Genomic DNA, 72089 nt, shown 5'->3' on the forward strand with positions numbered 1-72089 from the left:
GTTTTTTATAATACACTTAAGAGTGGAGAAAGCGGGGAAATACAAACATTTTGATCCCTCTCGTAGCGCTGGGATTTAAACCATCCAATGAAGCTAAGTGTTGGAATATTTGAGATAGACAATGCCACCAACTTGAATGGCTTCAAAAATGGTTTAGACAAATGATGCAGAATTAGGCTACCAGTGGCTACTAAACATAGTACCTTTGGTTACTAGCCTATTTCAAATATCAGTTGCTGGAAACTACAAGAGGGGAAAGTGCTGCTTCTGCACTGAAGTCCTGATCCTATGCATACCATAGGTTGTGGTGTGAGAGGAGGATCCTGGACTAGGGATGAACTTTTCTATCCATTTCAGTTGTTCTTAGTTTTGCTGCATTTGCCTCTAAGCAGCTCAATGATGTGTACATGGTTCTCCGCTCCCCATTTTATCCTCACAAGAACCCTGTGATGTAGGTTAAGCTGAGGTATTGTGACTGGTCCAGGATCTCCCACTGAACTTCGGGGCTGAGTGGGAATTTGAACCCTGGTCTCCTGGATCCTTGTCTGACCCTCTAATGACTACAACACACTAGCTCTCTTAAATTCAGATTCCTCTGTCCTCTAAATATAATTAAAAGTTCCCCATCCTACTGGTTCCCACTTACCTGGAGAAAGCAGGGCCAAGAGGAGGCATGTGCTCAGGAGTGCCTTCATCATTCTAGAAAGAGAACTGATGCACGTACTGTAGAGGCTTACTTAGAGGGATTTATAGGCTACATGTTTGTGCTACAGGTAACACATGAAGACAAATGTTCAGTGAGTTCTGGGAAGAGGAGATTTTTTTCCTCTCTTTGGCATGAAGACATAGAGAAAATGATGAAATTGAAAGCTCACTGTTGAAATTGTCTGAATTATTTCCCCACAATCTCATTAGTTGTCAATAGGCACTTTTCATATTTCTTCCTCTATACAGTGAGTTCAAATTTCAAATTCTGACGGCACCAAATAAAGGACCTGAGAGCAAAAAGCCAAGGGCAAGCCCCGGAAGCCACTTAAAAGAAACACCCACAATACAGTCTCCATCTAAGAAAAAAGCTTGGATACTAGATCCATCCCAGCAAGGCTAGGAAGGATGGGATGAGCTGTGGGTAAAATGTCGACTTCATATTGCAGCTCATGTGGATGCAATGGAGGCATCAACCAGTAAAACTGATCCCCACACAAAAAGGAGGGTGACTCAGTGGTAGCGAAGCAATAACTTCAGCACAGCTGTCAAGTTCTCCCTTTTTTTAAGGGAAATTCTCTTATACTGAATAGGCTTCCTCGCGAGAAAAGGGAAACTTGACAGCTATGAACTTCAGGTGCAGGCAAGTAAGGCTGAGGTAGAAAGTACAGTGGTACCTCTGGTTACGAACGCTTCTGGCTACGAACGCTTAGGGTTACGAACTCCACTAACCCGGAAGTAGCTGCTCCTGGTTGCGAACTTTGTCCCAGGATGCGAATGGAAATCGCGTGCAGCAGGAGGCCCCATTAGTGAAAACGCGCCTCAGGATGAGAATGGTTTCAGCTTAAGAATGGACCTCTGGAACTAATTAAGTTTGTAACCAGAGTTACCACTGTAATACCTCTGGTTACTGCAACTTGATCCAAGAAGGCTGCAAAGTCAATTGAGGCCACCTGACTATGCTCATCATTAAAAGTAGAAAAAATCATTCTGAGCCAATGCCTCTGCTTTTTGCCTTTGCTTGATGTGGGATCTTATTGAGTCGGAAGGAGCAATATACTCTTTCTCTGCTTCCAGGCCACAAATCAAAGTGCAATTAAAGCCTCAAGGTACTGCTCAGGTGACTGCTCAGGTGCTGGAGCTAGACATAGCTCAGGACTGTTGAAAGGTGCCAGGGACACACTGGTAGGCACTGAATAGCATACAATGACTCTAAGATGATTACTGAGAGCTGTTTATATCATTTTACTGAACTTTGCTCCTCCTTGTTCCAATTGTGTCAGATTGTTGTGAAAGGCAGAGGATACTTTGAGTCAGCTGATGTGTTTAGTGATGACTATCCTTAGCCACATTGTCTTGAACTGAATCCAGCTACGTAGTTGTTTATACCTGCTTCAAATCCCATTCTCCATTTTCAGAAGACAAGAAGAACCCTGCAGTAGAGCAGCATCCTTCTTGGAGTGGCTGATCAGAGGTCCATGGGTACAGGACTATCATGACAGGAGGGCAGTCAGACACTCCCACTGTTCTCCCCCAGCAACTGGAAATAATATATCCATCAAATTAATTGCCACTGATAGCCTCTTCCATAAATGTGACTAGTCCACTGTTAAGTCTATCCAACTGTGGCTTTCACTGCTGTTGTGGGTTTTCTATATCTCACCCAGTACAGCATGAAACTCTTAATCTCATTGTCTTTTTTTTATTATATATATATATATATATATATATATATATATATATATATATATATATATATATATTGGCCATCTTTTTAAGGAACTCTGTGGGAGTCAGCCAGATGCCTCTTCCAGTCTAGCCACACCTACACTGTCAGTATATGTACTTTAAATAAACATGTTCCTCCCTTGGGCTTTATGATAAAACGGAGCTGGAAACAATCTAATCCTTATGTGGCACAAAGTAATCAACAATTAGCATGTCACACAAATGCTCTTCCCAGAGATCAGGTGAACCTGGAACCTGCTCACATCCATGGGGCCATTCAAGTTTACACTATCAATTTTGTAACTTATCCGTATTTTTTTAAATGTAGTCACGATAGCTATTTCCCCTCCAAGTATGAGATCCAGTAAGCCTCTTAATACCAGTTGTTGCAGATCACAGTAGAAGATGTGACCCGTAAAGAGATGTGCACATACTGTTGGTTGCCACATCTTTTTGAGGGTCAGCAAGTGATGATATAATATACTAGCCTGGAATAAGTCAGATTTGTTGTTTTCTCTGTATGTATTTTCCCAAATGTTCCCGAATTCCCAAGTGACCTTCTTCTACGATCCATTATTACTATTTGGTAAGAGGGTTCTTGCGGCACTGTAATTGTATTTTTCTTAAATAAATATGTATTCCGTACTTTTGGTGGATATTTGGATACAGTCTTGATCCAAACCAGTACCTCAGGTCTTTTTTTGCACCCTGAGTAATATATTTTGCTGGAGACATCGGGCAACAGAGAGTGGTGATTTAGCTTCTGCTTTCTGGAATCACTCAGATGTCCTTTGTACCCACAGGTGTCTCCTGGACCTGAAGGGAAGAATTGTTAGCAACAGTGGTGACATCCTAATATTCTGAGAGTGGATGGGGTGTTTCTAATGCAACTCCCACCCACACTTTGGTTTATTTTTAGATTTGAATACTGCCCTTCAGCTGTTGATCTCAGGGCAGTTTACAAGAAAAAAAACACAAAGCACATAATGAAAACAAGATCGACCCCTTCTCACAAACCAATACCCCCCCCTCCCACTCTGTGGGCTGTTGTTTGCACTTTAAGCTGTCCTGGGCAAGATAGCAAGTAATAATTTTAATTAATTGATCAATGTTGTGTGTGGCGTTGATGATGATGATGGAAGCAACACAAGTATGACATGCAAAGAGACACTTGCTTTTGCTGCAGCCCCTGAGCACCCAACCAGGCTGGGGTGGGTGCTTCTCCTCCCACAGGGTGGGGCAGGCACCTCCTTTGCATGGGCTGCATCCAACAAGCGAGGTCTCCCCTGGTAAGGGGCAGGGGCGGGTGTCAAAACTGCCCCTCCTGTGAGAGTGGGTCATCGGCTGCTTCCCCGATGGGGCAGGGGTGGGCGCAGAGTGTGTGCGTGCAGCGTCAAAACAAACTTTCCCATGAGAGGAGCTTGGGACGAGGCGGCAGCTACTTGGGTTTGTCTCTGGCAGAAGGAGCGCGATAGGGAGGGCGATGCCTCGGCAACTGCGATCGAGCAGAATTCTTTCCATGATCAAACAGACAATCGCAGTCTACACGTTGGACATAGTGGAGCTACAAGAATGAAAGGGTTGAAGATAACATCTCCTCTTGTAACCTATTTTCAGTGATCTGACTTCTGAACATCTTTCATCTCCATTTTAAACACACAAACAGACACACACACTCCTCTCTTCCCCATTTTTCTCCTTCCTTCCTTCCTTCCTTCCTTCCTTCCTTCCTTCCTTCCTTCCTTCCTTCCTTCCTTCCTTCCTTCCTTCCTTCTCTTTTTACATTTTCTCATCAATATAAAGAAACCCCTGACCATTAGGTCCAGTCGTGACTGACTCTGGGGTTGCGCCACTCATCTCGCGTTATTGGCTGAGGGATCCAGCGAACAGCTTCCAGGTCCTGTGGCCAGCATGACAAAGCCGCTTCTGGTGAACCAGAGCAGAACACAGAAACACCGTTTACCTTCCCACTGCAGCAGTACCTATTTATCTACTTGCACTTTGACGTGCTCTCGAACTGCTAGGTGGGCAGGAGCTGGGACTGAGCAATCTGAGCTCACCCCGTCGCGGGGATTCGAACCGCCAACCTCCTCCTCCTCCTCCTCCTCCTTTTTACAATAACTAAAAAATAATCTTTACTTAATTAAAAAGAAAGAATTTTTTTTATAACATCTCGTCAACCCCACCACCACCCAGCCCTCCACCCACCCTTTAGTGCTTCCAGCCAATCTCATCTTGCGCCTTTTTAAAAATTATTTTGCTCATTTTTTGCTCATTACTTCTTTCCTTACTGTCCATTTTGATATTCAATTTTTGGGGCCTTCATAAATCCTTTGAGAGATTGGCATTCTCCACAAAACTTGCAATATAATCTTTGAATTTTTTCCAATCTTTATCCTTTCCTCCCTCATTTATCCCTTTAATTTCCGCTGCTTTTGTTGCCAAATTATAATATGATATCATTTTTATTAGCCAATCCTTTTAATTTGGTACCCTTTTACTCTTCCAATTTTCCTATTAATAATCTAGCTGCTGATGTTGTGTAAATTAGAATACATCTATCCAATGGTAGAATCTCGTCATCTAGCATTCCAAATAAGAATAGCTCTGGCTTTTTCTTAAACAAATATTTAAGTACCTTTTTCAATTCCTTATATATCATTTCCCAAAATACAGTGGTACCTTGACTTATGAAGACGATCCGTTCCGCGGCCGTCTTCAGTTGTCGACGTCTTCGGTTGTCGAAGCGCCGCTTCTGCACATGTGCCAAGTGCGATTTTGCACTTCTGCGCATGCGCCAACTGCACGCACCATTTTGCCCAGGTGCAGAATGCACGGCGAAAAGACTTCCGGGGTTGTCGACTTTGAAAGTCGAAACCTTTGGAAGTCGAATCGTTCGGTTGTCGAGGTACCACTGTATCTTAATTTCCCTGCATTTCCACCATATGTGTATGTAAGTACCGATTTCATTGTGGCATCTCCAACATATGTCATTGTTTCCCTTATACATCTTCGCAACCTTTTCCGGCGTTAAATGCCACCTGTATTGCATCTTTAATAAATTTTCTTTTAAATTGTAATAAGCTGTAAAATTCATATCCCTATTCCATAAATGTTCCCATTTCTCTAACATAATCATTTCCCCTAAATCTTGTCCCCACTGTATCATTGTCCCTTTTGTTAGCTCCTCCTTAGTTTCCTATTCCAATAATAGATCGTATAAATTTTTTTATATATTTATTCTTGCCCCTTATTAACATTTTATCTAATTCCGAAATTTCCTTATTAAAGCTATATTTTTATCTTTTTGAAATCTCTGATTTATTTGGAAATATTGCTGCTCAAATAGGGTTTCACTGTTTTATAATCCTTTAATCTTAATTGCCCATCAACCTCCTCCAGCAGATTTTTATACGATGGCCAGTTTGTACCCATATTTCGTTTTTTGACAGCCACTGCTTCCAGAGGCGAAATCCACCCTGGTGTTTTGGGTTCCAGAATGCCACGGTACTTCCTCCATGTCTTATATAAGGATTTTCTTATAACATTATTCATAAATATATTTTGGGTTTTTAGATTCCCTTTCATTAGGTAGAAATGCCAGCCAACACCCAGGCCTGCCCCTTCCATATCCAATATCTCATCGTTTTTCAACTCCATCCATTCTTTCATCCAATTTAGTGCTGCCGCATCATGATATAATTCCAAATCCGGTAAACGCCGACCTTCTGATTGGCAAGGCTCTGTGGTTTAACCCACAGTGCAACCCGCATCCCACCTTTTCTCATATTTTCCCCTTTATGTTCTCCTCCCTTTCCTACTTTTATGGTGTTCTCGCTTTTGTACATGCTATCAGCATCAATATTGCCATCATTATTGATATTAATTTTATTTTAAACATACCTACTTCTACTCATTTCCTTTTTATCACTGTGTCTTTTGAATTTGCCTATACTAACAGAATTTCTAAAGGATGGAGTAAAGTAATATGTGTGTAATCACATCTAAGAAAATTTGGCATTTTCCCTCCCCGTTTATTTTCAATGTTTCATTAATTAGGAAACCCCCTCACAGTAAAAAAGAGGGGGGACACAAAGATGAGATAATGCTAAGATATCTCAACCACATGATGATATGAACAATTGGTCTGCATGTAAAAATAAAATAAGATAAAATGCTTAATGTGCTGCAAGTGGGGGTGGTGGGAAATCTCAACCTGGTGCCAGTAACAAGTAGAGAGGTGGAGAAGTGGGGTGAGAGGCTGGGTGAGTAAAGGAAAGCTCCAAGGTGAAAATGGGGAAGCGCCTGTCATTGGGAGCCGGTGAGGGTCCTTGTGACTTGTCAAATGCTGTGATTTGTTTGCAAAGCATTTTGAGGATGAAATTTCTTACATCCACTGGGAACCTGACTCCGCTGTTACAGTAGATGAATCTCAAGGGGTGCCCAGAGCCCTGATGTGCTGGATGCCTTTCAGTTGGTAAGATTCAAGTACATTGCCCCTTGCCCCTCTTGTCTGAGTAAAACCAGCAGGGAGGGGACAGCTGACTGGGTAAGGGAGGTGATTAATGCCTCCTTGTAAGAGGGGGTGGTCCCTGTCCACTTAAAGGAGGCAGTGGTGTGCCATCATCACAGATGGGTTATGTGGATCCCCCCCAAGTTATTTCATGGTGGCCCTTGGAGGTGGGACTTCTGGGATGGGACTTTTGGGGTGGAGTGTCATATGACATCTTCAGTCAAACTCTAGAGGGGTGTGCCATAACCAATTGACAGGAGGCAATATTCCCAGAGCCGTTCGCGACTGGACCTAATGGTCAGGGGTCCCTTTACCTTTACCTTTTGCTCAGGCAGTGGAATGGGGGGGGGCAGTGTCTATGGCATCCTGTCCGAAGGCAACTAGGAGAGACAGGCAGACCTTTCTCTTAGGTATTGGCTAAAATTTAAAAAGGAAATGGAGATTTCAAGGAGATTTTTATTTTTAACAATAGAGAGCCTCCATCTTGGAATAAGAAAATACTACAACACATTATTGATGATTAGGATCTTCCTTGAGATATTCTGAGTGTGTTATGTATTGAGGTGACACCTTGTCATATGAAATTTCATATTTTAAAGCATGATTTCATGGTCAAATGTGCTCCTTGGCAAGTCTGTCCCAAGACATGTTGGCAGCTGAGGCAAACCACAAAATATTGCCTCCCCATTCCAGGGGAAAAGGGTTGAGTGCAGATCGATATCAGGAACAATGCGTGTTGTGGGGGATAAAGATCTCCACAGGAAACAAGGATAGGAGGAGTCCAGCAGCACCTCCTATTGGCCATGAGTGCAGAAGAGGGAACCTTAGGGGGGGGGGGGCAAATCTGGTCTTTAAGTAGCACAGTGCTGCTGTTGCTGCCACCGTGACAGCAGCAGTGGGCAAGGAATTCCTTGGAGGCCGGATCTGCTGCCCCTATGGATCCATCTGCCTGAGATGGTTGCCTCACCTTGCCTCATGGGTGGGACCGTCCTGCACCTAAGAATGCCAAACTACCCATTCAGCTCCCTCACCCTCACTTTGTAAGCACATCACAAATACCAAATGGGGAAAAGCTTTTACAACGCTGTCATCATTGAAGGCTGCTATCGCCGGATCCCCTATATAGTTTGCCTATGTGGAAGTAATATTTACCCAACTACTGATTGGTCCGGAATTAAGATTGCCGGAAGAAATATCAACAACCTCAGATATGCAGATGACACAACCTTGATGGCAGAAAGCGAGGAGGAATTAAAGAACCTTTTAATGAGGGTGAAAGAGGAGAGCGCAAAATATGGTCTGAAGCTCAACATCAAAAAAACCAAGATCATGGCCACTGGTCCCATCACCTCCTGGCAAATAGAAGGGGAAGAAATGGAGGCAGTGAGAGATTTTACTTTCTTGGGCTCCTTGATCACTGCAGATGGTGACAGCAGTCACGAAATTAAAAGACGCCTGCTTCTTGGGAGAAAAGCAATGACAAACCTAGACAGCCTCTTAAAAAGCAGAGACATCACCTTGCCGACAAAGGTCCGTATAGTTAAAGCTATGGTTTTCCCAGTAGTGATGTATGGAAGTGAGAGCTGGACCATAAGGAAGGCTGATCGCCGAAGAATTGATGCTTTTGAATTATGGTGCTGGAGGAGACTCTTGAGAGTCCCATGGACTGCAAGAAGATCAAACCTATCCATTCTGAAGGAAATCAGCCCTGAGTGCTCCCTGGAAGGACAGATCGTGAAGCTGAGGCTCCAATACTTTGGCCACCTCATGAGAAGAGAAGAATCCTTGGAAAAGACCCTGATGTTGGGAAAGATTGAGGGCACTAGGAGAAGGGGACGACAGAGGACAAGATGGTTGGACAGTGTTCTCGAAGCTACGAACATGAGTTTGACCAAACTGCGGGAGGCAGTGCAAGACAGGAGTGCCTGGCGTGCTATGGTCCATGGGGTCACGAAGAGTCGGACACGACTAAACGACTAAACAACAACAACTGACTGGTCGGTTCCACCTATGAGGACTAAGAGAAGTTTTGTTCAAATATTTAAGTCTTCCAATTGAGAGATGGATTGGGTATATGATTAACTTTTTATTAAGGGACAAATCCCCTTACAACTCTGAAAAATTGGTCTGTTCTGCCTTTACAGTTATGATTATAAGGAGAAATCTGTAGGGAAAAGTGCTATTTTTCTAGATTTGCAGGTGGCCAGAGCTCACCACGAACTTCTTCTTTGTTCTCTTAGAATGGCAATGGCACCAACCTGAGATGTGCCAGAGCTGAGCTCCAGTGAATTCTGGCTGAAATTTAAATCCTTCGCAGGAGAAACATCTTATCTAACATATTGTCTGATTGTAATAATGATTTCAGCTGTGGAATGTATTTTATTTTGTTTTTATTCTGTTTTATGCATTGCATCTTTTGTAATTGCTGTGGCTAAACCAATAAATAATAATTTGTACCTGAAAGAAACAGATCTAAGAACCAGCATTTTATTTCCTAAAACCAATTGATTTGTACTATGAAGTTAATAATGAAAACTTAACTATTCTTTTAAATGTTACACTACAGGCTTCTTCGTAGCTAGAATCCACAACCTCCACATTCTGACCCGTTTTTCTCTGCCCCTTCCTTCCTTTTACCTTCAACAAAAGCAAAAAAGAAAGAAACAGATATCTTGAGTCCTGAATTTCACCACTAGGCCTCCAATACCACCTCACTGCCATGGATTTTGGAATACACAAGGAGGAGGTCTACACTGTCCTATTCACTCTTCATGTTCTGGCTGGTGTGAGATTCGTGAAGCATTATAACATCTTTCTTCGGTAACAAAAAGGGCATGAATCCCAGTTCCGACTAAATTCCATCCATTTCTCCTGTTGGCGCAAAAATCTGTTCCACAACCTTGGAAAGTGAAACTGAAAGCCGCGACACCTGGAAAGAAAAGGAACGAAATTTTGGCATTACTTCTTTACACAGGGACTAGGAGATTGTCCCTGTGGTGGTGAATGAGAATTTTAATAAGTTAGTTTTGAAATGTATATACAGTATTTAAGAAATATCATAATTTCATCAGAACATAAATATATATAATTTCAGTTAAAAATATAACTCAGGGGTAATTCAGAATTGCCATCACACACAAAGGAGTCTCAAGACATGAAGGTTATGAATAAACAGGTTATATTTATAAAGTATAATGAAATTAGAGGATTTGAAAACAGACCAAATTAACTAACAAAATCAATTTTTTCTGGGGATCTAACATGACACATCTTATATGAAGTAGATGAAAAGGGGGAATCCCAACAGCCAATCAAGAACACCCCTCAGAATTCTTGATTACCCCTCAAAAAAGAAACTAGCAAAGCCAGGCTCTAGTTACAGGTAGGTAGCCGTGTTGGTCTTAGTCGAAGCAAAATAAAAAAATTCCTTCAGTAGCACCTTAAAGACCAACTAAGTTTTTATTTTGGTATGAGCCAGGCTGTAAAGGATGAGAAGAAAGAATGTAGGGCAGAAGCAGATCAAAGGGCCTCTTCCCTCCTGGGGCAAGTCTGCCCGTATGCCCCTCCCCCGTTCATTCCAAATCCCCTCTCAATATAGCATTATTCCTCAAAACTATGTTGATAGGGAGATATTCATCTAAGGATAGATCTAGACAAATCAAAAAATTGATTCATCTAAATGTGTTGTAAACTTCATATAGTACAAGGAAATCCTGTTGACAATAGACGGGACTCCACACCGCCATATGGTGTCAAAATGTTATAACGCATAAAAAGCACTCACTCAGTCAGTTTTATTGCACACTAGCTGGCCCTGCCAGGTCTTGCTGTGGCTTTTTGTGTTAAAAGGACCTTTTTCTGTTAAATGGACTTTCAAAGTCTCCCTTCAGAGTCTCCCTTAAGAGTCCCCTCACCTTCAGATTCCCCCTTCCATTTGCACACAATCATTCCCCCCAATACGCGTGTTATGTAAAATTTTGTCCTGTCCCAACCCTGACTCCCCTAGCCACGTGTGTTCTGTGAAATCCCCCCACCCCACCCCACCCCGACACATTCATCCTACCCAAAGGCAGCCTAGTCATTTCTCCCAGCTAGGCAATGCTGCAGCCTAGTCACTTATCCCGGCTGGGCAATGGTGCCACCTAGTCAGTTCTCATTTATCCCAACTGGGCAATGCTGTGGCCTAGTCAGTCGGCTGGGCCTTGTTGCTGCAAAAGGGCTGCTTTCAGGTGGTTGCTACTGAATTTTGTGATGTCACCAATTGTCTGCAGCCAATGAAAATGCTGCTTCTCAATTCTATTTCCCAGCATGCACTTTTATCTGATCGGTGTGTTCTGAAACAGGGGTTTTTTACATCGCCCAGGTGTGACATCTGTCTTAGCAAACTATCCTATATCCTTCGGACATTTGCATGTTATGTTGTGTCAAAATTTCACCTCAATCGGTTAAGCGGTTTTGGTAAGAAGTGGAAACACACCCAGATGTCCTTTTTACCTTTTTACAGTGGTGCCTCGACTTACAAATTTAATCCGTTCCGAAGGCACCTTCGTAGGTCGAAAAATTCGTAAGTGGAAAAGCGCCATTGGAAACACGATTTCCCATAGGAATGCATTGGAAATGGAAAAAATCGTAAGTCAAAGCAACCCCATCTAAAAATTCGTAAGTCGAAAAAACACTATCTAAAACCACCGCAGTTTCCGTTCAGATGTCGAGAAATTCGTAAACGTGTGGCCATTTGCCCCATTCGTAAGTCGAAGAATTTGGTTGTCGAGTCGTTCGTAAGTCGGGGTACCACTGTATATATAAAGATAGCCAAAGGCTGGCGCAATGTACACAGAATCATTCAACACATAAAAGGAAATATGCTAGATTAATTCAAAGAACTTCCTGTGTATCTCCTAAATCAGTTCTGGGGGTTGTCCCAATTCTGTGGAGCAGATTTTGGGAGGATACAGAGAACATACAGAGAGCAGAAATGCTGTTGCACAACTCTTCTGTTGCAAAAATCCTTACACTAATAGTCTGAATTAGACAGATACTGCTCATTATCACAGAATTTAAGGAAATGTATTACATTCCTTTTATATAATAAAGATGCTTTTGAACAAGAGGAACACATTTGGTCCTGGACTGGATCCAGAGATCCAGATGCAACTGGGGTGAAGCAATGAATGCACTCTTTACTTTTGTTCAGAAGGGTATTCTATATACACATCTCGCTTTGAATCCTCCTTCTGGACAAGCAAGTGGCATTATGAGAGTTAAAGGACACAGTGCAGGCAGGAAAAACACTAAGGAAGGGTGCAGAGTGGGGCCAGTGAGAGATATGATCCCTTCACTTTTCCAGCAACATGCAAGGGAAAGGGAGGAAAGGAGAGAATGAGAGAGTCTGTATGACCAAGAATTACTAGGCCTTTTTTCCTGAGTAGCAATATTACTGTAAATAAGTCGTCCTTTAAATTGAAGACACTGGGTCTCATTCTCAAGGCAGTTGACGGTCTTCTCACTTTTACACATTATGGTTCCTTTGGAGAAGCAGGATGGGCACTGCAGACCATTTTCAGCCCGCGTGTTGCGATCAGGAACTGCCAAATCAAAAGTATAGTGAGCATGTTAATGGTTTCATCTTTTTTTGTATCTCTGTGTTATATTAATGGAATCCATCCTAGGGCCTTGCAGTTTTGGTGGGGCAGCTGCAAGTACTCTTGGATAAAATATAATTCAGTTCAGGGCTGAGCATGAGACAAAGTCAGCACTGGCCTCTGAGATGAACGACCTTTACCCAAACAGGGGTGGGGGACTTTGAACGTTCTTACCTTCTCAATCTCTCTGAAGGTTTTCCTGCCATAACTTATGTTGTAGCCCCTCTGAAAATATATGCTCTTAGTCCCTGACATTACGTAGTGATGCCGTGTGCCCCCCCCGGGTGCCGAGCGGACTTTTTACATGGAGGCTGGAGGCTTGGCAGTCATGGGGGTGGGGGCAACAAGTGGCACACACACACACACACCCCGCTGTGCCAAGCAGGGTTTGGGAGTTTGGAGTTGGAGGCAAGTGGCTTTGGAGTCGTGGAGGGCATAGCTCCAGGTACAAAGCCCGCTCGGTGTGGCGGGCATGCCGCACCAAGCGGGGTTTCTATCTGGAGCTTGCCACTGGAGGCGTATGGTTTTGGAGGCGCGGGGGCGGCGGTACCCCACCATGTAATGACACATGCCCAGCACCGTGCGGGCTTCTTACCTGGAGCTTGCACCGAGCGGGCTTTTTACCTGGAGCTTGCCACTGGAGGCACGCAGCTTTGGAGGCGTGGGGGTGGCGATACCCTGCCACGTAATGACGCATGCGCAGCACCGTGCTGTGCATGCGTCATTATGTGGCGGGGTATCACTGCCCTCCACGCCTCCAAAGCCGCGTGCCTCCAACTCTAAACTCCCAAATCCTGCTTGGCACAGCGGGGGAGGGGGTGCCACTTGGCGCCCCCACCCCCATGACTGCCAAGCCTCCAGCCTCCAGGTAAAAAGTCCGCTCAGCACCCGGGGGGGGCACACGACATCAATACGTAACGACAAAACCATATTACGTACCACCGCATGCGTCATTACGTGGCAGGGTATTGCCGACCCCGCGCCTCCAAAGTCGCACGCCTCCAGCACCAAGCTCCAGGTAGAAAGCCTGCTCTGTGCAGCATGCCCGCCACACCGAGTGGGCTTTTTACCTGGAGCTTGCCGCTGGAGGCGCACAGCCTTGGAGGCGCGGGGGGGATACCCCGTCATGTAACGACGTATGCAGTGCACTGAGTGGACTTTTTTACTGAGAGGCTGGAGGCTGGGCTTGGGAGTCATGGGGTGGGGCACCGAGTGGACCGCCCCATCGCCCCCCCATTGTGACACCCCTGCCTTTACCCAAATGGGGGTGGGGGACTGTGAACTTTCTTACCTTCTCAATCTCTCTGAACATTTTCCTGCCATAAGTTATGCTGTAGCCCCTCTGAAAATATATGCTCTTATTCCCTTACCTTTGTACAGAGATTCTGTCTCCCTTCCGCACTTCAGCAATGAACTAACTGTGCTTTTCTGTGAATCTCCCAGAGACCTCCAAGTACAGGGCAGTACATTAATTAATTAATTAATTAATAATAACTGCCAGCTTTGAAAGTGCTTATTTTGCCAATTATAAGACTGACCAAAAGTAGCTCGAGGGTCAATTAGGAGGACACCTGGATAGGATAGGTGGGTTGTAAGGCCCATATTTGGAACAGTCAATTGAAAGTTAACTTGAAGGGACCATAATCTGTTCATGACCTTAGGTATACAATTATATTGTATGAAATAGATCATTCACAGGCTAATCGTGCATAGAGAATGTTATAAAGGCATCTTGAAGTTTGTATTCTTGGCCCAGATTTTTATTTTTTCTTATCCACTGGGTTAATTAACGTAGACAAAGTTCCTAAATTGTGTCTCTTTAGACACCTCTAAATCCTAAGAAATTAACATGATTTATGTCAGAAGCAATCTACTTCTGAGGTGACCATTTTGGGGAAGTGGGTCATTAAAATAGCAGATTAGCACAGCAGTACATCAAAGGAATGGAGGCTGCTCCCTGTGTAGTAATAACACCAGGATTAGGTTTTATTAGAATATGAGGGATGTGACTGTTCTCAGGAAAAGACAAACGGCCAAGCCAAGGATGCTGCTGTGCCTATGAGAGGGACAGAACCTCTTGTTGTGGACACCTTCATTGTAGGCTTCGGTTTGTATATATTCATAAATAACCCAAATATCATAAAGACACCGCAGTGTCTGTTGTGCGCTATGGTCTCACAGGAACCCCAGAGCCTGGGTTAAAGTATGCCTGGTACCCCTGGAATCTCACATCACTTGGATATAGGGGCGATGTATAACCATATCTTAACATACAGTAAAAATACAGCTGGGACAAGGGGCACTGGCACTGTGCAGGATCTGATGCTTCATGGTGCTGCTTCGAGGGGCAGGAAAAAGGAGAGGCCGGGTTGGAAAGGGGACCCATCCCTTCCCTGGCAGAGATGTAGCTGCCGGGTAGGTCCCTCTTTTTTACAGTTTCTCTTCATGCCTGCCTCCCCATCCTGCCTTACTCTCCACCCCTTGAGAGCCCCTAATAGTCATGAACTGCTAACCCTAACCTGAGGCCACCTGGGGCTGTCTCACCCCATTCGAATGAGGCACAGGTCCTCTGAGTACTGCTGATTAACTAAGGATCCAGACCTTGGCAAAATCTAGTGCACAGCCCTAACATGTTAATGATTCCAAATTGATGCAGAAACTTACGGCTTAGAATTTCATTGTTACACAGTTCAGTGTTGCAGCAGTGCACCTTCAGCTCAAAGAATTTACCATCTGCTGCAGTGAAGCTGTAATGGCCTGAGTGACAAAATCTGGATATAGTGCATTGATTCAAAAGTTGCACTTGGAATTTATCTATGAAAAAGAATTTTTTTAAAAAATTATTTATTTATTTATTTATTTATTTATTTATATCTAGTCAATTATAACCATTTACAGAGTGAGAAAATACTTCCCTGAAAACCTCTGTTCCCCAACCCAAGATAGTTGGCAGTGCACTTCAACTACAGCACTTCAACTATAGTGCCCCATTTCCCCTCTCTCTCCAAGTATGCAGCAATGATGTAGGAACAGATGGTCAAGGGAGCATCCCACCCAGAATTGCCCCAAGGTATTTTGGCACCTGAGGCGAACCACCAAATGGCAACCACACACTCCGGGGAAGAAGGGGTGGGTGAATATGTACATCAGGCACAAGGAAGAACACTATATCCTTTATGTTGGTTCCTCCCTCATCATTTCATCAGAGAATTATGAAATAATTCATGGTAATTATTGCAAAATTACATGTGTTATGATAAGGAGCCATGAAAGTGTGAAGCTCCTTCATCTCTCATCCTTTGATTGCTTGGCTTTTGAATAGACTTTATGGAGTTTGTGAAAGGACTCTCCACTTTAATGTCATTTATGGCAAGGGGAATTACCAACTTATGTTGCAGGATTATTGCCCTGGTTTGCTAACCAAAACTAAACTTGGAGTTCATTGGTTTGGGTCAATGGAGATTTCTGGTTAATGCAAACCAGATTCTCCAAGCCAAGCTGGAAATCTGATGCTTGTGATCAGGTGAATTTAGATTTCCCATTTTCAAATGTAAGCCATTCCTTACTTGTCAGGGAGTCTTGATAACAAATGAGCGTGCTTAATAAAAAGGAACATTTATTGTCAAAACAAAGTTTATCAGGGCCGGATCACAGCCGTCCATCCATAAATCAAAGATGTCCCTTCAATGGAGTGTGTTTCCAGCGAGACCAGAAACAGCTGAATTTCCTCTTGTGATGTATTCTGTCTTGAAGGACCCCTCCCCATATGCCTAAACCGTGGGCTAAGGGGGTCAGCTCCCACCCCTTCCTCTTTTTCTGAGAGTGCACTTCCATGGTCTTTCCTGCTCTCTAACCTAGTTTCATTTCTAGGCCCCGCATTTTGTCCTTCACTAGCACACTGGGAAGCTGCTGGCTGACTCTCCAAATAGATGCTATCAGGGGCCATTACTAAGGACGGAGGAGTTGGCTCTCGGCTATAATCCTCCTGTCTTGTAGTTAACCCTCTCTCATCCTAGCTCATTCCTTCACTGGGAGCTAGCAGCAAACCTCTCTTGGGAGCTGGCTCATTCATGACATTATTGCAGAATTGGGAAGCTCTGATCCTCCAGATATTGCTGGACTACATCTCCCATCATCTTTGACTGGTGGCCAGGTTAGATGAGGCAGATGGGAGTTTAAATTCATCTACAGCTTATGTACCACAGCTTCCTTACCACTAATTTAGTAATTCCAACAACAAAAGACAAAAAGGCAGATAAATCTTACGTATATTTGTACGCAGAACACTGGCAACACAGGAATCTTCTTCAAAGTACGGGTAACAATATTTTTTAAAATAATCATCATATGTCAGTCCAGTCCTGTTATAAGCATATCTGCAGTTCAGAGGTAATGCTGAGGACAGGAGCAAAAGAATTACTTTATGGATTATTATTATCATTAACATTATTATTATTTGGTTTTGTGGTTTGCTTAATTGGACACAGAGGAGATGAGAGTGAACTAAATCATAAATTTATGAAGTCATAAATGACATAGGCTTCAAGTTAATAAGATCTTTTTAAAAATAAAATGAATAAAAGCCATTGGCCAGAACACTGGTTTAATTATTTCCAAGAGGTTTGGAGGTAAATCCTCCCTTTCCCATGGCCCATTTTTCCTCCCATCCACTCTATCACTTCAATGCCTTTTTTCTTCTATTGTATAAGTGCATTCTTAGATGTGAGCGTAGCTAAAGGAGCAATGACCAGATGATGAGTAGAAGGAAAGCAAATTGTGACAGTGTGCAGATTCTGTCCCCCTCACCTGCAGGACTGCTTTTCAGTCTAAATTGGTCTTATCCCATCATTTAGGCATTGGAGGGGGGGGAATCATTGGGGAAACTGGGAACCCTCTGCATTAATACTTTGCACCATCACTTACTAGACCTCTTGGGGAGACGATTTTGCATTTGAACAGTTTTATGCACAGTTAAATGAACAGGCTTAGATCCAAGTTAAGAGAGTTGAACCGTAAGGGTTCTACTAGCTATACTGGGGCAACTCACCTATGAAAAAAGTTGACAACATTTGGGGTTTTTTAGTACACTTAAGAGTGGAGAAAGCGGGGAAATACAAACATTTTGATCCCTCTCGTAACGCTGGGATTTAAACCATCCAATGAAGCTAAGTGTTGGAACCTTTGAGATAGACAATGCCACCAACCTGAATGGCTTCAAAAATGGTTTAGACAAATGATGCAGAATTAGGCTACCAGTGGCTACTAAACATAATACCTTTGGTTACTAGCCTATTTCAAATATCAGTTGCTGGAAACTACAAGAGGGGAAAGTGCTGCTTCTGCACTGAAGTCCTGATCCTATGCATACCATAGGCTGTGGTGTGAGAGGAGGATCCTGGACTAGGGATGAACTTTTCTATCCATTTCAGTTGTTCTTGGTTTTGCTGCATTTGCCTCTAAGCAGCTCAATGATGTGTACATGGTTCTCCGCTCCCCATTTTATCCTCACAAGAGGTAGGTTAAGCTGAGGTATTGTGACTGGTCCAGGATCTCCCAGTGAACTTCGGGGCTGAGTGGGGATTTGAACCCTGGTCTCCTGGATCCTTGTCTGACCCTCTAATGACTACAACACACTAGCTGTCTTAAATTCAGATTCCTCTGTCCTCTAAATATAATTAAAAGTTCCCCATCCTACTGGTTCCCACTTACCTGGAGAAAGCAGGGCCAAGAGGAGGCATGTGCTCAGGAGTGCCTTCATCTTTCTAGAAAGAGAACTGATGCACGTACTGTAGAGGCTTACTTGGAGGGATTTATAGGCTACATGTTTGTGCTACAGGTAACACGTGAGGACAAATGTTCAGTGAGTTCCTGGAAGAGGAGATTTTTTCTCTCTCTTTGGCATGAAGACATAGAGAAAATGATGAAATTCGAAACTCACTGTTGAAATTGTCTCAATTATTTTCCCCCAATCTCATTAGTTGTCAATAGGCACTTTTCATAGTTAGTTTGTTAATTTATTGTTACAGTTCTCAACCAGCACACACATTTATACATTAAACAATCCAATATACAATTTAAAATACATACAATAAATATAAACTATAGCCATTATAAAAATTATTAGATAATAGAAATTATCACTACTTGGGAGGGTACATATATAAATAATATGTCTAAACTTTCACCATTATAATTTTTTTAGATAAAAACAGGTATCACTACTTGGGCGGGTATAGCTAATAATGGCACTGGAGCATCTTTAGCTCTGTCCTGTAATTTTATGAGCACTACTAACTAGGTCAGCCCAAATCTTTATGGCTCTAGCACAGAACTTGGCTGCCCTTGCTGTCACATTAGAATTAGCATCTGAAAGGAAAATAAAAAAAATTCCTTCAGTAGCACCTTAAAGACCAACTAAGTTTTTATTTTGGTATGAGCTTTCGTGTGCATGCACACTTCTTCAGATACAGTGAAATGGAAGTTTCCAGGCACTTATGAAGAGAAGGGGTGGGGAGGGGTGGGGATGGGGAGGGGGGATCACTGGAAACTTCCATTTCACTGTATCTGAAGAAGTGTGCATGCACACGAAAGCTCATACCAAAATAAAAACTTAGTTGGTCTTTAAGGTGCTACTGAAGGAATTTTTTTTATTTTACTTCGATCCAGACCAACACGGCTACCTACCTGTAACCATCTGAAAGGAGCCGCTCTATATAAAAATTGTCAGAATGTCCAGCATCGTGTGGATGAGCTCGCCTCGCACCTCCTGTAGAAGCTGCATCGCAGGAGTATGTGGCCAATAGTTTCCACTTCCCCAGATCCACACGGGCGACATCTATCATTTGTTTCTTGTGTCTTATTCTCACGGGGAGGGAGGGACATTGCCACACAACAGCAAGGTAAGGCCCTGTGGGTTCAAATTAAGTTTCAACCATAAATTGCAAGTCTGCATCCAAACTCTGGCCTCCACGCATATCATACCTGTTTCTAGTCGTATAGCAGCATTTGAGACACATGGGGGTATTTGTAAGGCTGCTCTGAGGAATTTTGACTGGACTCTTTCAGCTATGTTCAGATTAGGTGGCAGGATGTTAAGATTGGCCCCAAGTAACAGCTGAGCCATCACTTTAGCCTCAAACAATTTTAGTGCCGCTGGTATGTATTGACCCCCCCCCCTTGATCTAAGAAAGCTTAGAATTGCAGCGGAGGACTTGTGGGCTGCTATTGCTGACTGTATTAAATGGGCTTTCTTTAGCCCCTTTGTCATGGAAGACGATGGCTAGGTACTTTAGACAGTGGACCTGTTCAATTTTCCGGCCATCTATGCACCATGTATAACTCTTGGGACGTTTAGCGAAAGCCATTATTTTTGTCTTTTGATAATTTATAATAAGATGGGCTTCTTTGCAGAATTCCACTACTGACCGTAACACCCTCCGTAACCCAATTGGGGTCCTTGATAAGATCAAAGCGTCGTCCTCATATAAAAGGATAGATATATGCCTTTCCACCAACTTAGGTGAATGAAATTATGAGCCTTTTACTTTGAATACCATGTCGTTTATGTAATAGTTAAACAGAAGTGGAGCTAAAACACAGTCCTGTTTAACTCCCCGCTGAGTGGGGATTCATTGGCCCTGCGGGGAGCAGCGGATCCTAAGGTAGGTGTTCGTATATAGTCGTTTTATCAGATGGAATAAATGTGGGTCTATTGATGAAGCTTTCAACTTCTCCCAGAGTTTGGATCTTGAGATGGATCAAAAGCAGTCTTTAAATCGATGGAAGCCACATATATAGCGGAAGATAATAATAATAATAATAATAATAATAATAATAATAATTTATTATTTATACCCCGCCCATCTGGCCGGGTTCCCCCAGCCACTCTGGGCGGCTTCCAAAAAAACAGAAATTCTAAAATACAGAAATCCATCAAACATTAAAAGCTTCCCTAAATAGGGCTGCCTTGAGATGCCTTCTAAAGGTCTGGTAATTGTTCTCTTTGACCTCTAGTGGGAGGGCATTCCACAGGGTGGGTGCCACTACCGAGAAGGCCCTCTGCCTGGTTCCCTGTAACTTGGCTTCTCGTAATGAGGGAACCGCCAGAAGGCCCTCGGAGCTGGACCTCAGTGTCCGGGCAGAACGATGGGGGTGGAGACGCTCCTTCAGGTATACCGGACCTGAAGATTTGTTGACTGTGTACTTTTCAACAAGGTGCTGAAGTACTAGACAATGGTCGATTGTGGCTCGGCCTTTTCGGAAGCCAGCCTGTTCATCTGCTAATAAGGCTTCCATCTCAAGCCAGCCTAATAGTTTATCTTTGAGGTGCAGAGCATATAGTTTGCTGACAGTGTTAAGTAGGCTAATGGGTGTATAATTACCTGGGTCTGACTTGCTCCCTTTTTTATAAATGGGGATTATAATGGCCATTCCCCAATCTTTTGGGATGTGGCCCATCTTGTCGATATAAGTGAACAGGGATGCCAACGCCGAGCACCACCACTCTTTGTTTTCCTTAATAAGCTGAAGTGAAATTAGATCTTCACCTGGCGCTTTCCCTGTTCTCGATCTGGGTAGTAAAGATTGAATGTCTGACATGGAGACCGGGTTCCAGCTTGGGAGATTCATCGGAATAGCTGCATCCTTTGTCTCTACTCCGTCTGTATTTTCATACATTTGTCTGAAGTGGTGCTCCCACTCATCAGGTGAGATTGATTGATCGAGCATTGTGGGGATACTCTTGCTGTTGGAAACCATCTTCCAGAATGTTGTTGTTTAGTCGTTTAGTCGTGTCCGACTCTTCATGACCCCATGGACCATAGCACGCCAGGCACTCCTGTCTTGCACTGCCTCCCGCAGTTTGGTCAAACTCATGTTCGTAGCTTCGAGAACACTGTCCAACCATCTCGTCCTCTGTCGTCCCCTTCTCCTAGTGCCCTCCATCTTTCCCAACATCAAGGTCTTTTCCAAGGATTCTTCTCTTCTCATGAGGTGGCCAAAGTATTGGAGCCTCAGCTTCACGATCTGTCCTTCCAGGGAGCACTCAGGGCTGATTTCCTTAAGAATGGATAGGTTTGATCTTCTTGCAGTCCATGGGACTCTCAAGAGTCTCCTCCAGCACCATAATTCAAAAGCATCAATTCTTCGGCGATCAGCCTTCTTTATGGTCCAGCTCTCACTTCCATACATCACTACTGGGAAAACCATAGCTTTAACTATACGGACCTTTGTCGGCAAGGTGATGTCTCTGCTTTTTAAGATGCTGTCTAGGTTTGTCATTGCTTTTCTCCCAAGAAGCAGGCGTCTTTTAATTTCGTGACTGCTGTCACCATCTGCAGTGATCAAGGAGCCCAAGAAAGTAAAATCTCTCACTGCCTCCATTTCTTCCCCTTCTATTTGCCCTTCTAATGGCCCAGTGGTTTTTCCTACTTTCTTCAGTTTAAGCTGGAATTTTGCTATAAGAAGCTGATGATCTGAGTTACAGTCAGCTTCAGGTCTTGTTTTTGCTGACTGTATAGAGCTTCTCCATCTTTGGCTGCAGAGAATATAATCAATCTGATTTTGATGCTGTCCATTTGGTGATTTGGTGATATCCATGTGTAGAGTCATCTCTTGTGTTGTTGGAAGAGAGTGTTTGTGATGACCAGCTTGTTCTCTTGACAGAACTCTATTAGCCTTTGCCCTGCTTCATTTTGAACTCCAAGGCCAAACTTGCCAGTTGTTCCTTTTATCTCTTGATTCCCTACTTTAGCATTCCAGTCCCCTGTAATGAGAAGAACATCCTTCTTTGGTGTCATTTCTAGAAGGTGTTGTAGGTCTTCATAGAATTGGTCGATTTCACTTTCTTCAGCACCGGTAGTTGGTGCATAAACTTGGATTACTGTGATGTTAAAAGGTCTGCCTTGGATTCGTATCAAGATCATTCTGTCATTTTTGAGATTGCATCCCATTACAGCTTTTGCCACTCTTTTGTTGACTATGAGGGCCACTCCATTTCTTCTACAGGATTCTTGCCCACAGTGGTAGATATGATAGTCATCCGAACTGAATTTGCCCATTCCCTTCCATTTTAGTTCACTGATGCCCAGGATGTCGATATTTATTCTTGTCATCTCATTTTTGACCACATCCAGCTTACCGCCATCCATGGTTCTTACATTCCAGGTTCCTATGCAATATTTTTCTTTACAGCATCGGACTTTCCTTTCGCTTCCAGGCATATCCGCAACTGAGCGTCCTTTCGGCTTTGGCACAGCCGCTTCATCAGCTCTGAATCTACTTGTACTTGTCCTCCACTCTTCCTCAGTAGCATGTTGGACGCCTTCCGACCTGAGGGGCTCATCTTCCAGCGTCATAACTTTTATATGCCTGTTGTCTTTGTCCATGGAGTTTTCTTGGCAGGGATACTGGAGTGGCTTGCCAGTTCCTTCTCCAGGTGGATCACGTTTAGTCAAAACTCTCCACTATGACCTGTCCATCTTGGGTGGCCCTGCATGGCATACCTCATAGCTTCTCTGAGTTATTCAAGCCCCTTCGCCACAACAAGGCATTGATCCATGAAGGGGATCTTCCAGAATAGAGACCAGTTTTTCCCTTTGTCGGCTTGGATGAGTCGGGCCCATGTGGCCATCATTGCCTCCTCCTTTTTCTGCTTTAAGACATCTTTACAGCGCTTTTTAAGTTCATAGATTTGAGTGATGGCTATGTTTGGTGTTGTGGATTTATTAGTTTTAAAGCTTGAGTATGCCGCCATAAGGGCTTCTTTGGCCTTAATACAATCACTGTCGAACCAAGGGTGAGATACCAGAGCATCTTTTTTTGTGAAGCACAGAGCTTAACCTCCTAAATAGGGTAGTAGTTCTCGCACCAGGGTTTCATAAACTCATGTTGGATTATGTTCTTGTCCTATTGCCATCATTTATAATTAAAAGTTCCCCATCCTACTGGTTCCCACTTACCTGGAGAAAGCAGGGCCAAGAGGAGGCATGTGCTCAAGAGTGCCTTCATCTTTCTAGAAAGAGATGCACATAGAGGCTTACTTGGAGGGATTTATAGGCTATGTGTTTGTGCTGCAGGCAACACATGAGGACAAATGTTCAGTGAGTTCCTGGAAGAGGAGATTTTTTCTCTCTCTTTGGCATGAAGACACAGAAAATGATGAAATTCAAAGCTCACTGTTGAAATTGTCTGAATTATTTCCCCACAATCTCATTAGTTGTCAATAGGCACTTTTCATATTTCTTCCTCTATACAGTGAGTTCAAATTTCAAATTCTGACGGCACCAAATAAAGGACCTGGGGGAAAAAAGCCAAGGGCAAGCCCCGGAGGCAACTTACATGAAACCCCCTCAATACAGTCTCCATCTAAGGATTCCTCTTCTAAAGAAGAAAAAAGTTTGGATGAACAAAAGACAAATAATGGAGAAAGGCATAGCAGGGCTGATATATAAACTGATGATAAGAGACAAAGACAGATTGACAAGGATAATCCAGATCAAATGGGAGCAGGAAGGTATGATTCATTCAAACATGGTACAAGAAATGATGAAGAATATAAACAATATCAAAATAGAAAAGTATAAGGAATTAGGTAGAATTTTTCCCCCTAAAATGGTATAGAACCCCAGCACAAATGGCGTACACAGTGAAAGGATTTAGCCCCAGATGCTAGCTTTGTGGTTGTGAAAAAGGATTGTATTCACACATGTGGTGGGAATGCAATCTGGTTAAGGAATATTAGCAGAGGATCATAAGGGTAATTTCTGGACTATTCCAAATAAACAAATTAATAGGGACTTGCTATTTTCGGGAATATTGGGAAATAATAAAGTAAAAAGTAATATTCAAGAGTTGTATAAGATCATGATTTTAAAATGGAACAATTATGTTTTTGAATATGAACAATCAGAAATATTTCCACAGATAGTGGCCAAGGATGTATTGGGGGGGGGGATGCCAAAAAATCACAAACAAGTGGGCATTTTATAGGAATTGGGTAGAAAGGGGAGAAGCCAACCCGAATATACAAGCACAAATGAACAGACTGTGTACATGGTTAAAGATATGAGGAAGGAAGACCCGATCAGGGGGGAGGATGGGAAGGGAGGGGGGAGGACTGGGGGGGAAAGGGGGGAAATGCAAATTGTAAAGATACGTAGAATGAACTAATGCTTTTGTTATGTAAACCTAGTAAAGTAAGTAAGTAAGTAAGTAAATAAATGAAAAAAGCTTGGATAATAGATCCATCCCAGCAAGGCTAGGAAGGATGGGATGAGCTGTGGGTAAAATGTCGACTTCATATTGCAGCTCATGTGGATGCAATGGAGGCTTCAACCAGTAAAACTGATCCACACAGAAAAAAGGAGTGTGACTCAGTGGCAGCGAAGCAATAACTTCAGGTGCAGGCAAGTAAGGCTGAGGGAGAAAGTATAGTGATTCCTGGTTGCAAACTTTGCCCCCAGGATGTGAATGGAAATCATGTACAGCAGGAGGCCCCATTAGTGAAAGCGCCCCTCAGGATAAGAATGGTTTCCTCTTAAGAATGGACCTCCGGAATGAATTAAGTTCGTAACCAGAGGTACCACTGTAAGGTAATGTTACTGCAGGACCACAAACAGCTCCAAATGAGCAACTTGTTCCAAGAAGGCTGCAAAGTCAATTAGAAAAAATAATTCTGAGCCAATGCCTCTGCTTTTTGCCTTTGCTTGATGTGGGATCTTATTCAGTGGGAAGGAGCAACATACTCTTTCTCTGCTTCCAGGCCACAAATCAATGTGCAATGAAAGCCTCAAGGTACTGCTCAGGTGACTGCCCAGGTGGTGGAGCTAGACATAGCTCAGGGCTGTTGAAAGGTGTGAGGGACACACTGGTAGGCACTGAATACAAAACAAGGACTCCAAGATCATTACTGAGAGCTGATTAAATCATTTTACTGAACTTTGCCTCTCATCTGTTTAGTGATGACTATCCTTAGCCACATTGTCTTGAACTGAATCCAGCTATATAGTTGTTTATACCTGCTTCAAATTCCATTCTCCATTTTCAGAAGACAAGAAGAACCCCACAATGTAGCAGCATCCTTCTTGGGTTGGCTGATCAGATGTCCATGGGTACAGAACGATCATGACAGGAGGGCAGTTGCCCACTCCCACTGTTCTCCCCCAGCTACTGGAAATAGTATATCCATCAAATTAATTGCCGCTGATAGCCTCTTCCATAAATGTGACTAGTCCAATGTTAGGTCTATCCAACTGTGGCTTTCACTGCTGTTGTGGGTTTTCTATATCTCACCCAGTAGAGCATGAAACTCTTAATCTCATGGTCTTTTTTAAATATTGGGCTGCAATATTTTTAAGGAACTCTGTGGGAGTCAGCCAGATGCCTCTTCCAGTCTAGCCACACCTACACTGTCAGTAAATGTACTTTAAATAAATATGTTCCTCCCTTGGGCTTTATCATGAAATGGAGCTGGAAACAACCTAATCCTAATGAGGCAATAAGTAATCAACAATTAGCATGTCACACACATGCTGTTCCCAGAGATCAGGTGAACCTGGAACCTGCTCACATCCATGGGGCCATTCAAGTTGACACTATCAATTTTGTAGCTTATCAGTATTTTTAAAAATGTAGTCACGATAGCTATTTCCACTAAAAGTATGAGCTCCAGTAAGCCTTAAAATTTTAAAAGATGATGCTAAGGTGCTACACTCAATATGCCAACAAGTTTGGAAAACTCAGCAGTGGCCAGAGGATTGAGAAGATCAGTCTACATCCCAATCCCAAAGAAGGGCAGTGCCAAAGAATGCTCCAGCTACCGCACAATTGCGCTCATTTCACAGTCTAGCAAGATTATGCTTAAAATTCTACAAGGCAGGCTTAAGCAAGGCAGGGGCGGGCATCAAAACAGCCCCTCCTTTGAGAGGAGGTCACCGGCTGCTTCCCCGATAGTGTAGGGGTGAGCGCAGGGTGGGCACGTGCAGTGTCAAAACAAGCCCTCCTGTGAGAGGAGCTTGGGAGAAGACAGCGGCTGCTTGGATTGGTCCCCGGCAGAGGGAGCGCGATAGGGAGGGTGATTCCTCAGCAACAGCGATCAAGCAGAATTCCTTCCATGATCAGTCAATTGCAATCTACACATTGGACATAGTGGAGCTACAGGAATGAAAGGGTTGTAGATAGCATCTCCTCTTGTAACCTATTTTCAGTTATCTGACTTCTGAACATCTTTCATCTCCATTTTAAACACACACACACACACACACACACACACACACACACACACACATTCATTCCTCTCTTCCCCATTTTCCTCCTTCCTTCCTTCCTTCCTTCCTTCCTTCCTTCCTTCCTTCTCTTTTTACCTTTTCTCATATTTCCCCCCTTTTTTCTCCTCCCTTTCCTACTTTTATGGTGTTCTCGCTTTTATACAGCCTAAGAGCATCAACATTGCCATCATTATTGCTATTAATTTTATTTTGAATACTAGCTGGCCCGGCCACGCATTGCTGTGGTTCTTTCCTGTGATTTCCCCCCACTCTGTCTGGACATATGACTTATCCTGCCCCACCCCACCCCCCAGTTCATCCCTGTGACTGTCCCCACCCTGTCCTGACCCATGAACTATCAAGCCCCCTCCTCCCCCACCCCCTCTGCCTGAGCCCTCTGTTGTCTCCAGGGAGTGTTGGCCCCTCCCCCTGTTTCTCTATACCTTGGCCCCCACCCTTGGAGAAGGAACTGTCAGCTTCTGTGTTCTGTTTCCCAGCATGCACGTTTGTCTGAGCCCTCTGTTGTCCCCGGGGAGTGTTGTCCCCTCCCTCCTGTATCTCCATACATTGGCCCCTGCACACTCATCATGAACATCCCTGTGTCTCCCCCCACCCTGTTCTGACCTATTACCTATCCCTGCCCCCTATTCTCCCCCACCCCCCCAGACTGGCCCCACCTCCACTTGGCCTAGTCTGGAAAGTTGCCTAGTCTGCTGCGGCTTTCAGTCTGCTGGGCAATGTTGGGCCTTGTTGCTATAAAAGGCCTGTTTTCAGTTAGTTGCTGTGGAATTTTGTGATGTCATTTGGTGGCACTGCTTTGGATGCTGCTGGAATCTTTGTGTGCCACTTTTTTGCATTTAATCATTATTTTAGGTATGAAAGGTGTGGTTTATTGATAAAAAAATTATGCCAGATCCCTCCCGGATGGGCATGGAACGTTGTGGCCAAATTTGTTACATTACGGTTCAGCAGTTACAGAGAAAGGCTGTGACCTCTGCGTGCGCAATGCCTATATATATATATATATATATATATATATATATATATATATATATACACACACACACACACACACACACACACACACACATATTCCTCTTTCTACTCATTTCTTTTGTATCGCTGTGTCTTTTGTACTTGCTTATACTAACAGAATTGCAGGAATGCTCACTGGAAGGACAGATCCTGAATCTGAGGCACCAATACTTTGGCCACCTCATGAGAAGAGAAGACTCACTGGAAAAGACTCTGATGTTGGGAAAGATGGAGGGCACTAGGAGAAGGGGACGACAGAGGATGAGATGGTTGGACAGTGTTCTTGAAGCCACCAACATAAGTCTGACCAAACTGTGGGAGGCAGTGGAAGACAGGTGTGCTCTGGTCCATGGGGTCACGAAGAGTTGGACACGACTAAACGACTAAACAACAACAACAGAATTTCTAAAGGATGGAGTAAAGTAATATTTGTGTAATCACATCTAAGAAAATTTGGCATTTCCCCTTCCCATGTATTTTCAATGTTTTATTAATTAGGAAACCCCCTCGCACTAAAAAAGGGGGCACAAAGATGAGGCAGTGCTAAGATATCTCAACCACATGATGATATGAAAAATTGGTCTGCATTTTAAAAATAAAATAAGATAAAATGCGTAATGTGCTGCAAGTGGTGGTGGTGGGAAATCTCAACTTCGTGCCAGTAATCAAGTAGAGAGGTGGAGAAGTGGGGTGAGAGGCTGGGTGAGTAAAGGAAAGCTCAAAGGTTAAAATGGGGAGCGCCTGTCATTGGGAGCTGGGGAGGGTCCTTGTGACTTATCAATGCTGTGACTTGTTTGCAAAGCATTTTGAGGATGAAATTTCTTGCATCCACTGGGAACCTGACTCCGCTGTTATAGCAGTTGAATCTGAAGGGGTGTCCAGAGCACTTTCTAGCCCTTCTGTGTTGGATGCCTTTCAGTTGGTAAGATTCAAGGACATTTCCCCTTGTCTGAGGAAAACCAGCAGGGAGGGGACAGCTGACTGGGTCAGGAAGGTGATTAATGCCTCCTTGCAAGAGGGGGTGGTCCATGTCTACTTGAAGGAGGCAGTGGTGTGCCATCATCACAGATGGGTTATGTGGATCCCCCCCCCAAGTTATTTCATGGTGGCCCTTGGAGGTGGGACTTCTGGGATGGGACTTTTGAGTGTCATATGACATCTTCAATCAAACTCTAGAGGGGTGGGGCATAACCAATTGACAGGAGGTAATAATCCCAGAGTCGTTCGCAACTGGAACTAACGGTCAGGGGTCTCTTTACCTTTACCTTTTCCTCAGTCAGTGGAATGCGGGGTGAGGGGCAGTGTCTATGGCATCCTGTCTGAAGGCAACTAGGAGAGACAGGCAGACCAGTTGCCATGCCCATCAATTTTATGGGGGGGGAGTGAACACCCCTTGCCCCCTAGGAGTTGGCTCCTATGTAAATTGGTGTTTGTTCAGTGAAGGTCAGAGTGCATATTCTTTCTCTTAGGTATTGGCTAAAATTTCAAAAGGAAATGGAGGTTTCAAGGAGATTCTGATTTTTAACAATAGAGAGCCTCCATCTTGGAATAAGAAAATGCTACACATTATTGATGATCATGATCTTCCTTGAGATATTCTGAGTGTGTTATATATTGAGGTGACACCTTGTCATATGAAATTTCATATTTTAAAGCATGATTTCATGGTGATATGTGCTCCTTGGCAAGTCTGTCCCAAGACATGTTGGCAGCTGAGGCAAACCACAAAATATTGCCTCCCCATTCCAGGGAAAAAGGGTTGAGTGCAGATCGACATACGGAACAATGTGTGTTGTGGGGGATAAAGATCTCCACAGGAAACAAGGATTGGAGGAGACCACCAGCGCCTCCTATTGGCCATGATATTGCAGAAGAGGGAACGTGAGTGTGGGGGGAGGGGCAAATCTGGTCTATAAGTAGCGCAGTGCTGCTGTTGCTGCCACCGTGACAGCAGCAGTGGGCAAGAAATTTCTTGGAGGCCAGATCTGCTTCCCCTATGGATCCATCTGCCTAAGATGGTGGCCTCACCTTGCCTCATGGGTGGGACCGACCTGCTATCGCCGGATCCCCTATATAGGTTGCCTATGTGGAAGTAATACTTACCCAACTACTGACTGGTTTGTTCCATCTATGAGAACTAAGAGAAGCTTTGCTCAAATATTTAAGTCTTCAAATTGAGAGAAGGATTGAGTATATGGTTTACTTTTTATTAAGGGACAAATCCCCTTACACCTCTGAAAAATTGGTCTGTTCTGCCTTTACAGTTATGATTATAAGGATAAATCTGTAGGGATAAGTGCTATTTTTCTAGATTTGCAGGTGCCAGAGCTCACCACGAACTTCCTCCTTGTTCTCTTAGAATGGCAATGGCACCAACCCGAGATGTGCCAGAGCTGAGCTCCAGTGAACTCTGGCTGAAAATATGCCCAAATTTAAATCCTTCACAGGAGAAACCTCTTATCTAACAAATTGTCTGATTCTAATAATGATTTCAGCTGTGGAATGTATTTTATTTTGTTTTTATTCTGTTTCATGCATTGCATCTTTTGTAATCGCTGTAGCTAAACCAATAAATAATAATTGCATTTGTACCTGTGTAGTGCTGTGTACCAGACTCCAAAATAAACCAGAATAAACTTCAGGCAGCTTTCTAGAACAGGATCTTTTTATTGGTTGTCAGACAAACAATAAGATGCAGGAGAATAACAGCTTCTCTATCTGCATGCTCACATGTGCATGTGCAGAGTGTTATATACATTTTCCAAACAGCAAAACTCAGTCCCTTCCCACCCCTTTGCAGTATTCCTCTAACCAATCAGAATGGTGTCTGACTTATTAATTTCAAGCTACTCCTTTGCCTACTCCACTAGGTGGTGCTGTAATAACTATTATTGCATGTAAGTAATTGGGAGTTTCCCCAATGCAGATCCACGCTTGTTTTGCATTCATCACTAGTTTTAGACCTTTGTGGTTTAGCTCGTCTAGTTTCGGGTCGGCTACGGAATTTCCAGCTGTTAGAACAACATGCCGTAACAGGTATTCTTGGCTTGTGTGCAACGGGAACTTTGAATGCTTGAGCAGCATATTCTAAAAAATTGCATTTACAGACAAGATGAGAGGTGTATCAGACAAAGTGTAGTTTTAAAGTTAAGATGGAGTTTGACCAAACTTAGGTCAAGGGTCCAGTCCAGCCTCACCTGAAAGAAACAGATCTGAGAACCAGCATTTTATTTCCTAAAACCAATTGATTTTCACGATGAAGTTAATAATGAAAACTTAACAATTTTTTAAAATATTACACTACAGGCTTCTTCGTAGCTAGAATCCACAACCTCCACATTCTGACCCCTTTTTCTCTGCCCCTTCCTCCCATTTACCTCCAACAAAAGCAAAAAAGAAAGAAACAGAAATCTTGAGTCCTGAATTTCACCACTAGGCCTCCAATCCCACCTCATTGCCATGGATTTTGGAATACACAAGGAGGAGGTCCACACTGTCCTATTCACTCTTCATGTTCTGGCTGGTGTGAGATTCGTGAAGCATTATTACATATAATTTCTGGGCCAACAGTAAGTAACAAATCCCCAGTTCCGACTGATTTTGTTCCATTTTTCACGGAGGCACAAAAATCTGTTCCACAACCTTGGAAAGTGAAATAAACTGGCTCAAATAGAGCTGGAAAGAAAAAGAAAGAAATTTTGACATTACTTCTTTACACAAGGACTAGGAGATTGTCCCTGTGGTGGTGAATGAGAATTTTAATAAGATAGTTTTGAAATGCATATACAGTATGCATTGCCATCACACACAAGGGAGTCTCAAAACACGAAGATCATTAATAAACAGGTTATATTTATAAAATGTAATGAAATTATAGGATTTAAAAACAGACCTAATTAACTAGATTAACCAAATCAATTTTTTGTGGGGATCTACAAAGGGCAGAAGGATGAGAAGATAGAATATAGGGTATGAATGGATTAGGAAAAGCGAGTTAACAGAGATTAGTGGAGGAAGTGATATACAAACAATCGGAAGTAGGTTTAATATTTAATGTTTTCATTTTTTTATTTCTCTTTTTGTTTAATGTCCTTTTTTCTTAAATAAAGGTGATTTTATTTTTTAAAAAAACGAAAGAAAGAAAGAAAGAAAGAAAGAAAGAAAGAAAGAAAGAAAGAAAGTAGGGCAGAAGCATCTCAAAGGGCCTGGACTCTGCCTCTTCACTCCTGGGGGAAATCAGCCCATATGCCCCTCCCCCGTTCATTCCAAATCCCCTCTCAATATAGCATTATTCCTCAAAACTATGTTGATAGGGAGGTATTCATCTAAGGATGGATCTAGACACATCAAAAAATTGATTCAGCTAATTGTGTTGTAAACTTCATACAGTACAAGGAAATCCTGTTGACGATAGACAGGACTCCACACTGCCATATGGTGTCAAAGTGTTATAACGCATAAAAAGCACTCAGTGACTCAGTTTTATTGCACACTAGCTGACCCTGCCATGTCTTGCTGTGACTTTTTGTGTTGTACCTTTTTCTGTTAAATGGACTTTCAAAGTCTCCCTTCAGAGTCCCCTCACCTTCAGATTCCCCCTTCCATTTGCACACAATCATTCCCCGCAATACGCATGTTATGTAAAATTTTGTCCTGTCCCAATCCTGACTCCCATACCCACGCGTGTTCTGTGAAATCCCCACCCCCACCCCGACACATTCATCCTACCCAAAGGCACAGCCCTGTAAAAGGCCCATATTCAGTTGGTTGTGGCCTGCAGCCTAGTCATTTCTCCCGGCTGGGCAATGCTACAGCCTAATCAGTCGGCTGGGCAATGCTGGGTCTTGTTGCTGCAAAAGGGCTGCTTTCAGTTGGTTGCCACGGAATTTTGCGACGTCACCAATTGTCTGCAGCCCATGGAAATGTTGCTTCTCAATTCTATTTCCCAGCATGCACTTTTATCTGATTGGTGTGTTCTGAAACACGGGGTTTTTATGTGGGCCAGGTGTGACATCTGTCTTAGCAAACTATCTTATATCCTTTGGACATTCGCATGTGATGTTGTGTCAAAATTTCACCTCAATCAGTCAAGCGGTTTTGGTGAAAAGTGGAAACACACCCACATGTCCTTTTTACATTTATATATAGATAGATAGCCAAAGGCTGGCGCAATGTACACAGAATCATTCAACAATTAAAAGGAAATATGCTAGATTAATACAAATAACTTCCTGTCTATCTCCTAAATCAATTCTGGGGGTTGTCCTAATTTTGAAGAGCAGATTTTGGGAGGATACAGAGCACATACAGAGAGCAGAATTTTTGTTGCACAGCTCTTCTGTTGCAGAACTGTAAATCCTTGCACTAATGCAGTTAGCCAGATACTGCTCATTGTCACAGAATTTAAGGAAATGTATTATATTCCTTTTATATAATAAATATGCTTTTGAGCAAGAGGGACACATTTTGTCCTGGACTGCATCACAGTGGTGGAGAGATCCAGATGCAACTGGGGTGAAGCAATCAATGCACTTTTAACTTTTGTTCAGTAGGGTTTCTAATATGCACATCTCACTCTGAATCCATAAAGCAAGTGGCATTATGAGAGTTAAAGGACACAGTGCAGGCAGGCAAAACACTAAGGAAGGGTGCAGAGTGGGGCCAGTGAGAGATATGATCCCTCTCACTTTTACAGCAACATGTAAGGGAAAGGGAGGAAGGGAGAGAAGGAGAGAGTCTGCATGACCAAGAATTACTAGTTCTTTTTTCTTCTCTGAGTAGCAATGTTACCGTTAAGAATAAGTCCTTTAAATTGAAGACACTGGGTCTCATTTTCAAGGCAGTTGACGGTCTTCTCACTTTTACACATTATGGTTCCTTTGGAGAAGCAGGATGGGCACTGCAGACCATTTTCAGCCCGCATGTTGCGATCAGGAACTGCCAAAATAAAAAGTATTGTGAGCATGTTTATGATTTTGTTTGTTGTTGTTTTTTTAATATATTTTTATTTTCACTATAACAAAGGAAACACATTTAACACTCATACTTTACATTTCACAAATCCATCTTTTATCATATTTCTAGATGGAAAGACTAAGACGAATCTGAATGAAAGTTTTATTTATAATATGTTATTACTCTGGTCTCTCCTATGTGAATATTTAATGTATTCGAATTTAATAGAACTTATTGTAATGTTATGTTTATAAGAGATAAAGATGTGTATCCAAAAAAATAAAATAATTAAGATTTTTTTAAAAAGATACTCCACCGAGCCTGTGACTTCCTTCCATCCCTACTACAGTACTGATTTTCAATTCAATACTCATTTTTCAGCTTTCCTAGATCCATCTCTGCCCTTTATATATGTTATAGGCCTATCTTACTTATGGTCAGAGACTCTGAAGTTTTTTTTATTGCAGGTTTTCTCTGTTTTAGTATTTTTGTGTTACAGTGGTGCCTCGCAAGATGAATTTAATTCATTCTGTGAGTCAATTCATTTTGTGAAAAATTCGTCTTGCGAATCGCGGTTTCCCATGCATTGAAATTTCTTCTTTTGCCCATAGGAATGCATTAATTAAATTTCAATGCATTCCTATGGGAAACTGCAATTCTTAAGACGTATTTTTTGCAAAACAAATTTGTCTTGCAATTCACCATCAGATCGCAAGACACATTTGTCTTGTGAAAAATTCGTCTTGCAGGGCAATTGTCTTGCGAGATACCACTGTATATTAATGGAATCCACCCTAGGGCCTTGCAGTTTTGGTGGGGCAGCTGCAAGTAAATAAAATCTAGTAACAATCTGGGTTCAGGGCTGAGCATGAGACAAAGTACCCATTAGTCTCTGAGATGAATGACCTATATCCATATTGAGAAAATAATATATATATGATAAGAATAATATTGGAGAAAACTGGATATTGAAACCTGCTTAACCTAAATAATATATCCCAGTTTTACAGCGGCCCTTTAAAGTACGCTTCACGCAGAGTATACGCATTCAGAAGTTGACCTAGCTAAGAAAACACCATGCACCATGTGTCATGCACAGCAGCACATCAAAGGAATGGAGGCTCCCTGTGTAGTAATAAGACCAGGATTAGGTTTTATTACAATATGAGGGATGTGACCTTTCTCAGGAAAAGACAAAAGGCCAAGCCTGCTGTACCTATGAGAGGGACAGAACCTATTATTGTGGACACCTTCATTGTAGGCTTCAGGTTGTAAGGTAAAAGTAAAGGTAAAGGAACCACTGGCCATTAGGTCCAGTCGCAGATGACTCTCGGGTTGCGGTGATCATCTCGCTTTGCTGGCAGAGGGAACCGGCATACAGCTTGTGGGTCATGTGGCCAGCATGACTAAGCCGCTTCTGGCAAACCAGAGCAGTACACGGAAACACTGTTTACCTTCCTGCCGGAGCGGTACATATTTATCTACTTGCACTTTGATGTGCTTTCAAACTCGTAGGTCCCTTTTTTCACAGTTTCTCCTCATGCCTGTCTCCCCATCCTGCCTGATTCTCCACTCCTTGAGAGTCCCTAATAGTTCTGAGATGCTCAACCTAACCTGAGGCCATCTGGGGCTGTCTCACCCCATTTGAATGAGGCAAAGGTCCTCTGAGTACTGCTGATTGACTAAGGATCCAGACCTTGGCAAAATCTAGTGAACAGCCCTAACATGTTAATGATTCTAAATTGAGGCAGATACTTACGGCTGAGAACTTCATTGTTACACAGTTTAGTGTTGCAGCACTGCTTCTTCAGCTCAAAGAATTTACCATCTGCTGCAGTGAAGCTGTAATGGCCTGAGTGACAATATATGGATATAGAGCATCTATTCGCAAGATTCTCTTGGAATTTATCTATGAAAAAGAATTTAAAGGAAATATCTAGGCACATTCATTGTAATGGTTCCAATTTTCTGTATTGTCTGAATGAGGACCTTTTCAAACAAACAACATGCAAATTATTATTAAATTCAGTAATCTAAAGTCATTGGCTTTATTAATTACAATATATATACACCACCATATCATAGAAAGAAAAATATCAAAATGTTTTCTAGCCGTAATACATATTGTAAAGCATACAATAAAAACTGTGTTAAAAGTAAAGAAACAGATATCAATTAAACAGTTGAAAGATGTATGGCTTATATGAACCTGGTGGAATACAAAAAGTTTCTTGCCAAGGATGGGTTGAATAATAGTGAAAGTAGAGAAGCCAGTATCAGTCAAATGGCCTTGGCTAAGTTCCTCTTGGAAGTAATAAAAAATAGAAACCTACAAGCTCCGTATAAAACAAAGTGACCGCCTTTTAATCCTTTCCCTGTATTTCTGTTTTATTTTGCTTTTTGAAAAGGATTTGGTGGTTCTTTCGACTGAAATAAATAATGTAGTTGTTCTTGGCAGTATAAGTTGCATTTTCAGCTGAGTTTGAGGAAACCACTTGAAGCAGCCATTGTGCACAGCTATTTCAATGGCTTTTGTTTGATTTGCTCAAAGCAAACAGCTGAAAATTTGTACATTTTGATAATCAACCCAATTTGCAATGGGGCTTGAATAATTTCAATTGCAACTGTGATTTGTAAAATACACTAAAAGCTTTCAAAGCTTTATTATGATCATAGACCAGAATAAAATGCATTAAATTTGGAATTTATGCAGAACTCCAATTCAGGTCCAATCTGCACCATGAAGGATCATGGCTTCTTCTATAATTCTGACAATACATCTGACATACACTGCATTCTCTCTGCTAGTCGATTATAACCCTTTACAGGGTGGGAAAATACTTCCCTGAAAACTCCTGTTGCCCAACCCAAGATACTTGGCAGTGCACTTCAACTGCACCAACCTCACTGGCCCATTTCCCCTCTCCCTCCAAGTATGGAGCAATGATGTAGGACCAGATGGTCAAGGGAGCATCCCACCCAGAATTGCCCCAAGGTATTTTGGCACCTGAGGCAAATCACAAAATGGCAACCACACACTCCGGGGAAGAAGGGGTGGGTGAATATGTACATCAGGCACAAGGAAGAACACTATATCCTTTATGTTGGTTCCTTCCTCATCATTTCATCAGAGAATTATGAAACAATTCATGATAATTATTTCAAAATTACATGTGGTATGATAAGGAGCCATGAAAGTGTGAAGCACCTTCATCTCTCATCCTTTGATTGCTTGGCTTTTTAATAGACTTTATGGAGTTTGTGAAAGGACTCTCCACTTTAATGTCATTTATGGCAAGGGGAATTATCACTATTATTGCCCTGGTTTGATAACCAAAACTAAGCTGGAGTTCATTGGTTTCGGTCAATGGAGATTTCTGGTTAATGCAAATCAGGTTCTCCAAGCCAAGCTGGAAATCTGATGCTTGTGATCAGGTGATTTTAGATTCCCCATTTTCAAATGTAAGCCATTCCTTACTTGTCAGTGAGTCTTGATAACAAATGAGCATAGTTAATAAAAAGGAGCATTTATTGCGAAAACAAACAGGGTTCATCAGGGCCGGATCACAACCGTCCTTCCATAAATCACAGATGTCCCTTCTATGGAGTGTGTTTCCAGGTGAGACTAGAAACAGCTGAATTTCCTCTTGTGATATATTCAGCTCCCACTTAGTGAGAGTGCACTTCCGTGGTCTTTCTAACCTGCTTTCCTTTCCAGGTCCTGCATTTTGTCCTTCACTAGCACACTGGGAAGCTCCTGGCTGACTCTCCAAAAACTGCTATCAGATGGCATTCCTAAGGGCGGGGGAGTTCGCTCTCAGCTATAATCCTCCTGTCTTGTAGTTAACCCTCTCTCATCCTGGCTCCTTCCTTCAATTGGAGCTGGCAGCAAACCTCTCTTGGGAGCTGGCTCATTCATGGCATCATTGCAGAATTGGGAAGCTGTGATCCTCCAGATGTTGCTGGACTACATCTCCCATCATCCTTGACTGGTGGCCAGATTAGATGAGGCAGATGGGAGATTTAATTCATCTACAGCTGAAGTGCCACAGCCTCCTTACCACTAATTTAGTAATTCCAACAACAAAAGAAAAAAAGCCAGATAAATCTTACTTATATTTGTACGCAGAACACTGGCAGCACAGGAATCTTGTTTAAAGTCACAAGTTGTTTCTTCATAACCTTCATATGTCAGTCCTGTGTTGTTAAAAGTGAATCTGCATTGCAGAGGTAATGCTGAGGACAGGAGCAAAAGAATTACTTCATGGAATATTATTATCATTAACATTATTATTATTTGGTTTTGTGGTCTGCTTATTTTGACATGGAGGAGGAGGTGAACTGGGGTTCAAGTTAATAAGATATTTTAAAAAAATAAAATGAGTAAAAGCCATTTTAGTTATTTCCAAGAGGTTTGTAGGTAAACCCTCCCTTTCCCATGGCCCATTTTTCCTCCCATCCACTTCAATACCTTTTTTCTTCAACTATTCAATTACAATCTTAGATGTGAGCTTAGCTAAGGGAGCAATGGCCAGGAAGGCAAATGGTGACAGTGTGCAGATTCTGTCCCCCTCACCTGCAGGACCAGTTTCCAATCTAAATTGGTCTTTAATAATAATAATAATAATAATAATAATAATAATAATAATAATAATAATAATTTATTATTTATACCCCGCCCATCTGGCCGGGTCTCCCCAGCCACTCTGGGCGGCTTCCAACAGAAAAATAAAACACAATAATCTATTAAACATTAAAAGCCTCCCTGAACAGGGCTGCCTTCAGATGTCTTCTAAAAGTCTGATAGTTGTTTTCCTTTTTGACATCTGTTGGGAGGGTGTTCCACAGGGCAGGCGCCACCACCGAGAAGACCCTCTGCCTAGTTCCCTGCAACTTGGCTTCTCGCAACGAGGGAACTGCCAGAAGGCCCTCGGTGCTGGACCTCAGTGTCCGGGCAGAATGATGGAGGTGGAGACGTTTGTTCAGGTATACTGGACCGAGGCCATTTAGGGCTTTAAAGGTCAGCACCAACACTTTGAATTGTGCTCGGAAACGTCCTGGGAGCCAATGTAGATCTTTCAAGACCGGTGTTATGTGGAATCGGATGATCTGGTGGTCAGAGAGAAGGGGGCGGGAACTGTTTAATTGCTTTGACCTTTTCCCTGACTTTATATTTTGAGTTAATCTGTCACTGAGTTCTCTGTCTGCAGTCAGAGTGTATGTTTTTCTCTGTGCTGCAGATAAGACAGCCTGTAAATATCTGTAAATATGCTGTAGCTTGTAGACAGAAATAAAATGAGGATAAAACCTCTACTTCCTCATCCATCGTTTATTGAAGTTGGAGTTGGTGCTCACAATGTGAAAATTTGGGTCGATGGTTTCCTGCTTTAAACTGAAGGTGTTCCAGTCGTCCTGCTGGCAGAGTCGGAGCAGAAAAGGGACCCAAGACATGGACAGAGCCTGGTGTAAAATCATCACAGTTAAGAGGGGGGAAAGGGTGGACTTTCTGGAAGCACATACTGTTCTGCATGATATGGACAAAGTGGAAATACAAACATTTTGACCCCTCTCTCATAACGCTAGGGTTTAGACCATCCAATGAAACTAAATGGTGGAAGCTTTAAGATAGACAACGCCACCAACTTGAATGGCTTCAAACATGATTTAGACAAATGATGCAGAATTAGGCTACCAGTGGCTACTAAACATAGTACCTTCCGTTCCTAGCCTATTTCAAATATCAGTTGCTGGAAACTACAAGAGGGGAAAGTGCTGCTTCTGCACTGAAGTCCTGATCCTATGCATTCCATATCCCTCAGGCTTTTGGTGTGAAAGAGGATCCAGGACTCGGGATGAACTATTCTATCCATTTCAGTTGCCCCTGGTTTCTAATTTTTTTATTTGTTTGTTTGCTGCACTTGCCTCCAAGCAGCTCTAGGCTGTGTACATGGTTCTCCGCTCCCCATTTTATCCTCACAAGAACCCTGTGAGGTAGGTTAAGCTGAGGTATAGAGACTGGTCCAGGATCTCCCAGTGAGCTTTGGGGCTGAGTGGGGATTTGAACCCTGGTCTCCTGGATCCTTGTCTGACCCTCTAATGACTACAACACACGAGCTCTCTTAAATTCAGCTCTCCAGATTCCTCTGTCCTCTAAATATAAATAAAAGTTCCTTAAACTACTGGTTCCCACTTACCTGGAGAAAGCAGGGCCAAGAGGAGGCATGTGCTCAGGAGTGCCTTCATCTTTCTAGAAAGAGAACTGATGCACGTAGAGACTTACTTGCTGGGATTTATAGCCTACGTGTTTGAGCTGCAGGCAACATGTGGGGACAAATGTTCAGTGAGTTCTGGGAAGAGGAGGGGTTTTTTTCTTTGGAATGAAGACATAGAGAAAATGATGAAATTCAAAGCTCACTGTTGAAATTGTCTGAATTATTTCTCCACAATCTCAATAGTTTAAGTAGGCGCTTATCAAATTTATTCCTCTATACAGTTATTTCAAATTATAAATTCTGACTGCACCAAATAAAGGATCTGAGAGCAAAAAAGCCAAGGGCAAGCCCTGGAAGCAACTTACAAGAAAACCCCTCAATACAGTCTCCATCTAAGAATTCCTCTTCTAAAGAAGAAAAAAAAGCTTGGATACTAGATCCATCCCAGCACGGCTAGGAAGGATGGGATGAGCTGTGGGTAAAATGTCGACTTCATATTGCAGCTCATGTGGATGCAATGGAGGCTTCAACTGGTAAAACTGTTCCACACACAAAAAAGGAGGGTGACTCAGTGGCAGAGAAGCAATAACTTCAGGTGCAGGCAAGTAAGCCTGAGGTAGAAAGTATAGTAGTACCTCTGGTTACGATCGCTTCTGGCTACGAATGCTTTGGGTTCCAAACTCCACTAACCCAAAAGTAGCTGCTCCTGGTTGCGAACTTTGCCCCAGGATGCGAATGGAAATCACGCGCAGCAGGAGGCCCCATTAGTGAAAGCGAGCCTCAGGATAAGAATGGTTTCAGCTTAAGAATGGACCTCCGGGACGAATTAAGTTCATAACCAGAGTTACCACTGTAATACCTCTGGTTACTGCAACTTGTTCCAGGAAGGCTGCAAAGTCAATTCAGGCTATCTGACTATTCTCATCATTAAAAGTAGAAAATATCATTCTGAGCCAATGCCTCTGCTTTTTGCCTTTGCTTGATGTGGGATCTTTTTGAGTGGGAAGGAGCAATATACTTTTCTTCTTCTTCCAGGCCACAAATCAAAGTGCAATGAAAGCCTCAAGGTGACTGCTCAGGTGCTGGAGCTAGACATAGCTCAGGGCTGTTGAAAGGTGCCAGGGACACACTGGTAGGCACTGAATACAATGACTCCAAGGTCGTTACCGAGAGCTGATTATATCATTTTACTGAACTTGGCCCCTCCTTGTTCTAATTGTGTCAGATTGTTGCTAAAGGCAGAGGATACTTTGCTTCAGCTGATCTGTTTAGTGATGACTATCCTTAGCCACATTGTCCTGAACTGAATCCAGCTACGTAGTTGGTTTCTGAAAATGGAAAATGGGATTTGAAGCAGGTATAAACAACTACGTAGCTGGATTCACTTCAAGAAGAAGAACCCCGCAGTGTAGCAGCATCCTTCTTGGAGTGGCTGATCAGATGTTCATTGATACAGAACTATGTGATACAGAAAAATGTGATTTGTCACAGAAGGGCAGGTGCACGAAACTGGACCCACAGAGAGTGGGCCCGTTTGAAGTTGTGGACCAGATCAACCCTGTGACTTTCTGGTTCCAATTGCCTATATCTATGAAGATTCACCCCATTTTGCACAGATCAGTCTTGTCACCTCTCGTGCCTGCACACCCATACTAGGCACCTAGACATGGTAGAAGGAGAGGAAGAGTACAAAGTAGACCAAATTCTGGACCCCAGGATGCAAAGAAAGAAGTTGCAATACCTGATTGCATGGAAGGGGTATTGGACAGAAGAAAGACCATGGGAGTATGCAGAACATGTCCATGCACCAGACCTGCAAAGGGCATTTCATACATGCCACCCCAACTGACCCAAACCACCGGGGTGAGCGAAGGAGGGCTCTGGAGAGGGGAGTGATGTCAGGGACAGGGCAGAGGAGGAATGGTGGAGGCTGCCTCCCCAACCTGACCCTTCCAGAGAAGAAGACAGTTCAGAATTACAACAGAGGAAGATGAGGGGAGAAGTTGGGACATAATGGGAGAGTAGGAGGAGGCAGAGCCGGAGCAGCTGGCTGACACGTTATCACTAGAAAGCATTTCAGACCCTGAACCCTGCGAGCAAAGAGCTCAAAGACAGATGGACCTAAGAGGCAACCATAGAAGGGGTGATTCTGTTGACGAATGATAAAGTGGGAGAGAAGGGAAGTGGAGATTTACTCAGGACTATGCCATTATTCCAAGAGGCTGCATTGCCAAGCATCTCCCTGTAAACATTGAATAAAAAGCAGATGGCAAGGATTTTTTCTTGTGTTATCTGTTCCTGGCAACCTGCCTTGATTGATGGTTCCTTTGCCACCTGACAGGTGTTAAAATATACTATTTTAGACTAAATCAGATTTGTTTTTTTTTCTGTGTATATATTTTCTCAAATGTTCCCAAATTCCTAATTGACCTCCTTCTACCATCCTTTATTCCTATTTGGTAACAGGGTTCTTACTACACTGTTGTTTTATTTGTCTTAAATAAATATGTAATTCTGTACTTTCTGTGCTTATTTGGATACAGTCTTGATCCAAACCAGTGCATCAGATCTCTTTGAGTATCCTGTGTGATATATTTTGCTGGAGACATCGGGCAACAGAGAGTGGTGATTGAGCTCCTGCTTTCTGGAATCACCCAGATGTCCTTTGTACCCACAGGTGTTCCCTGGACCTGAAGGGAAGAATTGTTAGCAAGAGTGGAGACATACTACTAATATTCTGGGAGTTTGGCCTTGTGTTTACGAGAAATCAGAAGCCAACAAGAGAACAAGCTCTTGAAACGATGGGTCCATTTCATAAGCTACAGGAATGGAAGGGTTGACATCTCCTGTTGTAACCTATTTTCAGTGATCTCACTTCTGAACAGCTTTCATCTGCATTTTAAACACACACACATATTCCTCCCTTCCCAATCTTTCTCTTTCTCATTCTCTTTCTCTTTCCCCTTTTCTTTCTTTCCCCCTTCCTTCCTTCCTTCCTTCCTTCCTTCCTTTTATACACCCTAATATCAGCATCATTACCATCATTATTGCTATTAATTTTATTTAAATATACCTCTTTTTAATCATTTCCTTTGTATCGGTGTGTCTTTGGAAGGGATGGAGAAAGGTAAAATGTTTGTAATCACATCTAACAAAATGTGGCATTTCCCCTCCTGTTTATTTTCAATGTTTCATTATTTAGGGAATCCACTAAAGGAGGGTGGGGCGATGAGGCATTGCTATGATATGTATCTAAAACACATGATGATGTGAAAGCATTGGTCTGAGCTTTAAAAATAAAATAAAATGCTTAATGCGCTGCAAGTGGTGGTAAATCTCCACTTGGTGCCAGTAACCAGGTGGAGAGGTGGAGAAGTGGGCATCTCCCAGGGTGAGAGGAAGGGTGAGAAAAGGAAAGCTCTAATGTGAAAATGGAGAGGTCCTGTCATTGGGAGTGTGCTTGTGACTTGTCAATGTTATGACTTGTTTGCAAAGTATATTGAGGTTGAATCTGAAGGGGTGTCCAGAGCACTGTCTAGCCCTGTTGTGTTGGATGAGTATCACTTGGTAAGAATCAAGGACATTGCCCTTTGCCGCTCTTGTCTGCGGAAAACTCGCAGGGAGGGGACAGCTGACTGGGTCAGGGAGGTGATTAATGCCTCCTTGCGAGAAGGGGTGGTCCCTGCCTACTTGAAGGAGGCAGTAGTGTGTTATCATCATACATAGGTTATGTGGATGCCCCTCCCCAGGTTATTTCATTGTGGCCCTCAGAGGTGGGCCTTCTCGGATGGGACATGGGGTGGAATGTCATATGACATCATCAATAAAACTATAGGGCAGTGGGGCATAAGAAATTGATATAAGGAGGTAGTATCTTTATACTGACCTGGAAGCTATACGCCGGCTCCCTCGGCCAATAATGCGAGATGAGCGCGCAACCCCAGAGTCGGTCACGACTGGACCTAATGGTCAGGGGCCCCTTTACCTTTATCTTTATACTATTGATGTCTTGGCCTGTAGATCAGTGTCAGGACTCAGGAGAGATGAGCTGGTTGGGTCCAGGAATGATACACCATGGACTGGAAAACTGAAACTGAATCCTGATACTGATACTGAATCTCCACCATGATTGCCCCAAGAGTCCTGTTATTTTTGGCCTTCCTGTCTGCTATATATGCTTCTCCATTCTGAAGTATTCATCTGAAAGAAGACTTGTTTCATTTTAATCAACCGGTAATGAAAGAAAAACTAAAACAGGATGATTATAAGAGGAATAGCTTTTAGAGATCAGTGCTATCTTTCTAGATTTACAGTTCCAGAGCTCACCATGGACTTTTTCCTTGTTCTCTTAAAATGGCAATGGCGCCCACCTGAGAGGTGCCAAAGCTGAGCTCCAGTCAATTCTGGCTGGAAAAAATGCTCTAAGTTAAATTATTTAGAGGAGAAATCTCTTATCTAACAAAATGTCTGAAAGGTATTTTATCTTTTGTAATCTCTTCAGCTAAACCAATAAATAATAATTCCATTTGTATCAGAAAGAAACAGATCAGAGATCTGACATTTTATTTTCCATTGTAATGATCATAATGAAAACTTAACTGTTTATTAATGATACACTATGAGGTTCTCTGCAGGTAGAATCCAGAATCCCCACATTCCAACCCCTTTTTCTCTGCCCCTTGCTTCCCTTTATTCCTCCAAAAGCAAAAAAGAAAGAAAGAGAGATCCTGAGTCCTGGATTTCACCACTAGGCCTCCAATCCCCCTCATTGCCATGGATTTTGGAATACACAAGGAGGAGGTCTGCACTGTCCCATTCACCCTTCATGTACAGGCTGCTGTGAGATTTGTGAAGCATTATAACAGCTTTCTTTATAAACTAAAAGAATAAATGTCCCACTTCCAATGAAAACTCTTCCATTTTTCCGGATGGCACAAATATCTGTTGTTGCACAACCTTTGAAAGTGAAATCCTGGTTGATATAAGGACCTGGAAAAAGGGAAAGAAATGTTGACATTAGTCCTTTGCCCAGGAACTGGGAGATTGTGTCTGTGATGGTGAATGAGAATTTTAATGCTAGTTTTAAAATGTGTATATTTAAGTAATCTGAAAAATATCATAATTTCATCAGAACATGACTATACAAAATATTCAACAGTAGAAGTTCAGGTAAAAAAGTAACTCAGATGTAATTTAAAATCGCCATCATACCCACAGGACTCTCAAGACATGAAGATTATTAATAAACAGGTTATATTTACAAAATATAAGGAAATATAACTGGAAGATTTGAAACAGGCCTAATTAACTACAGGACGCTCATGGCGCTGTGGGTTAAAGCACAGAGCCTAGGGCTTGCCAATCAGAAGGTTTGCGGCTTGAATCCCGTGACAGGGTGAGCTCCCGTTGTTCGGTCCCTGCTCCTACCAACCCAGCAGTTCAAAAGCACGAAGTGCAAGTAGATAAATAGGTACCGCTCTGGCGGGATGGTAAACACTGTTTCCATGTGCTGCTCTGGTTCACCAGAAGCAGCTTAGTTATGCTGGCCACATGACCCAGAAGCTGTACACCGGCTCAAAGGCAAGATTTAGACACATCAAAAAAGTGATTCATTAAAATGTGTTGTAAATTTCATGCAAGGAAAAACCCAACTGGCGAAACACGGGACTCTGCAACACCATCTAAATCTATTCTGGGAGTTTTCCCAATATCTGTGGAGCAGATATTGGGAGGATACAGAGCACATATAGGTGAAAGAGAGCGGAAATTCTGTTGCACTAATCCTTGCACTAATGGTCGGAGTTAGCCAAATAGTGTTCACTGTCACAGAATTTAAGAAAATTTATTACATTCCTTTTACATAATCAATATGTTTTTGAGCAAGAAGAACACATTTTTGACCTGTACTGCATCCCAGTGGTGGAGAGATCCAATTGCAACTGGGGTGGAGGAATGAATGCACTTTTTACTTTTTTCAGAAGGGTATTTTATATACACATCTTGCTCTGAATCCTCATTCTGGACAAGCAAGTGGCATTATGAGAGTTAAACAACACAGCCCAGGAAGGCAAAACACAAAGAAAGGGTGCAGAGTGGGGTCAGTGAGAGATATTGACCTCTCTCTCTTTTCCAGCAACATTTAAGGGAAAGGGAGAGGGAGGGAGGGAGGGAGAGCAGGAGGAAGTCTGTGTGACACAGCCAATGACTAGGCCTCTTTTCCTGTCTGTGTAGCAATGTTACCATTAAGAGCTCCTTCAAAATCAACACACTGGGTCTCATTCTCAAGGCAGTTGATGGTCTTCTCACTTTTACACTTTTTCTTTCCTTTGGAGAAGCAGGATGGGCACTGCAGACCATTTTCAGCCAGCATGTTGCGACCAGGTACTGCCAAGATCAAAAGTACAGTGAGATTGTTAATTGCCTGTTTTTGTATCCGTGTGTTATATTACAGTGGTACCTCTAGTTGCAGAAATGATCCATTCCGGGGTTCCGTTCCCACCCCAAAATGTCCGCAACTAGAGCAGCGTTTCTGTGCATGTGCGGAGCGCAATAGAGCGCTTCTGCACATGTGCAAAGTACACAGAATATTTCTATGGACATGGGAAGTGCACATGACACTTCTGCGCATGTGTGCACGGGGAAACCCGGAAGTATACACTTCCGGATTTGCCGCGTTCGCAAGCCGAAAAGATGCAACATGAATGCAGGGGTCCCCAAACTTACACGGCTTCGGGCCAGCGCCTGCAGCGCTGATAGCATGGTGGGCCAGAGGACGCGGGAGCACACCCCCATATGCGTGCACACGCACTATTTCTGGCACACTTCCGGGTTGAAGGAGTGCTGGAAATAGCTTGTGCGCATGCGCATGGTGCTCCTCCGACACGGAAGTGGGCAGCCGCACCGTGCCTCTTAGAAAGACAAAAGGCAGATAGGCACGGTAAGACCCCTCTGGAACAGCAAAGACTGGCAATGTAACTGTTGGTACATGAAAAAGAAAAAGGTGCAGTAGGGGACAGATCTTAAGAAAAATAGACAATGGCAAACCTTAAGATATTGAGCTGGAATGTGAAGGGGTTGAATAGTAAAACAAAGAGAAATAGGGTGCAACACATAATTCTCAAACAAAATTTAGACATAATCTGTCTACAAGACACACACATAGCTAAAAGATACCAAAAAAATCTGACAAATAAAAAATTAGGGATGGATTTTCTTACCACTGACGATACCAAAAAACTAGGTGTAGTCTTTTACATTAAACGTGCACTGGAGCCCAAACGGATGAAAAAAGGAGAATTGTAATAGTTCAAATTCAAATTCAGGGAGAGAATATATATTTGGTAGGAATTTGTGTCCCAAACAATAATAAAGCAGAATTTTATAAAACCACTGAGAGCTCCCGCTGCTGGAGTCCAGTCGCAGAGCCTCCACAGGCCCCGCGGATATCGGGGCCTGGCTCCCGGCATTCACAGAGGCCTCGGAGTGCTCCTGCTCCTGGAGCCCAGTCACGGAGCCTCCACAGGTCTCCGTGAATGCCAGGGCTTGGCTCTGGGCAGCGGCAAGGCCTCCGAGAGCTCAGAACACTTACTTCTGGGTTAAAAACATTTGTAACCCCCCAAAAAACGTAACCTGAGGCATTCGTAACCAGAGGTATCACTCTATTAGATTTGGAAGGACATTATAATAGATTTGTTTGGCATTCATATTTAGGGTATGGGAAAGATAAAAAACACAAAGGTTTTCATAATCATATAGTAAGAAAAACTCTTATAAAAATATAGAGTAAACATAAAGATTTTTTTAGAACCAAAAACTCCATGGTGGCTCTCGCCGGTGGAAGCATTAGCATTAAAACCTCTTAGTAAGAGAGGAAATTGGCTGACGTACAGAGAATTATTAATAGAAGCTGGAAAAGGGTTTAAACCTGAAAGAATATGAGGAACTAAGAATTACATTGCAGAGTTGGTTACATCATGGACAATTGAATGAACAGTTTAAGGAAGACAATAAAAAAGGTTTCAGCTGCACAGTATCAAACTTTCAAAAAGAGATAATTGAGAGTGATACAAAATTACTTTAAAAATGTATAATCTCCTGTTACATGGGGAAACGCTGGATGAAATGATAAAGTCAGCACAAATAATGTGGGCTCAGGATTTAGGTTATAATATAAAACTGGAAGATTGGGAAAAGATCTGGAAGGTGAATTTAAAATTTACAGATTGTATATGATTGAAAGAATTATATGAAAATGATGTATATATTATGCCAGAGAAAGTGGCAAAAATGTATAAAAAGAGATCTAAAATCTGTTGGAAATGTATAGAAAAAGATGGTACATTTTATCGTATGTAGTGAGAGTGCAAAAGGGTTAGAAATTATTGGGAAATGATATATAATGAATTGAAAAAAATGCTTAAAAGACTTTTGTTAAGAAACCAGAAACATTCCTCCTAGGAATTTAAGATCAAGATTTAAAAAAAGAAAATTGGAAATTATTTATGTATGCAACAATAGCAGCATGAATTATACTGTATTAGAACAAGCTTAGAAGACATAAGAAATACCAACGAAAGAACAATGGCAAGGGAAATTTATGGAATATGCAGAACTGGCAAAATTAACAACAACAACAACAACAACAACAATCTTTATTATGGTCCATAGACCCATCAATTTGTTACAAAGCGATACCCAGCAAAATTAACAGATAAATTACATAAAAAGGATAACAAAGGCTTTAAAAGAAAATGGGAACCATTTACAGCATATATGAAGAAGCAACATAAAGAATAGGACTCCCTGGCAGGGTTTGAATAAAGAAACACAATTGTATATAACAAAAAGTAAGACTATATGTATGGGGAAAATTTTGGGAAACAACATGCAGGGTGAGTAATATGGAAAGAAAACAAAATGGGAATATGAGGGAAGTCCAGGGGAGGAGGGGTGGAATATGGAAAATTGTTAGAGAAATATGGTTAGATAATGTATACATGGAAAAACTAATAAAATATTGGGGAAAGGGGGGGGAAGCTAACTGTTCATGTCATTAGGTATACAATTATATTGGTTGAAATAGATCATTCACAGGCTAATCATGCATAGGGAATGTTATAGAGGCATCTTGAAGTTTGTGTTCTTGACCCAGATTTTTATTTTTATTTTACTTATCCACTGGGTTAATTTCCTAAATTGTGTGTCTCTAAATTCTAGGAAATTAACGTGACTTACGTCAAAAGCAATCTACTTCTGAGGTAACCAGGATTAGGTTATATTAGAATATGAGGGATATGACCATTCTCAGGAAAAGACAAGCAGCCATGAGAGGGACAGAACCTCTTGTTGTGGAAGCCTTCATCATAGGCTTCAGGTTGTATATATTTATACATAACTGATATACAATAAAGACTCCACAGTGTCTGCTGTGTATTATGGTCCCAAAGGAAGCACAGAGTCTGGATTAAAGCATGCCTAGTACCCATGGAATCTCACATCACTTGGATATAGGGACAGTGTGTAACATACAGTAAAAATATGACTGGGCAGTGGCACTGTGCAGTATCAGATCCTCCCACCTGTCAGAAGGAAGATCTGATCCTGCATGGTGCTGCTTCAAAGGGCAGGAAGAAGGAGAGGCATGGTTGGAAAGGCAACCCATCCCTTCCCTGGCAGAGACGTAGCTGCCCTCTTTTTCAGAGTTTCCCCTCATGCCTGCCTCCCCATCCTGTCTGCCTCTCCACCCCTTGAGAGCCCCTTATAGTCCTTTGTTGCTCAACCCAACCTGTAGCCATCTGAGGCTGTATCACCTCATTTGAATGAGGCACAGGTCCTCTGAGTACTGCTGATTGACTAGGATCCAGACCTTGGCCAAATCCAGTGCAAAGCCCTAACATGTTAATGATTCTAAAATGATGCAGAAACTTACGGCTGAGAGTTGCATTGTTACACAGTTCAGTTTTGCAGCATAGCATCTTCATCTCAAAGAAATTACCCTCTGCTGCAGTGAAGCTGTAATGGCCTGAGTCACAATATACGGATCGTGAACATTGATTCAAAAGTTGCTCTTGGAATTTCACTATGAAAAAGAATTTGAAAGAAATATCTAGATCTGGAGTTCTATTGCTCCTAAGACACATTCATTGTAATGTTCCAGTTTTCTGTATTGTCTGAATGAGGACCCTTTCAAACAGACAAGATGAAAAGTATTATTAAATTCGCAATCTAAAGTGATGGGCTTTATTAATTAAAATATATCTCCACCACTATATCATTGAAAGAAAAATATCAAATGATTCCAGCCATAATACATAAAGCATACAATAAAAACTGTGTTAAAACTAAAGAAACATATATCAATTAAACAGTTGAAAGATGTATTCTGAATGGCTTGCATGAGCCTGGTGGAATACAAAATTTTTCTGCAGGCATCTAAAAGATGTTCGCCAAGGATGGGTTGAATAATAGTGAGACTAGAGAAGCCAATATAAGTCAAATAATAGTGTCCTGGCCTTGGATAAGTTCCTCTTGGAAGTAATAAAAAAGAGAAACCTACGTGCTCTAGATCAGGGACGTCTGTTCAACCCAATTTGCAAATGGGCTTGAATAATTTCAATTGCAACTGTAGTTTGTAAAATACACTAAAAGCTTTCAAAGCTTTATTATGATCATAGACCAGAGTAAAATGCATTAAATTTGAATGTATGCAGAACTCCATTTCAGGTCCAATCTGCAGCATGAAGGATCATGGCTTCTTCTATAATTCTGACATACACTGCATTCTCTCTGCTAGTCGATTATTACCGTTTACAGAATGAGAAAATGCTTCCCTGAAAACTCCTGGTCCCCAACCCAAGATACTTGTCAGTGCACTTCAACTGCACCAACTTCACAGTCCAATTTCCCCTCTCCCTCCAAGTATGCAGCAATGATGTAGGACCAGATGGTCAAGGGAGCATCCCACCCAGAATTGCTCCAAGGTATTTTGGCACCTGAGGCGAACCACAAAATGGCAACCACTCACTCCGGGGAAGAAGGGGTGGGTGAATATGTACATCAGGCACAAGGAAGAACAATATATCCTTTATGTTGGTTCCTTCCTCATCATTTCATCAGAGAATTAGGAAATAATTCATGATAATTATTTCAAAATTACATGTGGTATGATAAGGAGCCATGAAAGTGTGAAGCACCTTCATCTCTCATCCTTTGATTGCTTGGCTTTTGAATAGACTTTATGGAGTTTGTGAAAGGACTCTGCACTTTAATGTCATTTATGGCTAGCAGAATTTTCAGCTTGTGTTGCAGGATTAATGCCCGGGTTGGTAACCAAAACTAAATTGGAGTTCATTGGTTTGGGTCAATATAGATTTCTGGTTAATGCAAATCAGGTTCTCCAAGCCAAGCTGGAAATCTAATGCTTGTGATCAGGTGATTTTAGATTCCCCATTTTCAAATGTAAGCCATTCCTTACATGTCAGGGAGTCTTGAAAACAAATGAGTGTAGTTAATAAAAAGGAATATTTATTGCCAAAACAAACAGACTCCATCAGAGCAGCGATCACAGCCGTCTGTCCATAAATCAAAGATGTCCCTTCTATGGAGTGTGTTTCTGGTGAGACCAGAAGCAGCTGAACTTCCTCTTGTGATGTATTTTGTCTTGAAGACCCCCCCTCCCCATATGCCTAAACCGTGGGCTAAGGGATCAGCTCCCACCCCTTCCTCTTTCTCTGAGAGTGCACTTCCGTGGTGCTTTCATTTCTAGGCCCTGCATTTTCCCTTCACTAGCACACTGGGAAGCTGCTGGCTTACTCTCCAAAAAGCTGCTATCAGGTGGCATTCCTAAGGGGGGGGGAGTTGGCTCTCAGCTATAATCCTCCTGTCTTGTAGTTAACCCTCTCTCATCCTACCTCCTTCCTTCACTGGGAGCTGGCAGCAAACTTCTCTGGAGAGCTGGCTCATTCATGTCATTATTGCAGGATTGGGAAGCTGTGATCCTCTAGATGTTGCTGGACTACATCTCCCATCATCCTTGACTGGTGGGCAGGTTAGATGAGGCAGATGGGAGATTTAATTCATCTACAGCTGACGTGCCACAGCTTCCTTACCACTAATTTAGTAATTCCAACAAGAAAAGACAAAAAGCCAGATAAATCTTACTTATATTTGTACGCATAACACTGGAAACACAGGAATCTTGTTCAAATGTACAAGTTGTTTTTAAATAGCCATGATCATATGTCAGTCCAGTCATGTTATAAGTGAATCTGCAGTTCAGAGGTAATGCTGGGGACAGAAACAAAAGAATTACTTCATGGATTATTATTATTATTATCATTAACATTTTTATTATTTGGTTTTGTGGTCTGCTTTATTTGACACGGAGGAGGTGAGAGTGAATTAAATCATAAATTTATGAAATCATAAATGACATGGGGTTGAAGTTAAAAATATCTTTTAAAAAAATAAAATGAATAAAAGCCATTGGCCAGAACACTGGTTTAATTATTTCCAAGAGGTTTGGAGGTAAACCCTCCCTTTCCCATGGCCCATTTTTCCTCCCATCCACTTTATCACTTCAATGCCTTTTTCTTCTACTGTTCAATTGCAATCTTAGATGTGAGCTTAGCGAAAGAAGCAATGGCCAGATGATGAGCAGCAGGAAGGCAAATTGTGACAGTGTGCAGATTCTGTCCCCCTCACCTGCAGGACCACTTTCCAATCTAAATTAGTTTAATCCCATCATTTAGGCATGAAAAAAAGCATTGGGGCAACTGGGAACCCTCTGCAGGAATACTTTGCACCATCACTTACTAGACCTCTTGGGGAGAAGAATTTGCATTTAAACCGGTTTTAAACACAGTTAAATAAACATGCTTAGATCCAGATTAAGAAAGTTGAACTTTAAGGGTTCTACTAGCTCTGCTGGGGCAACTCACCTATTGAAAAAGTTGAAAACGTTTGGGTTTTCCCCCCTATACAGTTAAGAGGGGAGAAAGGGCAGACTTTCTGGAAGCACATACTGTTCTGCATGATATGGACAAAGTAGAAATACAAACATTTTGATCCCTCTCTCGCAACGCTAGAGTTTAGACCATTCTATGAAGCTAAATGATGCAAGCTTTAAGATAGACAACACCACCAACTTGAATGGCTTTAAAAATGGTTTAGACAGAAGAAAAAGAAGAAGAAGAAAAAAAGAAATAAATTAGGACATATTTTGAAAAAATCAAATTGGGGTATAATTTGCCTTCAGGAAACCCATATAAATAATAAACACAAAAGAGTCTTAAAAAATGATAAATTGGGGAAAGAGTTTATATCTGCAGGTGAAAAAAAGAAGAGAGGAGTGGTGGTATATGTCAAAGGGAAGTGGGAACTGAAGCTAATTTGGAAAGATACAGAGGGAAGGATAATGATGGTCGAAATAAAGGTGGAAGGAGAGTCATGGCTACTTGCAGGGATATATGCGCCTAATGGGAGTAAAATGGAATTTTTTAAGGAATTAGAAGGGAAATTATTAGAACACATAGATAAGCAAATTTTAGTAATGGGAGATCTAAATGGAGTCTTAAACCCAGAATTAGATAAGTCAACAATTAGGAAGAATGAAAAGGGTCACAAATTACCAAAAAGTTTCAAAGAGATGGTGGGGAATTTAGAATTGATTGACGTTTGGAGATATAAACATCCAATACAAAAAGAATATACATTTTATTCATCTATACATAAATCGGCCACTAGAATAGACGGAATTTGGATCTCAAAAAAATTGATAATAAGAACAGGAAAAACAGAAATACTACCCAGAACAATGACTGATCACAACCCTGTAATGTTAAACATAGGAAAAAAAGAGCAGAACACAAAGAGAAGATGGAGAATGAATATATTTCTATTGAAAAATAAAAAAAAATTACAGGGGGCCCGCAAGATGGTACAGGAATATTTTGAACTAAATGGTAATGGGGAGGTAGACTTAAAAACAGTGTGGGATGCCGAGAAGGCCGTGACAAGAGGATATTTTTTACAACAAAATAAGATCGATAAAATGGCCTAAGAGAAAAAGAAAAAACAGTTGGAAGACGAAATTAAGAGGAAGGAGAAGCTATTATATAAAACTAAGAAAGAGGAACTCAATAAAGAGATTAAAATCTTAAGGGGAGAATATGAGAGAATGGTGGAACAAGAAATGGAAAGAGAAACCCAATTCTGGAAATATAAGAATTTTGAGTGGGCGAACAAGCCGGGAAAGATGTTAGCCTGGCAACTAAAAAAAAGGAAAAATGAGAGGTGGATAAATAGATTAAAAGTAGAAGGAAAATTGATTGAAAAACCCAAAGAAATTAGAGGAATATTTGAAAAATTTTATGCAAATTTATATCGAAACGAAGGGGAAAAAGAAGAAGAGATAGAGAATTTTTTAAATAAATATAAGTTACCCAGAATTCCGGATGATAAGATTAAAGCATTAAATGAGATGATAACAGATAGAGAAATAAGAGAGGCAATACAAAGGATGAAAACTGGCAAATCGCCAGGCCCCGACGGGATCCCTATAGAGTTTTATAAAAAGCATGGAAGATCTATTGCTAGCCCCATTGAAAAAGGTCATGAATGGAATATTAATGGAAGGAAAGGTACCAGATTCTTGGAGAGAGGCTACAATAACCCTTCTACCTAAACAAGATGCTGACCCAGATCAACCCACAAATTATAGACCCATCTCCTTATTAAACTGTGATTATAAAATTTTCGCTGGTGTTTTGGAAAACAGATTTAATTGGTTCCTAAAAGAAATAATACATGAAAATCAATCTGGATTTGTTAAAGGGCGACAATTAAAAGATAATATAATAAACATAATAAACATAATTGAATGTCTTGAAAATAATAGAGGGAAGGAGGCAGCACTCTTGTCAATTGACGCCGAGAAGGCCTTCGACAACGTGTCATGGGCCTTCCTGAAAAAAACATTGCAACACCTAGAGATTGGAGAAAAAATGATTAGAGCAATTGGATCGATATATAGTAAACAAAAAGCTAAAATAATAATAAATGGAATAACAACAGAAGAAATTAATATAGAAAAAGGTACGAGACAAGGCTGCCCCCTGTCCCCTCTATTATTTATAATAGTATTAGAGATCTTGTTAAAAAATATCAGAGAGGATAAAGAAATCGAAGGGATAAAGATAGGGACCACAAGATATAAAGTCAGAGCCTTCGCTGACGATGTTATGATCACTACAGAAAATCCACTAAAAAGTGTCCCAAGAGCATTAGAAAGAATAAATGAATTTGGAAAATTAGCAGGGTTCAAGTTAAATTATAAAAAAGCAGCCTGTTAGTAAGAAATTTAGAAGAAAGGGACAAAAGGGAACTTCAAGAAAATACTGGCATTGAAATTAGGAAGAAAATAAAGTATTTGGGTATACAAATGACAAATAAAAACATTGACCTGTACCAAGAAAATTATGAAAAAAAGTGGAAGGAAATTAAACACAAATTGGAAATTTGGAAAAAATTAAAAATCTCGTTTATGGGCAGGATCTCAGTGATAAAAATGAGTGTCCTCCCAAAAATGATTTTTCTGTTTCAAAGTATTCCGATTTTGGGAGGTTCACATTGTTTTGACTCATGGAAAAAAGATATAATGAAATTCATCTGGGAGGACAAGAAGCCAAGAATCAAACACAAACTATTAATTGGAAAAAAAAGAAAGAGGGGGGTTTAGTTTACCTGATCTTGAACTGTACCACGATGCGGCAGCCCTGCTATGGTTAAAAGATTGGATTGAATTGAAAAATACCGAAATTTTAGATTTAGAGGGATCTGGAGTAGGGTTTGGTTGGCACCACTACTTAATGAAAGAAAAACCGGGAAAACACAGCACCTTCTGGAACAGCATTGTGAGGAAATCTTTAATTAAAACATGGAAAAAATACCAGGGCGTCTTGGAACCAAAAGTACCATGGTGGTTGTCACCTAAAGAAGCAATAGCAGTTAAAAGGGTTAATATGGATAAAGATTGGCCAACATATAAAGATTTATTAAAAGAAGAGAATGGAAATTTAAAATTGAAAGAATACAATGAAGTCAGAAAGTATTGCAATGTTTGGCTGCAATACTTCCAAATAAATCAGAAATTCAGTGAAGATAAAAAAATTGGCTTCAAAAGAGAGATATCCAAATTCAGGAAAATATTATTGGAGGGGGAAAATAAATTTATTCGAAATTTGTACGAACTATTGTTGGATTGGGCTACAAAAGATGAGTTAACCAAAGCGGTTATGATAAAGTGGGCACAAGATTTGGGGAAAATAATTACGGTTGAAAATTGGGAAAGTCTATGGATTAGAGATTCAAATTATATTTCAAATTATGATCTAAAAGAAAATGTGCTCAAGATGCAATTTAGGTGGCATCTCACCCCCTCGAAATTAGCTAAGATGTACGGAGGGGTCAGTAAATCTGTTGGAGGTGCAAGGAAGAAGTAGGTACTTTCCTACACATTTGGTGGTGTTGCAAAGAAATTAAGAAGTTCTGGGATGAGATATACAAAGAATTAAAAAAAATAGTTAGATACTCCTTTAAAAAAGAGCCGGAAATCTTCCTCTTGAGTATGTTGAAGGAAGACATAAAACCAAAAGACAGATGCGTGCTAATGCACGCGACAACAGTGGGTAGACTCTTAGTCGCCAAAAATTGGAAGAGCGAAAAAATACCAAATAAAGAAGAGTGGTTGACCAAATTAATAAATTATCAAAATTTAGCAATCAAAGTTGGAATATCTAAAGGTTTAAGCGAAGAAAAAGCAGGAGAAGAGTGGAAACCGCTCAAGATTTATTTACAAAAACAAGTGGAAAAGGCGCAACTAATAGCGGATTTATGAGGGTCACAATATTAAGAAAACAAATTAAATCAGATAGAGGTATGCGGTCTATCAGTGAAACCTAAATCAGAATATAGGAGCGGTTGGAAGTCACGATATGGTGGAGGGGGGAAAGGGTGGGGGGATAGTAGATTTTAGCAATGCGTAACGCTATAGTGGTTGAAATATATATGTTCTTCTTTCTGTTCTTCTTTTTGCTCCTTTTCTCTCCTTTTTTTTTCTTTTCTTCTCCTATTTCTCTATCTTCTTTCTTTCCCCTTCTCTTTTTCCCTTCTCCTTTCTTAAATTGTACTTGTTATGTTATGTTAAGATATATTAAGTTATGTTATGTTATGTTATGCCAAAAAAATTGTTATATTTTACGTTATGTCATGTCAGGTTTTTTTAAGTTAGATTTTGTTTTCTTTCATCTGAAGTAATTCTTGTGTCGACATTATTTTTTGTTTCGTGTAGTTATGTTTGTTATATTTGCTATCTATATTTTATTCTTTCTATATGTTGAATTTTAAAGATTTTCAATAAAGATTATTTTTAAAAAATGGTTTAGACAAATGATGCAGAATTAGGCTACCAGTGGCTACTAAACATAGTACCTTCAGTTACTAGCCTATTTCAAATATCAGCTGCTGGAAACTACAAGAGGGGAAAGTGCTGCTTCTGCACTGAAGTCCTGATCCTATGCATACCATAGTCTACAAGCTTTTGGTGTGAGAAGAGGATCCTGGATTCACGATGAACTATTCTATCCATTTCAGTTGCTCCTGGTTTCTATTATGACTGGTCCAGGATCTCCCACTGAGATTTGTGGCTGAGTGGGGATTTGAACCCTGGTCTCCTGGATCCTTGTCTGATGCTCTAATGACTACAACACACTAGCTCTCTTTAATTTAGCTCTCCAGATTCCTCTGTCCTCTAAATATGAATAAAAGTTCCTCAAACTACTGGTTCCCACTTACCTGGAGAAAGCAGGGCCAAGAGGAGGCATGTGCTCAGGAGTGCCTTCATCATTCTAGAAAGAGATCTGATGCACGTAGAGACTTACTTGCTGGGATTTATAGGCTACTGGTTTGAGCTGCAGGCAACACGTGGGGACAAATGTTCAGTGAGTTCTGGGAAGAGGAGGTTTTTATCCTTTGGCATGAAGACATAGAGAAAATGATGAAATTCAAAGCTCACTGTTGAAATTGTCTGAATTATTTCCCCACAATCTCATTAGTTGTCAATAGGCACTTTTCAAATCTCTTCCTCTGTACAGTTAATTCAAATTTTATATTCTGACTGCACCAAATAAAGGACCTGAGAGCAAAAAAGCCAAGGGCAAGCCCCGGAAGCAATTTACAAGAAACCCCCTCAATACCGTCTTCATGTAATGATTCCTCTTATAAAGAAGAATATTGCATGGATACTAGATCCATCCCAGCAAGGCTAGGAAGGATGGAATGAGCTGTGGGTAAAATGTCGACTTCATATTGCAGCTCATGTGGATGCAATGGAGGCTTCAACCAGTAAAACTGATCCACACACAAAAGCGGAGGGTGACACAGTGGCAGAGAAGCAATGACTTCAGCACAGCTGTCAAGTTCTCCCTTTTTTTAAGGGAAATTCTCTTATGCTGAATAGGCTTCCTCGCGAGAAAAGGGAAACTTGACAGCTATGAACTTCAGGTGCAGGCAAGTAAGGCTGAGGTAGAAAGTATAGTGGTACCTCTGGTTACAAACACTTCTGGCTACGAACGCTTAGGGTTACAAACTCCACTAACCCGGAAGTAGCTGCTCCTGGTTCCGATCTTTGCCCCAGGATGCAAATGGAAATCGCGCGCAGCAGGAGGCCCCATTAGTGAAAGCGCGCCTCAGGATAAGAATGGTTTCAGCTTAGGAATGGACCTCCATAACGAATTAAGTTCGTAACCAGAGTTACCACTGTAATACCTCTGGTTACTGAAACTTGTTCCAAGAAGGCTGCAAAGTCAATTGAGGCCACCTGACTAAGTAGAAAAAATAATTCTGAGAAAGTAGAAAAAAATTCTAAAAGTAGAAAAAATAATTCTGAGCCAATGCCTCTGCTTTTTGCCTTTGCTTGATGTGGGATCTTATTGAGTGGGAAGGAGCAATATAATTTTTCTCTGCTTCCAGGCCACTAATCAAAGTGCAATGAAAGCCTCAAGGTACTGCTCAGGTGACTGCTAAGGTGGCAAAGCTAGACATAGCTCAAGGTGCCAGGGACACACTGGTAGGCACTGAATAGAATACAATGACTCCAAGATCATTACTGAGAGCGGATTAAATCATTTTACTGAACTTGGCCCCTCCTTGTTCTAATTGTGTCAGATTGTTGAGAAAGGCAGATGATACTTTGAGTCAGCTGATGTGTTTAGTGATGACTATCCTTAGCCACATTGTCCTGAACCCAATCCAGCTACGTAGATGTTTATACCTGCTTCCATTCCATTCTCCATTTTCAGAAGACAAGAAGAACCCCGCAGTGTAGGCAGTATCCATCTTGGAGTGGCTGATCAGATGTCCATGGGTACAGAACTATCATGACAGGAGGACAGTTGCCCGCTCCCACTTGGATGTACACACACAGATGGTTGCCACATCTTTTTGAGGGTCAGCAAGTGGTGTTAAAATATACCAGCCTGGAATAAGTCAGATTTGTTGCTTTCTCTGTACATATTTTCCCAAATGTTCCCAAATTCCTAAGTGACCTTCTTCTATGATCCTTGGTAAGAGGATTCTTACTACACTGTTATTGTATTTTTCTTAAATAAATATGTATTCCGTACTTTTGGTGGATATTTGGATACAGTCTTGATCCAAACCAGTGCATCAGATCTCTTTGAGCATGCTGTGTGATATATTTTGCTGGAGACATCAGGCAACAGAGAGTGGTCATTTAGTGGTCCTGCTTTCTGGAATCACCTAGATGTCCTTTGTACCCACAGGTGTCTCCTGGACCTGAAGGGAAGAATTGTTAGCAAGAGTGGTGCTAACCTAATATTATGAGAGTGGGTGCATGCGTCGTTATGTGGTGTGCTCTCGCTGCCCTCCGTGACTCCAAAGCCGCGTGCCTCCAACTCCAAACTCCCAAACCCTGCTTGGCACAGCGGGGGGGGCACTTGGTGCCCCCACCCCCATGACTGCCAAGCCTCCAGGTAAAAAGTCCGGGGGGGGGCACACAGCATCAATACGTAACGACAAATCCATCGCTACGTAACGACGCATGTATGTTACGTACCGCCGCATGCGTTGTTACCTGGTGGGGTATTGCCACCACCAAGCTCCAGGTAGAAAGCCCGCTCTGTGCGGCACGCTCGCCACACCGAGCAGGCATTTTACCTGGGGCTTGCTGCTGGAGGCGGACAGCTTTGGAGGTGCAGGGGGGATACCCCGTCGCGTAACGACGCATGCGGTGCGCCGAGCAGACTTTTTTACTGGGAGGCTGGAGGCTGGGCTTCGGAGTCACGGGGGTGGGGCACCAAGTGGTACCCCCCAGTGGACCGCCCCCATCTCCCCGCCCCCATTGTGACGCCCCTGCCTTTACCCAAATGGGGGTGGGGGACTGTGAACTTTCTTACCTTCTCAATCTCTCTGAAGGTTTTCCTGCCATAAGTTATGGTGTAGCCCCCCCTGAAAATATATGCTCTTAGTCCCTAACCTTTGTACAGAGGTTACGTCTGTCTTCCGCACTTCAGCAATGAACTAACTGCGCTTTTCTGTGAATCTCCCTGAGACCTCCAAGTACAGGGCAGTATATTAATTAATTAATTAATTAATTAATTTTTTGCCAATTATAAGACTGAACAGAAGTAGCTCAAGGGTTATTTAGGAGGACACCTGGATAAGATAGGTGGGTTGTAAAGCCGATATTTGGAATATTCAATTGAAAGTTAACTTGAAGGGACCATAATCTGTTCATGACCTTAGGTATACAATTATATTGCTTGAAATAGATCATTCCCAGGCTAATCGTGCATTGGGAATGTTATAAAGGCATATTGAAGTTTGTATTCTTGGCCCATATTTTTATTTTTTCTTATCCACTGGCTTAATTAACGTAGACAAAGTTCCTAAATTGTGTCTCTTTACACACCTCTAAATCCTAAGAAATTACCATGACTTATGTCAAAAGCAATCTACTTCTGAGTTGACCATTTTGGGGAAGTGGGTCATTAAAATAGCAGATTAGCACAGCAGTACATCAAAGGAATGGAGGCTGCTCCCTGTGTAGTAATAAGACCAGGATTAGGTTTTATTAGAATATGAGGGATGTGACCGTTCTCAGGAAAAGACAAATGGCGAAGCCAAGGATGCTGCTGTGCCTATGAGAGGGACAGAACCTCTTGTTGTGCACACCTTCATTCAGGTTGCAAGGTAAAGGTAAAGGTAAAGGAACCCCTGGCCATTAGGTCCAGTCGCAGATGACTCTGGGGTTGCGGTGGTCATCTCGCTTTACTGGCCGAGGGAGCTGGCGTACAGCTTCCGGGTCATGTGGGCAGCATGACTAAGCCGTATCCCACAGCTGCCCATTAGGTCCCCGTTTTTCACAGTTTCTCCTCATGCCTGTCTCCCCATCCTGCCTGATTCTCCACCCCTTGAAAGTCCCTACCGGTAATAGTTCTGAGCTGCTCAACCTAACCTGAGGCCATCTGGGGCTGCCTCACCCCATTTGAATGAGGCACAGGTCCTCTGAGTACTGCTGATTGACTAAGGATCCAGAACTTGGCAAAATCTAGAGCACAGCCCCAACATGTTAATGATTCCAAATTGATGCAGAGACTTACGGCTGAGAACTTCATTGTTACACAGTTTAGTGTTGCAGCAGTGCTTCTTCAGCTCAAAGAATTTACCATCTGCTGCAGTGAAGCTGTAATGGCCTGAGTGACAAAATCTGGATATAGAGCATCTATTCTCAAGATTCGGTTGGAATTTATCTATGAAAAGGAATTTAAAGGAAATATCTAGATATGGAGGTTTATTGATCCTAAGGCACATTCTTTGTAATGGTTCCAATTTTCTGTATTGTCTGAATGAGGACCTTTTAAAAAAAAACATGCAAAGTATTATTAAATTCAGGAATCTAAAGTCATTGGCTTTCTTAATTAGAATATATATACACCACCATTTCATAGAAAGAAAAATATCAAAATGTTTTCTAGCTGTAATACATACTGTAAAGCATACAATAAATCTGTGTTAAAAGTAAAGAAACAGATATCAATTAAACAGTTGAAAGGTGTATGGTTTATATGAACCTGCTGGAATACAAAAAGTTTCTGCAGCCATTTAAAAGATGCTTGCCAAGGATGGGTTGAATAATAGTGAAACTAGAGAAGCTAGTACGGTACAATACCGGTAATTAAAAAATAAGACATCCCTTGAAAATAAGCCATGGTGTGTTTTTTTGAGGAAAAAATAAATATAAGACATGTCTTATAATATGAGAAACACGGTATAAGTCAAGTGGCCTTGGCTAAGTTTCTCTTGGAAGTAATAAAAAATAGAAACCTACATGCTCCGTATAAAACAAGGTGACCGCCTTTTAACCCTTTCCCTGTATTTGTCTTTTATTTTGCATTTTGAAAATGATTTGGTGGTTCTTTCGACTGAAATAAATAATGTAGTTTTTCTTGGCAGTATATGTTGCATTTTCAGCTGAGTTTGAGGAAACCACTTGAAGCAGCCATTGTGCAGAGCTATTTCAATGGCTTTTGTTTCATTTGCTCAAAGCAAACAGCCGAAAATCTGTAAATTTTGAAAATCAACCCAATTTGCAATGGGGCTTGAATAATTTCAATTGCAACTGTGGTTTGTAAAATACACTAAAAGCTTTCAAAGCTTTATTATGATCATAGACCAGAGTAAAATGCATTTAAGTTGGAATGTATGCAGAACTCCATTTCAGGTCCAATCTGCAGCATGAAGGATCATGGCTTCTTCTATAACTCTGACAATACATCTGACATGCACTGCATTCTCTCTGCTAGTCGATTATAACCCTTTACAGGGTGGGAAAATACTTCCCTGAAAACTCCTGTTGCCCAACCCAAGATACTTGGCAGTGCACTTCAACTGCACCAACCTCACTGCCCCATTTCCCCTCTCCCTCCAAGTATGGAGCAATAGTCTAGCACCAGATGGTCAAGGGAGCATTCCACCCAGAATTGCCCCAATGTATTTTGGCACCTGAGGCAAACCACAAAATGGCAACCACACACTCCGGGGAAGAAGGGGTGGGTGAATATGTACATAAGGCACAAGGAAGAACAATATATCCTCTATGTTGGTTCCTTCCTCATCATTTCATCAGAGAATAATGAAACAATTCATGATAATTATTTCAAAATTACATGTGGTATGATAAGGAGCCATGAAAGTGTGAAGCACCTTCATCTCTCATCCTTTGATTGCTTGGCTTTTGAATAGTCTTCATGGAGTTTGTGAAAGGACTCCTGATCAAGTTTGCAGATGACACCAAATTGGGAGGGGTGGCTAATACCCCAGAGGACAGAATCACACTTCAAAATGACCTTAACAGATTAGACAACTGGGCCAAAGCAAACAAGATGAATTTTAAAAGGGAGAAATGTAAAATACTACACTTGGGCAAAAAAAATGAAAGGCACAAATACAGGATGGGTGACACCTGGCTTGAGAGCAGTACATGTGAAAAGGATCTAGGAGTCCTGGTAGACCACAAACTTGGCATGAGTCAACAGTGTGATGCAGCAGCTAAAAAAGCCAATGCAATTCTGGGCTGCCTCAACAGGAGTATAGTGTCTAGATCAAGGGAAGTAATAGTACCACTTTATTTTGCTCTGGTCAGACCCCACCTGGAGTACTGTGTCCAGTTCTGGGCACCACAGTTCAAGAAGGATACTGACAAGCTGGAACGTGTCCAGAAGAGGGCAACCAAAATGGTCAAAGGCCTGGAAACGATGCATTATGAGGAACGGCTTAAGGAGCTGGGTATGTTTAGCCTGGAGAAGAGAAGGTTAAGGGGTGATATGATAGCCATGTTCAAATATATGAAATGATGTCATATGGAGGAGGGAGAAAGATTGTTTTCTGCTGCTCCAGAGAAGCGGACACGAAGCAATGGATTCAAACTTCAAGAAAGAAGATTCCACCTAAACATTAGGAAGAACTTCCTGACAGTAAGAGCTGTTCAGCAGTGGAATTTGCTACCAAGGAGTGTGGTGGAGTCTCCTTCTTTGGAGGTCTTTAAGCAGAGGCTTGACAGCCATATGTCAAGAATGCTTTGATGGTGTTTCCTGCTTCGCAGGGGGTTGGACTGGATGGCCTTAGTGGTCTCTTCCAACTCTATGATTCTATGATGCTATAACACTCTACTTTAATGTCATTTATGGCAATGGGAATTATCACTATTATTGCCCTGGTTTGATAACCAAAACTAAACTGGAGTTCATTGGTTTGGGTCAATGGAGATTTCTGGTTAATGCAAATCAGGTTCTCCAACCCAAGCTGGAAATCTGATGCTTGTGATCAGGTGATTTTAGATTCCCCATTTACAAATGTAAGCCATTCCTTACTTCTCAGGGAGTCTTGTTAACAAATGAGCATAGTTAATAAAAAGGAGCATTTATTGCCAAAACAAACAGAGTTCATCGGGGCCGGATCACAGGCGTCCCTCCATAAATCAAAGATGTTCCTTCTATGGAGTGTGTTTCAAGGTGAGACCAGAAACAGCTGAATTTCCTCTTGTGATATATTCTGTCTTAAAGACCCCTCCCCATACGCCTAAACTGTGGGCTAAGGGGGTCAGCTCCCACCCCTTCCTCTTTCTTTTGAGAGTGCACTTCCGTCTTTCCTGCTCCCTAACCTGCTTTCCTTTCCAGGCCCTGCATTTTGTCCTTCACTAGCACACTGGGAAGCTGCTGGCTGACTCTCCACAAAGCTGCTATCAGGTGCATTCCTAAGGGCGGGGGAGTTGGCTCTCAGATATAATCCTCCTGTCTTGTAGTTAACCCTCTCTCATCCTGGCTCCTTCCTTCAATTGGAGCTGGCAGCAAACCTCTCTTGGGAGCTGGCTCATTCATGGCATCATTGCAGAATTGGGAAGCTGTGATCCTCCAGATGTTGCTGGACTACATCTCCTATCATCCTTGACAGGTAGCCAGGTTAAATGAGGCAGACTGGAGTTTAATTTCATCTACAGCTGAAGGGCCACAGCTTCCTTTTCACTAATTTAATAATTCCAACAAAACAAGACAAAAAGCCAGATAAATCTTACTTATATTTGTACGCAGAACACTGGCAGCACAGGAATCTTGTTTTAAGTCACAAGTTGTTTCTGCATAGCCTTCATATGTCAGTCCAGTCTTGTTAAAAGTGAATCTGCAGTGCAGAGGTAATGCTGAGGACAGGAACAAAAGATTACTTCGTGGAATATTAATATTATTAACATTATTATTATTTTTGGGGGTTTGCTTAATTTGACATGGAGGAGGGGGTGAAATGGGGTTCAAGTTAATAAAATCTTTTTTAAAAATAAAATGAGTAAAAGCCATTTTAATTATTTCCAAGAGTTTTGGAGGTAAACCCTCCCTTTCCCATGGCCCATTTTTTCTCCCATCCACTTCAATACCATTTTTCTTCTACTATTCAATTACAAGCTTAGATGTGAGCTTAGCTAAAGGAGCAATGCCCAGATGATGAGTAGAATGAAAGCAAATTGTGACAGTGTGCAGATTCTGTCCCCCTCACCTGCAGGACCACTTTTTCAATCTAAATTGGTCTTATCCCATCATTTAGGCATTTGGGGGGGGGGGGGGGCGAATCATTGGGGAAACTGGGAACCCAATACCGGAACAATCTGTACCATCTCTTACTAGATTTTGCATTTAAACTGGTTTTAAGCACAGTTAAATGAACAGGGTTAGATCCAGGTTAAGAGAGTTGAACTTTAAGGATTCTACTAGCTATGCTGGGGCAACTCACCTATGAAAAAAGTTGACAACATTTGGTTTTTTTAAGTAGTAGTAGTAGTAGTAGTAGTAGTAATAATAATAAATTTATTTTTTTCCCGCCCATCTTGCTGGGCCTCCCTAGCCACGCTGGGAGGCTTCCAACAGATTAAAATACAATAATCTATTAAACATTAAAAGCTTCCCTAAACAGGGCTGCCTTCAGATGTCTTCTAAAAGTCTGGTAGTTGCTATTCTCTTTGCCATCTGGTGGGAGGGCGTTCCACAGGGTGGGCGCCACTACCGAGAAGACCCTCTGCCTGGTTGCCTGTAGCTTTGCTTCTCGCAGTGAGGGAACCGCCAGAAGGCCCTCGGCGCTGGAACTCAGTGTCCGGGCAGAACGGTGGGGGTGGAGACGCTTGTTCAGGTAGTACAGTTTGTTAGCATTTTCACCCCTCCCATTTTAAGAATCGGATGATCTGGTGGTCAGAGAGAAGGGGGCGGGAACTGTTTAATTGCTTTGATCTTTTCCCTGACTTTATATTTTGAGTTAATATGTCCCTGAGTTCTCTGTCTGCAGTCAAGAGTGTATGTTTTTCTCCGTGCTGCAGATAAGACAGCCTGTAAATATCTGTAAATATGCTGTAGCTTGTAGACAGAAATAAAATGAGGATAAAACATCTACTTCCTCATCCATCATTTATTGAAGTTGGAGTTGGTGCTCACAATGTGAAAATTTGGGTCGATGGTTTCCTGGTTTAACCTGAAGGTGTTCCTGTCGTCCTGCTAGTCCAGTCGGAGCAGAAAGGGGACCCAAGACGCGGACAGAGCCTGGTGTAAAATCATCACAGTTAAAGAGTGGGGAAAGGGTGGATTTTCTGGAAGCACATACTGTTCTGCATGGACAAAGTGGAAATACAAACATTTTGATCCCTCTCTCATAACGCTAGGGTTTAGACCATCCAATGAAACTAAATGTTGGAACCTTTAAGATAGACAACACCACCAACTTGAATGGCTTCAAACATGGTTTAGACAAATGATGCAGAATTAGGCTACCAGTGGCTACTAAACATAGTACCTTCAGTTCCTAGCCTATTTCAAATATCAGTTGCTGGAAACTACAAGAGGAGAAAGTGCTGCTTCTGCCCTGAAGTCCTGATCCTATGCATTCCATAGTCCTCAGGCTTTTGGTGTGAGAAGAGGATCGTGGACTAGGGATGAACTATTCTATCCCTTTCCATTGCTCCTGGTTTCTATTTTTTTTTTATTTGTTTGCTGCACTTGCCTCCAAGCAGCTCAAAGCTGTGTACATGGTTCTCCGTTCCCCATTTTATCCTCACAAGAACCCTTTGAGGTAAGTTAAGCTGAGGTATACTGACTGGTCCAGGATCTCCCAGTGACCTTCGTGGCTGAGTGGAGATTTGAACCCTGGTCTCCTGGATCCTTGTCTTACCCTCTAATGACTACAACACACTAGCTCTCTTAAATTCAGCTCTCCAGATTCCTCTGTCCTCTAAATATAATTAAAAGTTCCCCTTCCTACTGGTTCCCACTTACCTGGAGAAAGCAGGGCCAAGAGGAGGCATGTGCTCAGGAGTGCCTTCATCATTCTAGAAAGAGAACTGATGCACGTAGAGGCTTATTTGGAGGGATTTATAGGCTACGGGTTTGAGCTGCAGGCAACACGTTGGGGACAAATGTTCAATGAGTTCTGGGATGAGGTGTTCTATTGCCCCCTTGGCATGAAGATATAGAGAAAATGTTGTAATTCGAAGCTCACTTTTGAAATTGTCTAAATTATTTCCCCACATTCTCATCAGTTGTCAATAGGCACTTTTCAAATGTCTTCCTCTACCAAATAAAGGACCTGAGAGCAAGAAGCCAAGGGCAAGATCCAGACGCCACTTACAAGAAACCCCCTCAATACAGTCTTCATGTAAAGATTCCTCTTATAAAGAAGAATATTGCATGGATACTAGATCCATCCCAGCAAGGCTAGGAAGGATGGGATGAGCTGTGGGTAAAATGTCAACTTCATATTGCAGCTCATGTGGATGCAATGGAGGCTTCAACCAGTAAAACTGATCCACACACAAAAACGGAGGGTGACTCAGTGGCAGCGAAGCAATCACTTCAGGCGCAGGCAAGTAAGGCTGAGGGAGAAGGTATAGTGGTACCTCTGTTTATGAATGCTTCTGGCTACGAACGCTTGGGGTTACGAACCCCACTAACCCGGAAGTAGCTGCTTATGGTTGCGAACTTTGCCCCAGGATGTGAATGGAAATTGCGCACAGCAGGAGGCCCTATTAGTGAAAACGTGCCTCGGGATAAGAATGGTTTCAGCTTAAGAATGGACCCCCGGAACGAATTAAGTTCGGAACCAGAGTTACCACTGTAATACCACTGGTTACCGCAACTTGTTCCAAGAAGGCTGCAAATCAATTGAGGCCACCTGACTAAACTCATCATTAAAAGTAGAAAAAATCATTCTGAGCCAATGCCTCTGCTTTTTGCCTTTGCTTGATGTGGGATCTTATTGAGTCGGAAGGAGCAATATACTCTTCCTCTGCTTCCAGGCCACTAATCAAAGTGCAATGAAAGCCTCAAGGTACGGCTCAGGTGACTGCTAAGGTGGCAAAGCTAGACATAGCTCAAGGTGCCAGGGACAGACTGGTAGGCACTGAATAGAATACAATGACTCCAAGATCATTACTGAGAGCTGATTAAATCATTTTACTGAACTTTGCCCCTCCTTGTTCTAATTGTGTCAGATTGTTGAGAAAGGCAGAGGATACTTTGAGTCAGCTGATATGTTTAGTGATGACTATCCTTAGCCACATTGTCCTGAACTGAATCCAGCTACGTAGTTGTTTATACCTGCTTCAAATCCCATTTTCCATTTTCAGAAGACAATAAGAACCCCGCAGTGTAGCAGCATCCTTCTTGGAGCGGCTGATCAGATGTCTATGGGTACAGAACTATCATGACAGGAGGGCAGTCGCCCACTCCCACTGTTCTCCCCCAGCAAATGAAAATAGTATATCCATCAGATTAATTGCCACTGATAGCTTCTTCCACAACTGTGACTAGTCCACTGTTAAGTCTATCCAACTGTGGCTTTCACTGTTGATGTGGGTTTTCTATATCTCATGGTTTTCTATATTTCTGTATCTCAGTCATTAGAGCAGGCATCTCCAAACTTCGGCCCTCCAGATGTTTTGGAATACAATTCCCATCATCCCTGACCACTGGTACTGTTAGCTAGGGATCATGGGAATTGTAGGCCAAAACATCTGGAGGGCCGCAGTTTGGGGATGCCTGCATTAGAGCATGAAACTCTTAATCTCATGGTTGAGTCCCATGGAGGGAACTGCAGTGGTTGGACTAGATGACTCTTGGAGTCCTTCTAAATAATAATAATAATAATAATAATAATAATAATTTTTCTTAATTATTTTGCTTGTGTTTAGTAAGTTAAAGAAGAAAGATAGGTTTCCTATTTAACTATTAACCCCATAATATCACAAATATTTTTGCTGAGATAGTTGAAAGGAGGTGTAAACGCATGCTTAGTGCACTTCAGAAGTTATGTGCTGTATAATTTTTAATGCAGTTCATAGTTCAATTATGGAACTCACATGCATAGGAGGCAGTGATGGCCACCAGCTTAGATGACTTAAAAAGAGGATTAGACAAATTCAGGCAGGGCAAAGTTACCCACAATGACCGTGTTCCACCTCCGCTTTCAAAGGAAGTTTGCTTCCTTCCTTGATAGTGAAATATGTTTCTCATGTTTCCACCCCATCCCTCAACAATAAATATATTTGGCTGGAAGGACTGGAGGTGGCGTAGGGATTTCGGCACACTCCTATGCACTGTTGGTGGAAGTAATAACCATTTATTTCAAAAATATTTCAATGCAATTCTATATCAGTCTACCTAGATGTAAGTGCCACTGATTTCAATGGTTCTTACTCCCAGATACCGTATCATGAATTTGACCAAACTGCTGGAGGCAGTGGAAGACGGGAGTGCCTGGCGTGCTCTGGTCCATGGGGTCACAGAGAATCGGACACGGCTAAATGACTGAACAACAACAACAGCTCAGCATAAATCTCCTCCTTGTCAAATCAATAATTCATAGCAATGAGGGGTGATGCCTATTGCCGAGAGTCAGACCTCAGGATCATTGTCTCTTCCTTTTTTGCTATTGATGGAGGCAAATGGGATGCAGGACACAGAGAAAACAGTTCTATACATTATTATTGTGTATCATTGTGGTTATTAGCATCAGAGTTTTGTTTTTAATGTAAAACTGCAGGCAAGCAGAGGTTTGACAGTTTTTGAATGCATGGTTATGTCATCTAACCCCAATACAAGAGGGCACATCTCTCAAATAAGCGAAATGATAAAAGAGTTAGAACAGGTGGTGAAAAAGACTGGCTGGGCCTAACAATCTTTGCATGTTCAGGTATCTTAGCCTTTTTAAAAATACAACATACAAAAAGTCATATTCAAAAGGCAATGGACTTTTACGCCAATCCTATGGGCCTCCAGATCTGACCATTTTGCTTTGTAAATGTTCTAATATTCTCCTTACAATTCAAGTGTGCATTCACCTTGAAGGCAAATTTATTTTAAAGCTGATTGGAATGCATTCCCCTCCACAGTCCCAATTTGGCCAGAATGGCTAGAGAATTCATTAAGCTGTCCTGGGTTGTGCCTTGATTCCAGGGTTTCCTGATATCTCCTGCCAGCAGAGTGGGGCCACGGAAGCAGCTCCTGGGGTGGCAGCAGCATTGGGAAGGAGACATGAGGGCTCCTTCCCAAAGCCGATTTCATGCTTAAAAGGCTTTGGGGGAAAGGCCATTTGACTCTAGGACCCTGTCAGAGACCTCACACCTCCTGCCTGAAACGCATCCTATTGCTGCTTCTTTCAAACCAGAAAGAAGGGGCTTGTCCAACCATTGCACTGCTCTGTATTGTTTAGCCTGTATTGTTTAGCCTGGGCAGTAGTCCAAACCAACTGTGCAAGGAAGAAGCATATACTCAGGAAGGCCCTCATGATGCCCTCATGATCAAAAGCCAAGGAAGAATGAACCAACAGGTGAGTCATGGAAGAAGAAGCTGACTTGGAGGGATTTAGGGGCCAAGGAAGGGTGACCAAGGATTTCAACTGGGAAGGACTGGTACAGTGAGGAGCAAGAAATTATGGAAATAGAGAGTGCATGCTTTCCCAGAAATCCTATATTTTTTATTGTAGCACAAAGCTCTTTTATCATATTGGATGCAATTTTTTTAAAGAACTGTGTGGGAGTCAGCCAGGTGCCTCTTCCAGTCCAGCCACACCTACACTGTCAATAAGCAGGTGCTTTTAATAAGTGTGTTCCTCCCTCGGGCTTTATGATAAAACAGACCTGGAAACAAACTAATCCTAATGAGGCACAAAGTAATCAACAATTAGCATGTCACACACACATGCTCTTCCCAGAAATCAGGTGAACCTGGAACCTGCTTGTATCCATGGGGGTCATTCAAGTTTGCACTGTCAGATTTGTAACTTATCAGTATTTTGTTTTTAATGTCGTTATCATAGCTATCTTTCCTCCAGTATGAGAGCCAGTAAGCCTCTGAATACCTGTTGTTGCAGATCACAGTGGAAGATGTGATCTCAAAGGGATATACACACAATGATGGTTACCACATCCTCTTTGTGGGTCACACAGTGCTGTTGTCAGTTATGGATACCATCCTCGCAACCTTCCCAACCCCGACCGACACCCTGTTGGTTCCGGCAGCAAAAGAACTGTTAGCAATGCAGACTTTGTTAAAAGAGTGTTTGGACTGTGCTAAAGAGGCCTATAAGATATTGGCCAATGCACACTGACAACCTGGCACCGAGATTAATGTGGAAGATCAGGTGTGGCTGTCAAAATGTGATTTGCCAAAGAAGGGCAGGTGCAGGATACTGGACCCACAGAGAGTGGGCCCGTTTGAAGTTGTGGACCAGATCAACCCTGTGACATTCTGGCTCCGATTCACCCCATTTTGCACAGATCAGTCTTGTCACCACTCGTGCCTGCACACTCTTATCAGGCACCTAGACATGGTAGAAGGAGAGGAAGAGTATGAAGTGGAACAATTCTAGACTCCAGGATGCAAAGAAAGAAGTTGCAATACCTGATTGCATGGAAGGGGTTTTGAGCAGAAGA

The 72089-nt window shown here is 42.0% G+C and overlaps 1 protein-coding gene across 1 annotated transcript; it reads right to left on the bottom strand.

Moving 5' to 3' along the window:
* Nucleotides 1–30552: 30552 nt before the first annotated feature.
* LOC118086212 (phospholipase A2 inhibitor and Ly6/PLAUR domain-containing protein-like) lies at nucleotides 30553–46424 on the bottom strand. The gene is made up of 8 exons (XM_035117596.2): nucleotides 46295–46424; nucleotides 44875–45043; nucleotides 40037–40089; nucleotides 39198–39302; nucleotides 37956–38078; nucleotides 35602–35751; nucleotides 33678–33824; nucleotides 30553–31562 (listed from the first exon to the last, which is right to left on the bottom strand). Exons 1-8 carry the CDS (start codon nucleotides 46422–46424, stop codon nucleotides 31390–31392), a joined length of 1050 nt encoding a protein of 349 aa, XP_034973487.1. The 3' UTR covers nucleotides 30553–31389.
* Nucleotides 46425–72089: the final 25665 nt, after the last annotated feature.

Source organism: Zootoca vivipara, chromosome 6 (assembly GCF_963506605.1).
Source record: "Zootoca vivipara chromosome 6, rZooViv1.1, whole genome shotgun sequence".
Lineage (NCBI taxonomy): Eukaryota > Metazoa > Chordata > Lepidosauria > Squamata > Lacertidae > Zootoca > Zootoca vivipara.

What these genes read in the sequence shown, in the direction of transcription:
- LOC118086212 (XM_035117596.2), bottom strand. Translation starts at nt 46,424, where the DNA reads ATGCTGGCTGAAAATGGTCTGCAGTGCCCATCCTGCTTCTCCAAAGGA. An exon ending in TTTTGAAGGAGCTCTTAATG is followed by an intron (nt 45,044 to 46,294) that starts GTAACATTGCTA and finishes CCCTTTTTCCAG; the next exon opens with GTCCTTATATCAACCAGGAT. An exon ending in TAAAGGACTTATTCTTAACG is followed by an intron (nt 31,563 to 33,677) that starts GTAACATTGCTA and finishes TTTTCTTTCCAG; the next exon opens with CTCTATTTGAGCCAGTTTAT.